Genomic DNA, 70,011 nt, shown 5'->3' with positions numbered 1-70,011 from the left:
CACCCCTCCTTCCGAATGAAAAGGATGCATGAGGGTCGCACAAAAAAACACAGGAAAACTCATGATCGACCTCTTGCTCCGCGCAAAGGCTCGGGGGCTCTTCCTGCAACCGAACCGAGGCCCAGCGACCCGAACTCGCATTCATGGGCTCGGCAAACGCAATTAGCCCCTCGCACGACGTAAGAAAAGCCCCTAGGGGAATAAATCCACTCCCCCAGGGCCTCGGGGGCTACACCCGACGGGTGCGCTTGCGCGCACCCACCGAGGCCTCGAGTACGAAACACCATCCCGCCAGGAGCTGCTGTGAGCCGAGTCTCGTCAAAACCTCAAGGAGAGCGCTCGCACTCTCCCTGAGGCTCAGGGGCTACTGTCGTGTACCACGAGAAGGGTCCCCTAAGCAACGATCGAAAAAATCGCTTAGACCCCGTCAAAATCAAAGCCAAGAGACAACTATTGGCTAAACCCCAGCCATGTCCGAGGCCACATACTCTCCGCCTCGCTAGAGGCCTCGCACGGGAGGCCTCGGACGGCCTACCAAATCTCCGCCTCGCTCGGGGCCTCGCACGAGAGGCCTCGGACGATCTACTGATTTCTCTGTTCGCCTAAACGGCCGTTTAGCCCATTTAAACACCGTGTAAACGCTACACGGTGGTACACCGTTTCCGTTTAATTACTCGTTTATCCCGTTTAATTGGCCGTTTAGCCCGTTTAATGGGACGTTTTGCCCGAATAATGGCTAAACGGTAGGTGACCGACTGTTTACCGTTTAGCGTTTAGGAAAACACTGACTGATTTTCCACCTCGCTCGAGGCCTTGCGCGAAAGGCCTTGGCCGGGGAACCGATTCTCCGTCTCGCCCGAGGCCTCGCGCGTACAGCCTCGGACGAGATGCCGATTCTCCGCCTCGCTCAAGGCCGGCTCGGCAAACAACCTCGTCGCCTTCGCCTCGACCAACTTCTCGGACAAGATGTCACGTCCGACTGGCGCGTTCAACCGCTCCCGTGATATCAGCCGAACGACGGATCGACACAGCGGAGTGGCCGACGAGACGTCGGTCACATCGAAGCCACGCCGTCCAGGACAGGACAGGGCAGGGGTTACCGGCCGCTGTGCTCGGTACTATGCCCACGACCGGCGCCCGTACTGCACTGTGCTACCTAACCCTTGCTCCAGGAACAACGTGGTGTGCGGAGTCAAGTCTGGGTTACTATAGCCTCGGAATCAGTGTACATGACCAACTGCTCCCCCACGCCTCGGCAATCTACTTCAGGGTCTCAGCAACCTCAGGATTCGCGCCCGCCGAGCCCCCCCCCCCCCCACGACGGCTCAGCCTCGGCACCAACTGAGCCTCGGCTCTTCACGCGGTCAACACACAGCGACCAGCACGTCGCCCGCCAGGCCCTGCGTCAAGCTATCACTGGAGCTCCCACATTGCACAGGATCGGATGTGACCGGCGCATCGCACTAGCACTTCAAGGGCAGGACCGCTCCATCGACCATGCCGCCACAGTAACAGGCTACAGGGCTCGAACATGCCGCCTCTGTTCGCACGACGCCGCGTAGCTAACACATGTATCACCCCCTGTCCCCCCTTCAACTATAAAAGGGAGGGATCGGGGTCGTTTCTGGGGGGACCCCGGGTTCACGAGATAGACGAACACGTATAGGAAGAGGACAGACTTACTCTCACGTTCGCACACACTCAGGCATAGACAGGTTCACGAGGTAGACGAACATACGCTCGACACTCCATAACACGCACGCTTCCCCGTCGCCTGAGATCAACATCTCAAGCAATCCACGCCGCTCCATGCAGAGACCTGGGACTAGCTCCCTCTCTCGCCTTGCTTGTAACCCCCTACTACGAGCATTTCGGTGCAAGAAATACAAGATCGATCTTTCAGACTGGACGTAGGGCACCTATTGCCCGAACCAGTATAAACCTTATGTCTCTTTGCATCACCATCCGGGATTATGGGCACGCAGTACATTTTTACTAGTTGGTTGAGGGTCTGCCGGTCCAAAACACCGACAACTCCTTTCCGAGTTTTGAGGATCAAATCCTGCAAACCATTCACCCGCACTTTTTGAGACCAAAACTACCAACCCAGCTGGAGAAGCATATCCGCTACGCCTCCTCCACTGTCTCGACACGTGTCACCCTCCGTCCTCGACCACTCGATCACCAAGTCCTTGCGCCTTCGCTCGACTTGGTCAACATGGTCTACGCCATCTTCACATATACACTTGCTTGTCGATGTCCCCGTGCTCAGTCCCTCGGTCTAACCCTCAACGTCCGTCCTTCCACCGCTTTTGGACCGTCGACACGAACTCGCTTGATCCTCTCCACTGCCGTCGACCATCTCATACTCCACACCTGCGCATCACAAGACAAGAGACATGTTTCACAACACCACACTCACGCTATGGCTAATCTGAAACACTCACATATTAACCTTACATTAACCATGTGTCCGCAATTCTAGCCACGTGCTCTTTACGTTATTGATCCAAGACACTACTCCGGATCTTAATAGCAAAAGCCGTGCAGTTCAAGGGATGCGTGGGATGGGACACAGCCACACCCCCATATACAGGGAAAAGAGCGATCCAAGCAAGCAGGTGAACCGTGACCCCCGTGGAAGCCAGGGCTGGAATGAACTACGAAGTCAGCAGCAGCCAGTGTTATCCTAAACGCTAAACGGTAAACAGTCGGTCACCTACCGTTTAGCCTATTATTCGGGCAAAACGGGTGTTTAAACGGGAAAAAACGGCCGTTTAAACGGTTAAAACAACCGATTAAACGGAAACGGTGTACCACCGTGTAGCGTTTAAAACGGTGTGTAAACGGGCTAAACGGCCGTTTAGGCGAACAGTGGCAGCAGCTCATGCGTATTCTGTTTTCTGTGACTACTGACTCCGCCACGTTACATTGTTCATGTGTTCCTCTCGTTCTTGTGTATTATTGCAGCCTCGCAGTCGCAGGTGGGTTGGGTAATGTGATCGATTAAAGAACGAGTTTGGTCGATGATGATAGTCGTTACCACCTCGAGAACTTTCAGAAATGCACTACAGAAATTGAACAGTTGCTGCAACAAAGGTCATTCTCAATGGTATGGTCTTCACTTCTCCAGGTCCACCTCGTCCCTCGCTGAACACGTCCAATTTAGGCGATCGGCCGGTTACCATCGATGATCGATCTCCTGCATGCAATCGGTAGCCGCGCTGGTCACTTCCCCCTTCTGTGGTGTGGAAGTGTGGAGCAAGGCGAATCTGCAGCGCTTGCAACCTCGCAGCACGGCAACCTCGCTGGTCCCGTCGTCATAATCTAATGGCAACGCCGGTCCAATGCGATATTCCTCTGGATGGAGCTGCCACGCATAGAAAACGGTAAACGGTCAGGCATCTCAAAGCAGCAGAGCAGGCCAGCACCACCACCTGGGCGCCATCATCGGCACGACGGCACCACGGTCCATCAGTGCACCGGACCGGCGCGATTGGCGCCTACGGCATCACATCACTGATCGGCGATCGCACATCGACCCCTCCTCCTCTGCTCCCCTGCTCTGCTGCGGATCGCGCTGGAAAAAGCCTGGTGCAGATCGCCACCCCCGGATCGAATCACTCGTGCCATCCGTCCATGATCCGTCCACGTGACCTCACCGAACCCAACCAACGATCGGGAACCAGCCGCCTCATCAACCTCAAAGAGACGATCACGAGCGCGACGATTGTACCCTCTTAGAGGGCCCCTACCACGTATGGCTTCAGCTCCACGAGGAGCCACTAAGCTGCGCAAGATCCACAGATCAATCTATCCGTCTTTTTTTGTTTTTTGTTTTGAAGCAATCTAACCTTTTTTGTCTCAGAACACTTCGGAAATCGGCAGGCACTGAAATGAACGATGCAAGCTTAATGGACAGAGAATCACACTTGAACAATCTTTTCTTCTTCTTTCTGCAAGTAGTTCCTTCGCTACGATTCTGAATGCGACTATACAAACAAAATCGAGCACGGCGAACGCCCTACAACGCATTGCTATGTACAGATTTTTATCCAGAGTCGCAAAATTTAATCGAGTTTGCTGGGTTCTGATGATTTTAGAGTTGTTCGGGAATCAGAAGGCTGGGCTCAGAATGTTGAGGAGGGAGACCCTGGTGTTGACGAGGGCTCTGAACACCTTCTCGCCGCTGCTCTCCACGTCCGCGATGCACCGTCCCAGGCTGTCCAGCCGCTCGAACGCCGCCTTCCGCTCCAGCTCCTCCGGGTCCACGGCGGCCTCCAATTCTGGCTGCCGCGCGGCTGACGTGGCGCCGTGGCCGTCGGCGGCGTGCTGGCTCCTGGCCGACCGGCGCTTGGCGCGCGACATCCATCGCATCAGGTCGGCGACCCACCAAATGCGCGGCATGGACGAGGACGAGGAGGCCCTGGTGGTGACGACCACGTGCCTCGGCGTGGCGGACGACGGCGCGCTGAACCTGGCGGGGGAGGGCATCCAGCACGGCGTCGTGGCCTCGACCTCGATGCGCGCCGTGGCGGCGGCGACGGAGAGCGCTGACACCCCGGAGAAGACGGCCGCGGAGGCCTGACGCCACGGCGGCGGCCGCGTCGACGACGGCGGCGGCGATGGCGGCGGCGTCCGCGGGGAGGTCGGGCGGGCAGGGCGGGCGGGGGCTTGGCGGCCACGGCGCGCGCCGAGGAGGCGACCCGTGGGAGGTCCCGCGCGGACCGGCGCAGCGCGCGCGCCGCCGACGCGAGGCGGGCGGGCTCCTCCCTGCGCAGCGCGGCGCGGGCCTCGGCCTGCAGCCCGGCCAGCGCGACCAGGGCGTCCCGGAAGCTGCCGTGCGCGTCGGCGAGGCGGAGGAAGTCGTCCAGGAGGCGCTCCGCGAACGGGGACGGGCCGAGCCGGCGCAGCGGGTCCTGCGCCTGCGGGTGGTGCAGCAGCTCCGAGAGGGAGACGAGGACGCGGCCCAGCTGTGCCGCGCCCTCGGCCACGGCCTCCGCGGAGGAGGAGACCTGCGACTGCGACGACGCCAGCAGGCGGCCCACCAGCGCCCGCAGGTCGGCCACGTCGTCGTCCAGCTGGAGCACCAGCGGGTGGAACCGGCACGGCAGGCTCGCCGATCGGGCGCGGTACGCCGCGGACTTGTTGGCGGCGGCGCTGGGACCCGCGCCCGATGGCGGCGTTGGGGACCTGGGCGCCGGGAACGAGATCGTGCGGCGGAATCCGACCACCATCCTGATCCTCACAGTAGCCCTCCGGCGTTGTTCGGATCGATCAATTCCCAAGCGATGGGTGACGGGTGGTCGAGGGGCGCGTTCTTAAAGGGAGGCGGGGAGTGGACTGGGGGAATGGGGATGGGATGGTCGGATGGAACACTCTAGGAAGCCGCCGTCAGCCGTGGAAGGCATGGATGGAGCGCACGGCCGCGCCTATATAATAGGGCTCGGCCGCTCGGGGGACGAAGGAGCGCAGCAGCGGTGAAGCGGTCAGCCGTCAGGGTTTCTGGAGTCTGGACCAGTTCTTCTTCGAGCCGCCGGCCCGCCACGGCAGTCGCGCGAGGCACGCAGCAGAGCGTGCTGGGTGGGTGCGGGACCCGGCTGCCAGTGGAGCAGGGGTGGGTGGGGGTTGGTCGGTTCCATGCGACGAACTTTTTCGTGCTCCGTGACGGGCGGAGCGGGGCCGGCCACGGGTGGGGGAGGGGATTCTGTGGGGTCACGTGCACTGCCCCGTGGGGCCTCGGTTTGATCGGTTCTTGAATTCTGGAGGCAGGCGGGTCCCAGACCGGCCGCATCTTTTCCGCACACCAGCCGCAGTCACAACTCACAAGTCCACCTGGTCATCACAATCGTGCGGTAACGCACACACACAAAAAAAATTGTCCACATCGTGCCGTTGCCGCAGCAGCCGACGCCGTGACCGTGGCGAGGGGCGACTGAAGAACGGTATCTGATGCGCCGCCTCCGGCTGACAGCCGAGTGCACTCACAGTTGCATAATGCCCCTGTTTGTTAGTCGCGACTTGGCACCCTGTTTCAGTTTCTGAGACGGGCATATGTTCTTGGACTGGAACCACATCGACCGACGGGCGACACGGCCGAGCGATCGTTTCAGTTTCACACATGACTGGCTAGTACTACTACTAGTAGCGGCAACAACTTGAGCTAAATGGATTTCTCGGCTTCTTAGCCGCCGACGCCTGGCCTGACTGGACTGAATCGATTGTTTGGACTCGATCAGAAACGACGTTCAGGTTCACAGTTCAGACCGAAGGCGAAAGGGTGAAAAGTGAAAACCCTCCACGCCACGAGTTCGTCCACAGCTTCCGCCGCCGGGCTGCGTTCACCGCATCTATCTATGTTGCCCTCGACCTCGAGCGGGTGCGTCATGTCACGAGGATGTCCTTTTTCTCGCGGGCATACACAAACTTCCAGCGAGACTGCGAGACAACTCGACGTGCACCGCACCCTGCTCCTTGAAAGCATGTTGTCTTCTAGTAAGTTCTAATCGGTGCGCCCCACGACACACGCTACACGTTAGGTGCATGTTGTCTTCCGGAGAAAAAGAAATGGAAGAATGAGCAGGGACAAGAGTTTGATATGTACTTCCGAGTAGCGAGCAGCATGAAAGCAGTGGGGAAGAAAATTGACACATGTGATGCAATTGGCAGGATAAGGTACGCTGTACCTAACCTTGTTGTCACGGTTTGCATGCACGGATTTGCAGTTCAGTGGTAACAGCCACGGATTAATTCTACAACTTGCCAGCTGCCGTCATCTTGTCCAGCGTCCAGACTAGGCCTGGGCGTTCGGTAGAACGATCGGTTTTTTGGTTTTTCTGGAAGTTCGGTTCTCAGGAAACTTGGTACTGATCGGTTTTTCAAAAAACTCGGTACCGATGAAGTTCGGTTTCGTTAGTTCGGTTCGGTTCGGTTCTCGGTTCCAACCGAACTAACCGACCAATTATTGAACATGTTACATTAGAAAAATTCAGCAGCATTTTGGCTGTTTTCAAGGCATAAATGACATGGCAACGTATGCAAATCAATAAGTCACATCCAAATAACCGCAACCAACACATCAGCACATTAACAAATCACAAGTTCACAACCCAATTACCGATCTCTTGGTGCAGATTTACAAGTTTCTCCCATCGGTTTCGGTTCTTCGGTTATTTCAGTTAACCGAGGGGAGGAACCGATTTAACCGAACAAAGTTCGGTTCCTAAGAACTGAGAACCGAACAGGTAACCGAAATTTCGGTTCTCGGTTAGTTCGGTTCGGCTCTCGGTTAGTTCGGTTCGGCTCTCGGTTCTCAATAAAACTTGCCCAGGCTTGACTCCAGACAAGCAAAGCAAGGCCTGCCTCTCGAAGTATTCCTCGGGCTCCAGCACAAAAAAAGAAACAAAGCAGACACTCGTGCAGCTTGTGAACGGTCTCAAAGATACTCTGCCGATTTTGTTGGACAAACAAATGTCTCTCGGGACCTGCCATTTGAAAAAGAATGGCGTCAGTTTCCCTCGTGATTTATGTGCAGTTAGGTCTACGAAGAGATTTGGCAAATCAAAGGCATAGCAGGCTTAGATCCAGTCAATTACGGGTTCATGGGTTTTGTCTGTAATTTGCTCAAACTTGGCGCTTTTAGCCAGTTTCAGTTTCATTCCTGCCAATGTTGAGTCAATCCGGGGCAGTTTGTTGAGACCATGACTTTCTGCAAAAGCTTGCTTCTTTAGCCTCACTAGCAGGCATCTTCAAGTGGACTTCGTCAAGTTGAAAGTCATGGGGTTTGATCAGGACCGCTAGCAGTACGCTGCGAGAATTTGACACACTATCTTCTGTCTGTTCGTTTAAACTGAACGTGCTTTTAAAAAAATACACACCTTGTTCGCTTATGCTGAAATTTGATTTATGCTGATACTTATAATGATTTATTGTGAGAGGAAAACACTTTTCGTTGCTGAAAAGTAGTTCAAGCAAACAGTGACAGTCGGCAAGAGACTAGTTTGCTTACGTTCATCTTTGGCATGCGAAGCGAAGAGAAGATCCGTTGAAGAGTTCTTGAGGTGCAAGTTGAGAACTCTGATCTCTCTGCAGATGTCATCGATCCATCTCTGAATTAAACAAACTTAGTTAAAGAATTAGGTGCACAAGTGCAATCAAGAGTAAACTAATGGATGGCTTTGTTTTGTACTCCATCCGTTCCAAATTATAAGTCGTTTTGACTTTTTTGGTACATTCATTTTACTATGTATCTATCTAGATGCATAGCAAAATGGATGTGCCAAAAAAGTCAAAGTAACTTATAAATTGGAACGGAAGGAGTACATGGCTAGCAGGTCACGATTATTCTTGTGATATTCTTGCACAAACGTTGAGTGGATTGGGACCGTGTTAACTACTGTCGATTGACATGCTGACCGTATGCTGGAATGTTTAATGGAGGAAAGCAGCACGCTGTTGTGAAGCTGTTGGCACAGGACATGACCTGTACCAGGTGCAACCGGTGTTGACATGCATGACGAATGCAGGTGCGAAAGCAAAAGAACTTCACGAGACAGAAATGGAAAAGCAGTTGAAGGGTTGAAGCTGACAAGAGTGAACAGTGAACCGTGGAGTTTCTGAACTTATATATGCAGTGAAGTAACTGAGTACAGAAACACTGCTGCTCTCTCCATCACAGCTTTCGGCATAGAACTGTGTAAAAGATGGTAACACTGACGAGTGACGATTCCCTTGATGGCAACTTCACATGCCAGGATGGAAAAGAGAAAGAACTGAAGCCCCCACAAACCTGCTTCATGTTACTGACTCCATGCTTTCTTTTAATCAGTTCTAGACACATGGCCCTGTTCACTTTGCTGAAATTTAGCTTATGCTGATTTGTTACGAGAGAAAAATACTATTTAGACGTTCTTGTTTTCCATTAGTTCTGTTTATATAAAAAAAAGGAGACACGTGGTAATCTCTTCTTGGATTTTCACATGGGTGAATGCATCTAGATTCTAGGCTCGGTGCAAGATAATGGCCCCGTGGATGAAAACTCACAGGCTGCAGTGCTGATTGGTAAGCATGTCTTATCCCTTTGTTTTGTTGTAACTCAGTGCATCGGTGCAAGTTGCTCATTCTCTTGTCATAGGAAGGGGCAAACATCAAACAGAGAGTGGAATGAAACGATACGATGAGTTTGCACTGCTTTAACAACCGTTAGCTCCTGAAATTGCTACCAACTCCACTTTGAGCCGGCAGTGTCCTGTACCTGTGGTCTGTGGAGGTAAACCTAGTACAAGTACTTTCTGCACTGGTGTATGGCTGGCGCCCCCAATTAGCATCACACTAACGTTAGCGCGCAGTGATAAGGCCTTTCAGAAAAGTAGTGGGATTTGAGTGTTTTTTTTTTCATGTTTGGATAACATCAAAGAATCCATTCACATAAGAGCAGCTACGGTGTTGACAAAAGGCGAACCGAGAGAAGCAGAAAACGAACGGGGGACATTGGAGCATTAGGACGTTCAGTGTCAGAACGAAAATCGTCGTTTGCAGATGAGTAAAAGGTGACTTTTTTAATACCATTCGGACGTAGGAGTCGACGCACACACTAGAGACAACGAACTTTGCTTTCGTTCGATTTCACGGTTCGACGCAACGCTAAACGGGGATTCTGGCCGGGCACTCATGCAGGATTTAAGTAGGGTCAACCCCCCCCCCCCCCCCCCCCCCCCCCCCCCCCACCCACACACACACACACACACACACCCCACAAGAGAGAAGTATTCTTCTCCGGCCTCCCACTCTTTTAATGATTTTATTTATCCACAATTGGTTGAATGTCCTCTCTTCTCAGCTTGGAGTAATGTTAAAGGAACACCTATAGTTATTTAAAAGGGAAATATGTTTTTCTAAGATTATCTAGCATTAGCAAGCTAAATCCATGAGTGGCCAAGATAGACCAAAAGACAACATAAACCTATCAAAGTGGGTTTCATAATAATTGGATTAAATATTAATTAAACAATATGTATATACTTAAGTATTCCTTGAAATTTCGAAAAAAAAAACTTTTGAGTCGTAACATTTTTTTTATCATTTAGAGGATAATTATGTTGGTCTTGTCTCAATCATATATACATTATTTTCTATATGAATCATGCAAAATCTTGAGTGCATAAGTACTAAATTCGTTTCAGTTGTTACTTGCTCCCTCTATCTCAAAAGAATGTAATTCTAGTTTTATTATAAGTCAATCCATATCAATTTAAGAAAATCATAAAAAAAGTATTAATATTTATAAAACAAAATAATTATTTTTATATTCCTTGTGGAATACATTTTACTTGCAATATACCTATTTAGAGTCATATGGATACTATTTTTTATAAACTTGAATTTGATTCAGTTCAAACATAGAATTGCATTCTTAGGGGCTGGAAAGAAGGTTGTACCTTGATATCTGTTGGTTCTTGTACCTAGTAGTGCCGACTGCCGACGTAGCTTCCCTCCGCGTTAATTAATTGATATAAAATATAAATATATGGCTAGTAACACATATTAAGAAAGGCTTAGAAGGCTTAAAATAATAGACTAAATTCCGAAATTACCAACCAAACCTCGAATGTACATTTCGACACCAGAACTGAAGTACAGATCAATTCTATCTGTCCTGAAAACCTATTTGAATGCAGGGCCATACAGAATTTTACAGACAAACTGTGAACAACTTGATCTCAGGGCACACATTTTCTGAGTGAAATGTACAAATGACTATGCACAAATAATGAACTCTAGAGTATCTAACGGTCGCAGGTCACTAAAATTTGCTTCCATTAGCGAAAGGTTGAACAAAGAACAGCGGAACAGGCTATATGGGCAGAATGCTATGGTACAGCCTATCAGCAGCAACGGCAGCAAATGACATCCCGGCACGTGTAGCGAACAGCTCTAGCTTCCAGCTCCTGACTTGGGGGCACAGCTTCCAGAATATATCCCTTCTGGCTAGAACAGCAGAAGTCGTAGAGATTTCTGCATATGCCTCTACTGAATGGATGAACTCTTTCAGGTACTCCCCTGCAAGCAATACAGCCACAATGTTTCACGTATCTTAACAATACAAAAATATATCGGTCACAAACTGAGTCATTCCTATAGTGACAAACCTTAGGTAGAATATTCGCTTTCTTCTGGCAACTTCGTAGGTTGTTTGATTTGTTAGAGCAATGTACCTGCAAAAAAAAACATCAGACCAACACACACTTATATGAAGTGCTTTTTTAGGGATATATACAAGTTGTATTGATTTGGGGTTCTTGAGCAATATACCATGTTGTAATTGTAAAAATGCAAAAAATATGTAAGTTTCTAGCTTTTAATATGTATAGCTTCATGCTTTGAGAAAGCATTATTATCCAGGACGAAGTGGAATTGTTGGGCTTGTTTTCCTCGAATGTGCAGCTCATCATTATATAAAGTGGAATTCTGGACGCTGTGTTAGTTTCATTGTTAGCTTGTAAATTACATGTGCGGTGTGCTGGTGGTTGATCCATTTTGTTTCTTTTGTTTTGCTTTCTTGTCATATTTACTTATCTGCAATTAATATTGTCAGAAATGTTCCATCACCTTTTGAATTAACAATGTTGTTTTTACTTTTTTGATAGAAAAGGCAACTAGTCGCCCTAGATCTACTGACTCAAGGGAACAAATGTAGATTTGAAGTTGCATTTTGATATTTAGCTTCAAAACTTATAAGCCTATCTATTCAAAGACATGCATTAGACATGGATAAAACTTACGAATGAAACAACCACAATAGTAGTAGGAATATAAGGATAAAGATAAGCACTGCCAACAGGATTACACCAACAAAGTCCTTCCACCTGTAATATGACGAAAATGAGCCTAAGCCAACATAGCAGGAAAACCGAAGTCCAAATTGAAAGCATCTAGTTCACAGCAGATGAGCAGCCACATAAAATTTTGAAGAGAATAACATATCATACCAGGCCTTGTCCACATCTAAACGCAATGACTCGATGTAGAGAGCAGCAGTCCAGATACACAAGATTGTTTCTTCAAATATGTACCACCTAGGAAAGGAGGTTATACAACCATAAGAACAAAGAGAACTTCAACGATAGTATCATACTGCAATTGCACAGCATGACGAAAGACAATATGAAAGTCTCAATGTGTAATCACAATAATGTAGTAGTAGCAGTAGTTAGGTTAGGTCAATAAATAAGATAAATCATTATATCACAAGAGGAAGGGGTGTTGATTCAAATACTCAGTGGCATTTAAGTTCTATCTGTCTAATGGTACACAGTGTAAATACTCCAGAGCATTGATTTGATCAATATGGGTCTGTCTGATTCATTGCCTGTATTAGGCTTAGCCTGCATTTGACCTTATGCAATACAACCTAAGCTGGCATATATGTATGCAGTGCCTTCATGTTTGGTTGTCATGAATAGGCAAGCCGTGTCCAATAAAATTGTGTTTGTTTGTTTACATTTTATTGCATATAGTCACATTATATGTTCTATTAGAGGTCTCATGTTTCTAGTAAAGGTAGAGAATGTCAAAATATTTTATTTTTATGTGCCCATCGGCTTATGCAAATCTGCATTGTCTAATACGGAAAAAATCTAGCGTACTAGCTAATGCTGCGTTGGTCTACTTTGGTCACTGTGCAAGCCTGCATAAGAGCCTCTGCAGGCAACCAAACAAGGGCAAACTGCACTGCACAAGCTTGGATACAGGCTAATGCAGGCAACTAATCAGACCCTATGTACTTTCAGTCAGAAAACTACAACTGTGGGAAACATCTGTGGATACAATAAGCTCCTCAGAATGTTCATCGGTGTCCCAATCAAAGAAATAACTGTAATGTTTCTGCAAGTATGGTAGTGTATAAAACATGTGTGCAAGCACAGCACACCACAACTGATGTGCAAGTGAATGGAACATATAGGTGAAGACACACATTAAGAACTCACCAAAAACGACAATGGTTCTTTTTGCCAATGCATGTTCCAAGCCATATGCAGTGATGATCAAATTGAAGGACACATTTATCACAGTCATGGCAGTGCCGGGTACGAGGTGGCTGCAAAAGGATGTTGGTAGCAAAACTTTAACTCTGACTATCAGAAGCAACAAGACATGGGAAATTTCTAAGGACATAATAGTTGAAATTAGCATGACACCATGAGATTTTGGGAGAGCAGTTATGAACAAATAAGATAGCAGAAGTTGACTTTGTAAGAGAGAGGTCCTGTGCCCACTGCAGTGCTAATCCGTTACTCATCAATCGATCAAGATCAACGTATTAAGTTTTCGAGGACTCTTAATGCACAAATAACCTTCATGATCAGAAATGATTCTTTGAATGTCATAAAGTGACAAAGAAACAACTAGTCAAGCAAGGATCTGAAGAGCAAACTTCTAGTAGCTTTAAGTACACTAACAAATACTCCCTCCGTCCATAAATCGGCATCATTTTAGCCTCTGACGCGATGACCAAGGAGGACCAAAGCCACGCCGATTTGCAATTAATTGCTGCGCTGCTGTTTACTCTCCGGCGTCAGTTTCACTTTCCAACTAATCCCGCGCTCACGTCGCTGAAAACGCCGGCTGTAATCGCGCGCTCAAGTAGGAAGGCACGTGCGGCCGCGGAAACTAATTTCTACATGCAGCGACCGCGTGCTCATGCATCCTATGCCCCCGCGCCGTGATGGACGTTCCATCGTATGCCTTCCATACCAAAAGTTTCGCCACCAGAGATAAAAAATTAGGCAACAGATCATCAAAATTTCACCTGCCACTATCCAACGATTCCGTTTTCAACTTGCCCAGTTGGCACCACGCACGTACTGCACCTCTTCATCGTCGTCTTGGTGATCCATCGCCTGCAGCAGCGTGGCAGCATGGCGTGGTGGCAGCATGGAGCTAATCGGCGGCGCGGCGGCGTGGAACTAAGCAGCGGCGCGGCGGCGGCGTACATAGTGCCGCGAGGTGGAGCGACTTGCAGTATGTGAGGTCAAGAAAACGGAGCGGACGGAGTCGTATATGCGTATAATGGGAGGGTGGCTTCGTAGTAACTCCGCATGGCATACGAGGCGTCTCGCGCGCAACAACCCGAGGAAAAACGGGAGGGGCCAGCTTAGACGATGCCGACTGCTGGAAATCGCGATTTTGCTCAAACGACGCCGATAAATGGACGGAGGGAGTATAATCAAATATACCACAAATTCATTTTCAGATTCTTACACAGTTTTTCACAGACTTGGTAAATTTTGAAAAAGGATGTACTGAACGTCTATTATTCTTAAAGTTTAGTCAAAGACACTTGTGCATAACTTAAAGACAAGTGACTCGTGCAACCAACTCAATTCGTGCATAACACAACTATAGTAATACCCACTTGCTTGTAAAGAACATGTAGCGCTTGAGGATAAAAGAATACCTGAACAACCCTGCAGTAAGTGCAAGTCCAATCCCTAGAAGACAATGATGGATATTAAACATATTACTGTGTGGCAAATACAAGAATGCTAAAACAAAAATACCATTAAAAAGATACAGCGCCACTTCTAAGGACATTGTTGCCTCAGATAAAAAGAACTTCTCAATAGTGACAGCTATACCTGGTGCTTGACCCTGGAGGATAAAGATCCATAACCATCTGTGCCCATGACGATGTAGGAGTCATCGTGCTAAGTTTCTGTAGTTGAGCACGACTCGTCGGGGAATTTGTGTTTCCATTTCTTGAATTTGACTGCCTTTTCTTAATCATCAAAAAGAGAGCAAAACAAAGCATAAATATCAATGCATGCATCTTATATGTTTTTCTGAAGCAAGAGAGATCAAATTACCAGATGCAATGCTAGTGGGTTCTAAAGACATTACTTTGAAAGAGCAGCAGTGTTGACGAAGGTTGCATGCATCATGGAACCAGCTCTCATTACATCAATAACATACCTGATATCACAGAAGTACACAAAACACAGAGTCACACACTTCCTTGTTTCCATATCCAGCATATTATTCCTTTAGTGAAGGATGAGGATAAAGTCAGAAACTAAAATAGCAATTACCCTGGAGATGAGCCAGCTGTGTAGAAGTATTGCACTAACGTGAGCAGGACAAGCACTCCGTACAACCCTATATACCTGGAATAAAAAGTGATCTGTAAGATTAAACAACATAGCAACCCTTGCTCTAGATAAGAATAGAAAATTCTACTTCATATTTTTGTCAAATTTCAGGAGTCAGAACACAACTTGCTCACATGAAAGGGAGCACGACATGGTTCATAGTGCATAAAATAGAAAACTATTAGTACTAGTATTACGCAACTATAGGTCAGGAAATTTTAGAAGAATTGACACTTTGACAGTATAAACACTTGCACAAGGACTAAGACAATGTGTAACTATTTGATAAAAGTGATCTCAGAATGGCATGTTCTATCAATCCAGATTTCCATGAATTGAACCATTCAGCTATATAAACAATCAGATGCAGAAACAATTGCTTACACAAGCGGCCCAAAAGACTCTTCCACAAACAAATCAGGCAAGTTTAGAATATATTGAAACAGTAGTAAGACAGCTAAAAACATACTCGACAGCAGGCAAACCTAGAGCTCAGTAAGGGGTAGAAGAAAGGTCTACAACACGCTTCTCCGCATCAAGTAAAGGCACACGGCCTAATTTAGAACAAATTCATAAAAAGAGACAGAGAGAGAAACGTACCACGGCTCCTCGTGGATTCGCCAGTCGAGGGTCGGATCGAGGATGAAGACAGCGCCAACGAACAGCACGTGCATCAGGAGCACCATGAATCTGAGTCCCAGCGACGACCTCCTCGCTGTGCAGAAGCCCCCAGAGGCCCAGATCAAAAACCCCCCATGGACACAACGAAGCACCAAATCGAGCCTAATAATCGCTGAATTTTCAACCCACAAACAAAATCAGGCGTAGCCAGCGTACCTCGATCAGAGAGGCGGGAGCTGGGCTCGGCGGCAGAGGAGGACGCCATTGACGCCGTCTCCGTCGCATCCGACGGCGGGGGTCGGTTTTGTAGAAGGGCCACGGGAAGGTCGCCGGCGCCCGGCGCCGCGCGGCACTGGTGCGTCGGAAGCGACGATTTCGGTAGAAGAAGCAGGGGATCCGTTCCGGCGGGTCCTACCTGGCAGACAGAACATACTACTATTGTCTCATCGAGGTGGATGGGGGCCGTCTGGAAGTGTGAGTGGGCCAGACGAGGCCGCGATGTGGGCTGGATGCTGGATTTGTTGCGCTCCCTGTGCCATCTAGTTGTGGTCTTCATCGTTCGTAGTCCAGAAGAATTTTTATATAGAAAGTACACATGTTGTGATTCATGCACGACACAGAGCAGAAGGATACCCATATCGAGAATTATAATCATACATTGTGATACCTATGACTTCGATGGGGATTCTCCTTTCTGTTAGCGATGTTTTTGCGACAGTGTAGGGATGAGTATATGTTATGGTGCCTAGCCGGAACTAAGACACTCCAAGCTCTAGAGCTGGATAGGGTAGGAGCTCTCGGTTGAGTTTTTCCTTGTTTGGTCGTTAAAAGTGTTTTTTGGTGGGTAGTCATGTCGTAAGTACTTCCAACCTTCTCATATACGGTCCTAGCATGAGTTGGTATTGTTCACGGGTCCTTTTTCCTCTTTACGATACAAAGATACACACCTCTCCTACGTATTCGAGAAAAAAATTATGACACTGATAATCTGATATCGAAATAAATATGGGAAAGTATGAATACATAGATGCACTACGAGAAAATGAAATATCCAGCCAAGAACCCTCAAGGAAACCATAAATACCGCCAAGGAAATCATTCTTGGTGGCCAACCATCAAGGAAAGAGAACAATAGAAATTCGACTACCTTGAGGGCTGGCCATCACAAATAATTTTCTTGGCGTTTCGTCGCCAAGGAAACAAAAACGAGGTCAAGATATTTGTGCCATCCGTCAAGGATATATATTTTCATGCGGGCCGATGACCCTAAGGATGACCTCAAGGATATGTGTAGCTAAAAAAAAAGAAATATTTCATACACTTGTCACAAGTGGGAATCAGACTCGCAACCTGAGATTTAGTGTGAAACAAACTTACCACACCACCACAAAGTCGTTTGTGTTAAAGTGCATGTTTTTTTCTTTTTTATTCATTTTTATTAGTGGATCTTGTTGACACTCTAAACAATTTCAAATGAAAAAATGGAACTAAAAAATTGTATGTCTCTTCGTGCTCTACAATTTTGATATAAACTTTGCCTTCATATGATATTAATATGTTAGAGGCTAACTTTTAAACTATCTAGACATCTCAAGTTGAGTGCCAGTATGCATTCACAAACCCACTATTTGTCCCCCATGACACCAACCATCTGCATATCTTAGCTTTTCTAAATACAATACTTTTATTATATATTTAGACATAGTGTACGTCTACGTGTGTAATAAAGTATATGTATTTAGAAAGTTAAAATATCTTATAATTTAGAACATGAGTAAGCAGGTACCTTTCAAAAGTCCTCCGTCGAGGACTCAGAGGTTACATGATCCAACCACCCAATGACCCAACGACGTTCAGGATCCAACTAGGGATGAAAACGGATCGGATACGGACAAACATCACTCATATTATATTTGTTTTCGTATTTCTTTTAGGATTTGGATTCGAATACGGATGTCGGATAGGACATGATTGGATATCGACATCATAAAATACAATTTGAGTATTCCGATATGGATACCTTATCGAATGTTGAATATTCAAACTCGGATACGAACAGATCTGAATCCTATAAATGGATTCGGTCTCAAAGACTGTCGGAAAGCATCCGTACCCTTTTCACCCCTGTATCCAACGCGTTTGGACGTGGTTTAGCCAAGCAGGCCAGAAGTGGGCTGGATCATCGTCTGATTTGTAGGCCCTATTTTGTTGGTCCACGGGCCGAAGCCTGTGAATGTGTGAGTGTGCGAACCTGTATGCACTGCAGCGGCCAATGGGATTCGTTTTTGCTGGGAAGTCATACCACCTTTTTTTTCTCTCCCTATTTCTTTTTTCTCCGTGAACTGTTCTATCCCTCCCACTTTTCTGCGTTTTTTTCCCTCGAGTTTACTCACGTCTCATAGAATGGATCTTATTTATATTATAAACTCAATTGGCTAAAATGAAAGACGCGATCATGCATCCCAACTATCTAGGTTCAAATTTTCTAAACTATAAATTGAAGGCATAATTTCTTCTTTGTAATAATGATTGAAAATCTACTGGTTTGTTATATGTTAGGTCTCTTTTTAATTAAATTAAACTTGAACTGTTTTTGCATGATGGAGGGCGTGAAGGTTTTGGCGTGTGTAACGCTACTAGTAGATTGATGATTTTTTTTTAAATATTCTCTTATTTTTCCAGAGATGGTTCACCTAGTACACTGTCTCTCGTTAGGATAGGAAGCACCGTGGCCCCATTCGTGGCCCCATTCGTTGGTCTAAAACTTGGCTGAAACTGGCTGAAAAACACTGTTCCGACTGAAAAAAGAAGCCGAACAAACCATTTTTAAGACAAGCGAACAGGGCCACGTAGCTCATGAACCACCCTAAAATGTATTTATTTTTAGGGGGTGATTCACTTAATCCAACGACCTCTAGAAATAGAATCTCATAGCGGGGAACGCCCTTAAAAATACCTCTTATAGAGCCTTTCCTCCTTCTCGGACTATTCCATCCTAACTCTAGCTCCTCCATTTTTTAGTTCACTTGGAGATGTCAAATTTCTAAAAATAGAGAAGAGAGGTTTTGCTCTTAGAATTTTTGGAAGAAGTTGGCTTTAGTAGGTAAGGTCATGCCATGCGCCCATGCTTAATGTCTTTTGAGGATTTATACGAGTTTTCCATTAATGAGGATGATTTTTTTGGTGCTCTCCTCTGCTACTGGTCGGATCGTACGGTGTTTGTATTTGCATAGTTTCTTGTTTCAAACTATTTGGCCAGACTCTACCTTGATAGTCCAGCGTGTGCCTTTTCTCTATGGCCGGACTATCTCTTGTATGCTGTCACTTCTTTGTTTCAACTGCATGATATCTTGAGCTTCTTGCTTGTCTTCTAGGGTCTTCATTGGTCCTCTTTTATCTTCCTTTAGGGTGCTGATTGCTTGTTCTCCACCTTATCCTAGCTAAGTCCATCTTTACACCCTAAGGACGACTAATGTACCTTGTATACTAGCAAACATTGTTAGTACAAATGATTATCTTGTCTATCAACCACCAAAATCATTAAACCCTTATTAGGGTTGATATCTAAGATATGAACAAATTTATTTAAGCCCCCTAAAAGCATGCATTGATTAAGGAGACATGATATATTATTGTCTCTATTGTGAATGTTACATCCATATAGACTTCCTTTGGTAGAGCTCCGGCTTCGGTTCCTTATGGCTTCTTGCAAGGAGCCCTGCCAAACGCCCATTGAAAAAACAGCTCCTTACAACGAGTCCGAAAGAGCCGTAGGTATTTTTTTTATAGAGGATGGTGGTGGTCAAGAAGATGGTGGCAAGGATGATGATCACGTTGACCATGACGAAGACTTCCTAAACAACACGTTGCGCCGGGATGTTGTAGAATTGCTAATGAAGACTACGGAAGGGTTAGATAATTTGAAGATGCTAATGAAGGCAAGGAAGGAACATATGTATGAGTCAAAAAAGGTTGTGAAGAAAGGTGGCCTTTATTATGTTTCATATTTGGCCATATTCTGAAGGCTGAATACGGTTGGTTCGACAAAAGTTTCAATCAGGGGCGGAGCTACAGGGTGGTCCCTGTGGTCCGTGGACCACCCTGCGCTCAACCCAACCAAAGCTCATCGGTAGAGTTGGGACTGGAGAGATCAGCCTGTGTCCCCCTCGGCCTTCTGCGTACTGCCTTCAGACATCGTCCATCGTGAGAGTTCGCGCATTCGCGTAGACTTCGCCCCGCCGCCCCTTTCTATTCTTCTCCATGCGGCCATGCTGTGAAGCCGTTGGGGGTGGGCGACGCTGTGAGATGGCGAGCGCAGCCATCGCTCATCTGGGACTCCACGACGGCAAACGCTGAGTAGCTGCCCAGCTGATACGTGCATCTAAATCCTGAGATGAAGACAAAACTGACAGCTGCTAAGCCAAAGCCAATTAGCCTGCTGCGGTGCTGCCATTGAAATGTTATATAATTCTCTTGCATATTTGTTGAAACATGAAGAGGAGTGGTGATATTGTTTCCCTTTTTCAAAATTATGCATCAAAGAAGTAGTGGCATACTATACTTCAACTATTAGGGGTACGTAATATAGCTAAATTCTACGTTACAAAAGCTATAGTCCTCTATTTTACGAGGTTTATATGTCCTTTTTATCTTAGTTGTGTTTCATAATTTATATACTTGTACGCCGTCTTTACGGGTCAAACAAAATTTTAGTAATGGACCACCGTAGCTACGAATCCTAGCTACGCCACTGGTTTCAATGTAGTTGTTTCTAGATAATGAAATTAATAAAAAAAAATAGAAGGACCAATGCGTGCGCAGCTACGAGTGATTTACTCGCTTGTGGCCAAAGCTATCTATTATATCGTCTATGTTCATGCCCTGTACCCGCAGTTTGCATTCTCCCCGAGGGTTTATCGAGACTTGGTTTGCAGTCGCTCCCATAGGGATTATGTTTTGTTTCTTGAGGTTTCGGTGGGTGCGCGTGAGTGCACCCACCGGGTGTAGCCCCCGAGGCCCTGGAGGAGTAGAGTTACTCCTCCAGGGGCTTTTTTCATTTTCGTGTTTGAGTAAGGAGTTTTTATCGTATTTGCCGAGCCCACAAGTGCGAGTTTGGGTCGCAGGGGTCTTGGCGAGGTTGCAGGAAGAGCCCTCTAGCCTCTGCATGGAGCGAGAGGTCCGTCAGGGGTTCCCCTGGCTTTTGGTATGACCCTCACGCTCCCTTTTCGCTCGGAAGGAGGGGTGGAATGTGCCAGGCTACCCTCGATGGGCACGAGCGTTGGCACTTCCAGTGAGTTGTTATTGGGTGAGTCCGAGTGGAGGTCCGTGCCCCGTTCGCTAGGGGACGGCTAGCGGTCCAGAGACACACTCCAAGAGTACCAGAGGGTTTCTCTAGTGGGTGCCGAGGCCATTCGCTGGGCCTCGGTGGCTCGGTGCCTCCCTACGGTGGGATCCCATTCGGAGACTTCCCTGCCGGTCTCGGACACGACTTAGAACGCCCCGAGCGATTGTTTGCTCAGGCCTCGACCATTTGTAGGCTCGCCCCAAAGTCGTCCCGGACTCTGTTGCCCTAGGGCGTCTGTCGAAACCTCTAGGGGCCCAGCCTTCGAACCCCTGGACCATAACGGGCTCGGTGCCCTTTATCGTATTTGTAATGAAACTTCTAGCGCGGACTTAGACCATTTGTCTTTGTCTAGGGTGCAGGAGGAGCCCTCGAGCCTCCGCCTGGAGCAAGAGGGCGGTCAGGGGTCCCCTGGCTTTTTTATTTGACCCTCACATATCCTTTTCGTTCGGACGGAGGGTTTGTTTGCCGAGCCCATTCGGGTGCGAGCCGGGGCCGCTGGGTCTCGATAGGGTTGTAGGAAGAGCCTCCTAGCCTCTACACGGGGCAAGAGGGCCGTCGGGAGATCCCCTGGCTTTTTATACGCCCCTCGCGCTTGAGGGTTTGTTTGCCGAGGCCCCTTTGGGCGCGAGCCTTGGTCGCGGGGTCTCGGCAAGGTTGCAGGAAGGGCTCCCTAGCCTCCGCACGAAGCAGAGGGCCGTCAGGAGCTCCCCTGGCTTTTTGTACGACCCTCACACTTCCTTTTCGCTCGGAAGGAGGGGTTGTTTTGCCGAGCCCCCTCGAGTGTGAACCGGGGTCGCTAGGTCTCGGCAAGATTACAGGAAGAGCCTCCTAGCCTCTGCATGGGGCGAGAGGGACGTCGGGAGCTCCCCTGACTTTTTTGTATGACCCTCACACTTCCTTTTCACTCGGAAGGAGGGGTGGAATGTGCCAGGCTACCCTCAGTGGGCACGAGCGTTGGCACTTCCGGTGAGCTGTTATCGGGTAAGTCCGAGTGGAGGCCCGTGCCCCGTTCGCTAGAGGATGGCTAGCGGTCCAGAGACACACTCCAAGAGTACCAGAGGGTTTCTCTAGTGGGTGTCGAGGCTGTTCACTGGGCCTCAGTGGCTCGATGCCTCCCTACGATGGGATCCCATTCAGAGACCTTCCTACCGGTCTCGGACACGACTTAGGGCGTCCCAAGCATTTCGCTTGCTTGGGCCTCAGCCCCGTATGGGCTCGCCCGCGGTCGTCCCTGACTCTGTTGTCCTAGGGTGGCTGTCAAAACCCCTTGGGCCCCAGCCTTCGAACCTCTGGACCGTAATAGGCTTAGAGCCTAGTTCCTTCATCTGAAAGGAATAGGCCGGGGGGAATATCTTCCCCATTGGCTCAGCAACGGGTGGCGCGCCTTTTGAGGTGGTTTCCTAGGGAGGCGAAACGATGCCTACTGTCGTAGTGGCTGAGCATGACATGGTGGATGGGATGTAACTATTCCCACAATTAATGAGAAAGAAGTGGGCACATGGGCGGCAAAACCGGCTCGTGGTTAACTGCACCGGATCGGGGGGAAACTTCCCCGATTTCATCGCCCGTTCATTTCGCCTTCCCCCTGCATAAATACTCGAAGAGTCTTGCCCCTCCTCACCTTACCTTGCCTGCATTAGCTCTGCCTCCATCGAGCCATCGCTAGAGCAGCGGGTGCCGGGAAGAAGAAAGGAGAAGAGCGAGCCAGGGAGAAAGCGAGAAAAAGCGAGAGCATGGGAGAGAGAGAAAAACTCACCGCCGCATCCGATCCCTCCATCGCACTCATGGCCGGCGACATCGTCGTTGTCGAGGCGGACCCCTAGGATCCTTCCGATGTTACTGTGGAGACACTCCAGTCGCTCGTCGACGGTGGACTCCTTCGTCCGATGATGGACCCCACTAGGCCAGAGTGGATCGCTCCGTACAGCGAGCCAGAGCCAAGGCCTCATGACGGCTACGTCATGAGCTTCGTCTCCTTTCACGAGCGTGGCCTCGGCGTCCTGGCGGATCAGTTCATGCTGGCGCTCCCGCACTACTATGGCGTAGAGCTCCACAACTTCAACCCCAACTCCATCGCATAGGCGGCCATCTTCGTTGCCGTCTATGAGGGGTACTTGGGGATTGCTCCCCATTGGGAGTTGTGGCTCCATCTATTCCGGGTGGGGCACACCACTAAGCCGACAGGCACGTTGGGTATGAGGAAAGCGACGAGGGCCAGCGGCTGCACTCTCTAAGTGCGCCAGGACCGCCAGCACCTCTACATCCTGGCCCAGCTCGCGTCATCCAATCATCAGTGGTACACGAGCTGGTTCTACCTTCATAACAACGACGGAGGACTTCCCCCTACACTGGGCGGATTGTGGGGAGCTGCCTAGAGAGATGGAAGTACGGCATCCCGAAGGACGACCAGCCCAAGCTGTAGCTGCTTCTGGAGGGGCTAGAGAGGCGACAGGGCCGTGGCCTTACCGTGGCTGTGGTCGTGGCCACCTTCCACCACCGGAGGGTGCTGCCGCTGATGGCTCAGCGGCAATGGCTGTTCGAGATGAAGCCGGGCGAGCCCATTGAGGGCATCCGGATGTCCTCCTCCGCCCTTTTCGATGAGGAAATTATTCGTCGGGTGGGGGAGACGGTAGAGGCGACGCTGAGGGGCGGCAACTTGACCCCCATCGCGATGCGACCGTCGTGGGGGTTCCTCTCACTGGTAAGTCGTGTGCCGCTGTAGCCCCTGAGCCTCCTCCGTTTCTTCTTACTTCTTGTTCCCTTATGCGCGTTCATCGTTCCTGCAGGGAATGAGGGACGTGTGCTCCTCTCCGCCGCCTGTTCCCGAGGACGCGAGGCGGCGGGCGATCAACCGGGCGCACGCCGATGCGCAGAAAAAACGGAAAGGCGCCAAGGTGGCGAAGCGCACAAAGAAGATCCTCACGCGCGAGGAGCTAGACAAGTGCTGCCGTCAACAAAGGAAGGATGGTCTCCCGTTGGAGGAATCCCCGTCGCCGTCGCTGTCGATGGAGGCCTCGGATGGGGATGACGAGGGCGAGGTGGGGCGAGGTCCCCAGGACCATCTCCCTGATGTAGTGGAGGTGGTGCCCGAGGCGTTGGCGAGCAGCCCGGCACTCCCAGGAGGAGGAGGAGAAGCGAACCTGGGGTCGGCGATTGCCCGCTCCAGGGCTGAGGCCGACACGCCCGGGGCATGGGCGTTGGGCAAACGCGCCGTCAGCCCGGTGGGCTCGACGGTGGTGGTGGAACAAGTGGCGGTGGAGGCGACGCAACCACCCCCGCAGAGGACCAACGGGGCGCCGGGGTCCGTTGACGACCGACCGGCGCCGATGGACACGGAGGTGATGCCTCTACCGCCGCCACCACCTTTGTGGACAAGGGTCGCCGTGGCGAAGCGGCTGCCGCCCCGTTCAAGGTAGGTGTATTTTTGGTGGGGTCGCAGTGCCTTTCGTTCACTTTTTGGTCTCGTGCTGACCCTGTAGGTGATTTTTCCTTAGTCGGAAGTGGCCTACGGACGAGCTTCCCTTGGCGCCCCTTAAGGCGCTCAAGGTGAGCCCTGGCTCCTCCGCCCACTGGGTGGCGGAGGCACAAGCCGCTGTACTACGCAGCGCGGTGTCGACGAGGGCCGACCCGAAGGAGCCGGCCACCCAAGGAGGGGCTGTCGAGGCGACCCTGACACAGACGGGGGAGGGAGTGCTTCCACCCCGCGAGGGCGAGGCTCACGAGTCAGATGGGGCCAGGGTGCCCTTGGTTGCCGAGGCCCCTGGCATCTCCGAGGCTGAGGCGACAGAGGCCGGGGCGCCCAAGACCGCTGAGACCGCAGCGGTGGCGGTCGGTGTTTCTGCGACCACTGAGACCATAATGGCGGAGGCCGGAGCCCCCGAGACCGTTGAGGCTATAATTGCAGAGGCCGGAGCCCCCAAGATCGCCAAGGCCGACGTGATGGCAGAAACACCGACTGCCATCACTGCGAGGCCATCTATCCAGGAGGCGGAGGCCTCAGTGGCGCCCTTTGTTCAGGGCCTGCCGTTGTTACAAGAGAGCGCCCAGGAGGCGGAGGTCTATCCGATCTCCTCCGATGATACTTCCCGGGAATGGGAGGTGGTCGACGCCGAGGAGACCGGCACCGTGGAACAGCCGGCTCCAATCTTGGGTGAGGGAAGCTCGGCCCTCATGTGGGCGCGACCCAAGCCTCGTGGGTGGGATCACCCGCAGGTACTGTGGTGGAGCTGGGACGACCCTGAGGTGGAGCCTCTATTCGCCCTCGAGGACGTAGCCGAGGGCAGGCGCTGGGGCACCTTCGAGCAATACCGCTAGCTGGTGGAGCAGTCGCTACGGACGGCGCTGTCCGTGGTGGCCGACAAACTGCCCGGAGTCGCCTAGGTTCGCATTTTCTTTTCTCACGTGACGTTGTCTTTTTCTGAGTTTTGTTGCAATCAATGACCCCTGTTCTGCTTCCCTAGGAGCTCGAGACCTGGTCCCTTGGGAAGTCGGTCTTTCTCCGGCGGGAGAGGGACGTCTAGGACCAGCTCCAGTGGCAAAAGGGCCTGCTTGCGGGTGCCAACGAGCTTCTAGCGGCGCGGAGCGCGGAGGTGGAGGACCTCCGCCTCCGTTGTGCCGACGCGAAGGTCGAGGCGGCCATGGCCCAAGAGTAGCTCGCCCCTCTGGCGGCGTGGGTCAAGGAGTTGGAGGAGGAGCTCACCCGTGCGGCCAGTGATCGGGATGCCTTCAGGGCTTGAGCCGTTGAAGCTACGGCCTCGGCCACCGCTCTTGCAGGGCAGCTTAGGGTGGAACAGAATGCGCACCAGCTGATGAAAGGTGCCTTGGATGAGGCCCTTGCTGCAGCTGAGGCCTCGCAAACCGAGGCTGTGGTTTGGAGGGGGACGATCGAGGGTGAGTTTTAGTCCCCTCATTTTGTTTTCTTTTCCTTATGTTCGCTCCCTAACTTCCTTGTGTGACGTAGAGCTGGGGAGTGAAGCTTCCAGGGCGGCTGAGGCTTCTCGGGTCGAGGCCTAGCGCTTGAAGGAGAAGGCTGAGGCTTCCTGGGCCGAGGCCCTACACTGGAAGGAGAAAGCCAAGGCCTGTCAGGTCGAGACCCGACGCTGGGAGCAGAAGGCCAAGGGTGAGTTCCGTGGGCTTCCGCCCCTAATTTAGGTTGTTTTTTCCCTCGCTCAACCTCATTCCGTTTTTCGTGGTGCAGAGTCAGAGGCGGAGGTTACTCGGGCAGCCGAGGCTTCCAGCGTGGTGCAGACGGTGCTCGAGACTGAGATCGGGGAGCACGAGGCGCTAAAACGTGCCGCCCTTTCCTCCTACGAGGCCTTGGAGGTCGAAGGGGTTTAGTCAGGCAGCTCCCTTGGGAGCCGTTTGATCGCGCTGAGTAGCCAGATGCGCGAGTGGCTCCGAGGAGCACTGCACATGGGTGTCAAGTGCGTGTTGGCCGTCATCTCCTCTCACTATGTTGGCGTCGACCTCCCGGCCATCAGTGATGGCTATGTCCTGCCTGATGATGACAAGGAGGCCAACGCGGTGGTCATGAAGCTGATGGAGGCACTGGAAGGCTCTAGCATGGCGCTGGCGACGCTCTTCGAAGAGGAGATGGTCCCTCCCCTACCATCTACCGATGCTGGAGGCCCTGAGCCTTGACCGGGGCCCAAGGGGCCATGTAAAAATAGAGTAGGAATTATCTTTGTATCGTAACGCTTGTGGCCGTCGAGGCCTTTCTTTTTGAAGTATTTGTATTTCTTAGTTGTTTTTCTCGTGTTTTTGAGCCTCTACCCTCTATTACTTCTGATCAGATTTCTTTTGCAAAACACCTCCTTGGAGCCTAAGCCATCCCTTGGGCGAGAGGTAGTGAGGGAGTGCCGTAGCTTGGAGGCGTAGGCTGTCTCGCGACTCTACTGGCCTCTTGCTTAGGAAACAGACTTTGGTTCGAGGGGTTTTTACAACCGATTCATCAGAGCGTGCTAGAGACTTGGCGTAGGAATGTTTTTTGAAAAACGACTGAAGAATGGTGCGTGGGACTTAGGGGGAGTCCCCCATCTAGCCCCCAAGGGAGGCTTGGTTCTACCGAGGCAGAGCCGAGTCTCCCTTACCGTGTTATCGTATTGCCGAGACCCACGATGGGCTCGGGGGGGGGGGGGGGTTCTCAAAAAATTAGACTAACTAAAGAACGCTTTTTAATTGTATTCCTAGAAACAATATATACAATGCTTGGAAATTTAAGGATAAAAGCGATGCAGTTGTTCTATGTTCCAAGCGTTGGTGAAGATTTTGCCCTTCTCGTTGGCCAGCTTGTAGGTCCTGGGCTTTAGTACTTGGGCGATGATGTACGGTCCTTCCCATGGCGGGGTCAGCTTGTGGCGGCCCTTGTTGCTCTGTGCTAGCCTCAACACCAGGTCGCCTACCTTCAAGTCTCGGCCTCGGACGCGCCAGGCCTGATAGCGCCGTAGGGTCTACTAGTATTTAGCCGAGTGCAGTAGCGCGGCATCTCAGGCTTCCTCCAGTTGGTCGAGGGCGTCCTCTCGGGTAGTGCGGTTACTTTGTTCGTTATAGGCTTGTAGCCTTGGGGAACCATATTCCAAGTCAGTGGGGAGGATGGCCTCGGCCCCATAGACCAAGAAGAAAGGCGTGAACCCCGTGGCTCGGCTTGGAGTGTTCCTCAGGCTCTAGATGACCGATGGGAGTTCGGCGAGCCATTTCTTACCAAACTTCTTCAACCGGCTGTAAATTCTTGGCTTGAGGCCTTGTAGGATCATGCTGTTGGCACGTTCTACTTGGTCATTGGTCCTTGGGTGTCCTACGGCCAACCAGGCCACACAGATGTGGTGGTCGTCGCAAAACATTAGGAACTTTTTGCCGGTGAACTGTGTCCCATTGTCGATGATGATGGTGTTAGGAACCCTAAACCTGTGGATAATGTCAGTGAAGAACAGCACTGTCTGCTTGGATTTGATTCGATTGATCGGACAAGCCTCGATCCATTTGGAGAACTTGTCGATTGATACCAGTAGATGGGTGTAGCCTCCGGGGGCCTTTTGCAGAGGCCCGACCATGTCGAGCCCCCATACAGCAAACGGCCATGTGATGGGGATGGTTTGGAGGGCCAGGGCCAGGAGATGTGTTTGTCGAGCATAGTACTGACATCCTTCGCAGGAGCATACTAGCTTGGTGGCATCGGCGACCGCCGTCGACCAGTAAAACCCTTGGCGGAAAGCATTTCCTACGAGCGTCCGAGGTGCCGCATGGTGCCCGCAGGCGCCTGCATGCAAGTCCCAAAGCAGGGCTCGGCCCGCCTCGGCAATGATACATCGTTGGAGGACACCGGAGGGACTTCGCTTGTACAATTTGTCATTGCAGAGGACGTAAGTCTTGGCTCAGCGCACAAGACGTCGGGCTTCGGTCCTGTCACTAGGAAGCTCCCCCCGATCAAGCCAATCGAGGAACGGGATTCGCCAATCTACGTCCTGGTCAGTCTGCGGAGGCTCGGTGTTGACTTCCATGACCTTGGGCTCGGTCAAGGGGGTCTCGGTAGTAGAGGGGGCGTCGAGCCCTGCCGTGGTTTCCACAGGTGGGCCCTCCTCCATTACCAAGGTGTAGTCAATGGAAGGTTTGTGAAGGTCCCTAGCAAATATGTTTGGGGGGACTGGAGCCTGTGCCGAGGCCATCTTTGCCAGTTCGTCGGTGGCCTCATTGTACTTCCACGTGATGTGGTTTAGTTCGAGATCGTCGAACTTGTCTTCTAGGCGACATACCAACTTGCAGTAAGCTTCCATTTTGGGGTCGAGGCAATTACACTCCTTCATGACTTGATCGACGATGAGCTGCGAGTCGCCCTGGACGTCGAGATGCCGTACCCCAAGTTCAATGGTGACTTGCAAGCCGTTGATGAGGGCCTCGTACTCGGCCACGTTGTTGGAGGCGGCGAAGTGGAGCCGCACCATGTAGCGCAAGTGTACTCCGAGGGGCGAGGTGAAGAGGAGTCCCACGCCTGCCCCGGTCTTCATCAGAGACCCATCGAAGTACATGGTCTAGCATTCTGTCTGGACTTGGGCAGGTGGTAATTGGGTGTCGGTCCACTCAGCCACAAAATCGGCCAAGACCTAAGACTTAATCACTTTTTGAGGCGCAAAAGTCAAGGTTTCCCCCATAAGCTCGACGGCCCACTTGGCTATCTTGCCTGAGGCCTCCCGGTTATGGACTATCTCTCCCAAGGGGAAAGACGATACCATGGTCACTAGGTGAGACTCAAAGTAGTGACGCAGCTTGCGCCGGGCCAGGACTACGGTGTAGACCAGCTTCTAGATATGGGGGTAACGCGTTTTGGTCTTAGAGAGCACTTTGCTGATGAAGTAAATAGGTCGTTGGGTGGGTAGAGCATGCCCCTCTTCCTGCCTTTTGACTACTACGGCAACGCTAACCACTTGGGTCATTGTGGTGACATAGAGTAAGAGGGCCTCATCCCTGGCTGGGGGTACCAGGATGGGAGGATTTGTGAGCAGCGCTTTGAGTCTGTCGAGGGCTTCTTCGGCCTTGGGGGTCCAAGAAAAATGCTCGGATTTTCTCAAGAGTCGGTACAGAGGCAAGCCTTTTTCACCGAGGCACGAGATGAAGCGGCTCAGGGCCGCAAGGCATCCCATGACCCTCTGTACTCCCTTGAGGTCTCTGATTGGTCCTATGCTGGTTATGGCCGAGATCTTCTCTGGGTTGGCTTCGATGCCGCGCTCCGAGACTATGAATCCCAAGAGCATGCCTCGAGGGACCCCGAACACACACTTCTCGGGATTGAGCTTGATGCCCTTCTCTCTAAGGCATTTGAAGGCTATCCTTAAGTCATCGACGAGATCCTCGGCCTTTCTAGTCTTGACCACGATGTTGTCCACATAGGCCTCGATGGTCCGCCTAATGTGGTCGCCAAAGACCTGGGTCATGCACCGCTGGTACATGGCCCCTACGTTTCTGAGGCCGAAAGGCATAGTCACGTAGCAGTACATGCCGAATGGGGTGATGAAAGAAGTCGCGAGCTGGTCGGACTCTTTCATCTTGATTTGATGGTAACCAGAATATACATCAAGGAAAGACAGGGTCTCGCACCTAGCAGTGGAGTCAACGATCTGATCGATTCGGGGTAACAGGAAAGGGACTTTTGGACAGGCTTTATTCAAACCGATGTAGTCTACACACATCCTCCATTTTCCATTTTTCTTCCTAACTAACATGGGGTTAGCCAACCACTCTGGGTGGGACACTTCCTTGATGAACCCGGCCGCCAAGAGCTTCTGCACCTCCTCACCGATGGCCCTACGCTTTTCCTCGTCGAAGCGGCGCAGGCATTACTTCACTGGTCTAGAGCTGGCCCAGATATCCAAGGTGTGCTCGGCGACCTCCCTCGGTATGCCTGGCATGTTCGAGGGACTCCATGCGAATATGTCGGCATTCACACGGAGGAAGTCAACGAGCACGGCTTCCTATTTGATGTCGAGGGTGGTGCTGATCCTCAACGCTCGGTCGTCGGGGCAGGCAGGGTCGACCGGGACGAGCTTGATGGCCTCCGTGGGCTCGAACGTCCCTGCGTAACGCTTGGAGTCAGGCGCCTCGCCACTGAATTGGTCGAGGTTGGTGATGAGGGTCTCGGCCTCGGCGAGAGCCTCGGCGTACTCGATGCACTCGATGTCATAGTCGTATGCATGTTCGTACATGGACTCAATCGTGATGATACCGCTGGGGCCTAGCATCTTTAGCTTGAGGTAGGTATAGTTGGGAACTGCCATGAACTTGGCGTAGCATGGCCACCCCAGGATGGCGTGGTAGGTTCCTTCGAACCTGACCACTTTGAAGGTAAGGACTTCCTTGCGGTAGTTGGAGGGGGTGCCGAAGCAGACGGGAAGGTCGATGCGCCCGAGGGGTCACGTGCGTTTCCCTGGCACGATGCCGTGGAAGGGTGCGGCGTCGCCTCAGAGCCTCGATCGGTCGATCTCCAAGAGCTCTAGGGTGTTGGCGTATAGGATATTGAGGCCGCTGCCTCCGTCCATCAACACCTTGGAGAGTCGGGTGTTGCCAATGATCGGGTCGACAACAAGTGGGTACTGCCTGGGATTCGGAACATGGTCGGGGTGGTCGTCTCGATCAAAGGTGATCGCCTCCCGAGACCAGTCGAGGTACCGGGGAGTGGCCACCTTGACCGAGAAGACCTATCGGTGTTCCCTCTTTCGCTACCGCGCCGTAAGGCATGCCGAGGGTCCACCGAAGATCATGAAGGCGTTGTGTACCTCAGGGAACCGTCGTCCTTGTCATCGTCCTGGTCGCCGATGCCCTTCTGCTTGGCGTCGTCGTCGAGGGGCCCGAGCCTGGCGTAGTAACGCCACAGCATGGAGCAATCCTCGAGGGCATGCTTGACCGGGCCTTGGTGGTAAGGGCAGGGTTTCTTAAGCATGTCGTCAAAGGGTCTGGGGCCCTAGGGCCTCAGAGATTCTTGTGTTCTGTGGCCACGACCATATCGGTCTCGAGGACATCCCGCTTCCCCTGGTGATCCTTCTTCTTCCTTTTGGGGAGGCGGGGAACTGAGGCCTCGGGGGCCTCATCCCTCCGCTTCCCCTTGGCGTCGTCCATGGGGAAGATGGCCCCTACAGCCTCCTCGCCTGAGGCGAAGTTGGTGGCGATGTCAAGTAGCGCGGCGGCCGAACGCAGCACGTTCCGGCCTAATTCTTAGACCAAGTCTCGGCAAGTGGTGCCAAAGAGAAAATCCTGGACAATCTCTGAGTCGCCGATGCTGGGCAACTCGGTGCATTGTTTCGAGAAGCGCCGGATGAAGCCTCGGAGAGACTCATCTGGTTTCTGGCGACAACTCTTAAGGTCCTAAGAGTTTCCAGGGCGCACGTATGTGCCCTGGAAATTCCCGACAAAGACCCGAACCAAGTCACGTCAATCGTGGATCTGAGAGGGAGGAAGGTGCTCGAGCCAGGCTCGCGCTGAGTCTAATAAGAGCAATGGAAGGTTGCGGATGATGAGCCGGTCATCGTCGGCGTTGCCTAGCTGACAAGCCAGGAGGTAATCGGCGAGCCAGAGCTCGGGGTTGGTCTCATCGCTATACTTGGTGAGGTTGGCTGGCTGGCGAAACCGAGCTAGAAACTGAGCATTGCGGATGGCTCTACTGAAGACTCGAGGGCTAGGTGGTTCAGGAGAAGGACTGCAGTCCTCTCCGCTGTCGTAGCGGCCGCCCCAATGTGGATGGTAGCCTCAGGTGAGCCCCTCGCTGTCGTGGCATCGTCGGTGGCCGACCACCTCGTGGTCACCCTGCGCCTCACGTCGATTATCGAGGTGGTCATGGACCGGGGGGACCCTACCGATTGCCGGCACCCGAATGGGTTTGGGACAAACCAAGGCCTCCCTATCCTGTCGATGCGGTTCTAAGGGGAGGTCCGAGACGGCATCGCACCGCCGAGAGGCGGAACTCTCGGCCTGCTGAACCGCGGCGGTCTCGAGGAGATCCCAGAGCTCGCCGCAAACCCACCGTCCTTCTGTGGTGGAGGGCCAGGCATCACACACACTAGCATTGCCGCACCTGCGGCATTCTGGCTAGCGTGATTGAAGATTAGGGGACGATCGTCCCCCTCGTCGTCGTTGATGCGATGGTGCACGTCACAAGCCCATCGCCGGGCTCCTCCGCCGTCACCGCGGCCTTGCTGCTCCTGCTCGAGAGTGCTTTGGAGCTATTGCAGAAGGAGTCAATCTTGCTCGACCTTGTCTTGAAGCTCGTAGAGTTGTTCTAGGTCCGGGCGCCGGAATTGTCCGAGGGCAAGGTTCTCGTTACGTGCCGCCGGTGGGACAATACGTGAAGGCGTAGCATTGCTCGTTCCCTAATGAAGCGGAGTGCGGTTATCTGCCCCCTCATCCTCGTCGCCCGTGCTTTGCATCCCAAGCCCGACATGGAAGCACTCACGAGTGGGATCATAAGTACTTTCACCGTCGGGATCGGAGTAGCCAAAGCAATAGTCGCTAGCGGTCAGGAAGCGACGCATGGTCTCGTGGTCGTGGAGGTCGGAGAAATCTGCTCCAGCCCATGCCTCGTCCTCCTCCGAGGAGTCGGCGTGGGTGTGGGTCGACACGGTGGTATCGAAGTTGAGAGCGAAGCGCTGGTGGCGCTCTGAGAGATCCGCGTGAGCGGAAGCGTAGGCGTAAGCATAAGATGCGGCGGCATTTCTCAACCCAAAGGGGTATGGAGTTAGCTCCTCAAGGATTAGTGGAGCGGAGCTTGATGTCGGGGCATCGTCAGGTGCCACCGGTGTTTTTCCCTTGTCCATGCTCAGGCTAGACAGATCCCCAACCAGGGACCCTACGCCAATAGCTGGTCGTGGGGTGCTGGCGGAGAGCGGTGAGTCGCCCTGGGTTTGCGTGGCATCGGGATCATCTTGCTCGCGTCGTGCCTGGCGAGCGCGGTGAGAACGGCTGCCGGGCGCCGCCTGCGCCTGGGCTGCCGATGCGTGACGTCGTCATTGGCAGGCGGGGCTCGGGCTGTGAGAAGTACCATGTCGTACTCGTGCCCTAGAGACATGAACTCTAGGCTCCCAAACCACACCACCGTGCCGAGACGCAACGGTCGTACGGGGTCTGCCATCCAGAACCTGTTGGGATGATGAAGCTGACACGCAGAGGCCCCTACCTGGCGCGCCAACTGTCGGTGTTTTGGACCGGGGGTCCTCAACCAACCAGTGAATTTGAACTGTGTGCCCCTAATCCCGGATGGTGATGCAAGGAGACACAAGGTTTATACTGGTTCGGGCAATTCGGGCCCTACGTCCAGTCTGGAAGATCGATCTTGTATTCCTTGCACTGAAATGCTTGTTGTAGGGGGTTACAAGCTAGGTGAGAGAGGGAGTTAGTCCCAGGTCTCGGCGAGGTGTGGTGTGGGCTGCTTGAGACGTTGCTCTCAGGCGGCTGGGAAGTGTATGTTTAGGGCCTTGTTCTTCATGAGTTCCTCTCCCTAGAAATAGCCCAAGTCCTTTCCTTTTATAGTTTGAAGGGAGGACAAGGGTAGTACATGAGCTAACTATACGGCGTCGTGCAAACAAAGGCGGCATGTCCGAGCCCTGTGGCCTGTTCCCGTGGCGGCGTAGTCGTCGGAGTGGTCCGTCCTTGGAGCACTGGGGCGGCGTGCTGGTCACATCCGATCCTGTGCGTCATGGGAGCTCCAGGGCTGCCTCGGAGTGGGTGTGGCGGTCAGCGTGCGAGTCACTGTGGACTGACTGTGCGCGAGGCCGAGGCTCGATCGGTGCCGAGGCTGCACCGCAGTGGGGGGTCTTGGCAGACACGAATCTCGAGTTAGCCGAGACCCTGGTGCATAGTGCCGAGGCCCTGAGAGAGCGGTTGATCTGGTGCACTGGCTCGGAGGTGGTGATGACCCGGGCCAGGCTATCCATGTCGTGTTGTTTTCGAGGCGGGGATCGCGGGGCACAGTGTAGTGCGGGCGCTGATCGTGGGCACAACGTCAGAATACAGTGACCGGTAATCCCCGCCGTGTCCTGTCTCAGCCGGTATGGCGCTGATGCGACCTCACGTCCCGTCGGCCATTCCGTGGTGTCGAGCCGTCGTCCGGCTGAGATTGCGGGAGTGGTTGACGTATTAATGGGACATGATGTGCTGTCGGGAAGATCGGTCGAGGCGGTGGCGACGGGCTATGGACAAGCCGGCCTCGAGCGATACGGAGAATGAGGCCTCGCGCGAGACGGAGATTGGGCTCCTTGCCGAGGCCTTCCGTGAGAGGCCTCGCGCGAGACGGAAATTGCGTCAGGATGCCGAGACCTCCCGTGAGAGACCTGAGGTGATGCGGAGAGCCGGGTGGGCTCGGACGGGGCTGGTTATGAGCCCATGGCTTACCCTCTAACTTTGCCGTTGATGGAATTTTAGTGCCTCTTTTGGTGTACGCTCGGAGTACCCCGTTTTATGGTACCCAACACTGCTGTACCTGTACTGGAGGCAAACAAGACTCTACTTAGTGTTAAGGATGTCATTATCTTAGTGCTGGCTTTAATCATTGTGCTTTTACTTTTTAAATTGCTGTAAATTTATTGGTCCATGTTGCCTGTAAGAATGTTGTATGGGGTATACTCACCATTCAAAACAGAAGGTAATTGGAACCCTGTGTATGCAGCAAACCAAACAAACAAGGCTGCATGTGCTTCGGCAATGATGCTGGTGCATGTTATCAACCAAACACTATCCCTACGTGGCTAGGTTACAGTGACTCACTTCGGCAATGATGCTGGTGCATGTTATCAACCAAACACTATCCCTACGTGGCCAGGTTACAGTGACTCAGGCTATCAAACGTTATGTTGTTGCATGCACTGAGACTGGCCAAGTATGGCCTGGCTAGGGCTGAGAAGTGAACCAATCATGCCCTTTAAATATCCTCGCGTCAATGGACGCAGTACAGAGTTCCCAGCTGTGCTGTGCAGGCATGTGGCGAGGAATCAAAGTGAGCGCCTCGGCGTGCCGCTGCACTGATGAATCGATTCCTGGCGTCCGTGTCTGCTCCGTGGTACGACGCCGGTGCAAAGGCCGGAGGGCTTGCCTCCCAGTCGCAGGGTCCCAGGTGCCCCTCGTCCCTGGACTGCTTTCCAGGTGCAGGCGGGATCCAATGCCTTGACTAGTTTATCCCCCTCTCACTTCATCGACGCGCGGTAAAAAGATCTCCATGAGGACCGAAAACGATCGTAAATTTCCAGTCAGAAATAGTATTTTTCTCTCACACTAAACCAGTTAACAGTAAATAATTCATGATCGTTTACGGTCTCCCGAACATGCTGCTGGTCCAGACGTCCAGTCCAAATCGCGTCCTGCTCTCGCGGCGCCAAACTTTTCCCTCGCACCGATCCACACCTCCCGCATCCATCTTAACGCATCGAAGGTCAATAATCGATGCGAGCTGAAAGGGTACACGCCGGCCGGCCGGCGTGGCCCGCGCTTGCCCAGAGAGTTTCCCGCGGCGAAGGACGGCGAAAAGAGACCAAAAGGCCGACACGCCACCGACATTTTCCCCAACGAAAGCTCATCAAAGCGAAAGAGGAGGAGGAAAATGGTCACAAGTCCAGGACTTTTGGGGCCGTTGATTAATCGTCCTGGCCGGATTGCTTAGCCCGTAGTCGGGCCAAATCCAGTCACTAGCCCCACCACCACCGGCTTTCGCTAAGGTTCTGTCGCCGCCCGGCGACGGATCAGCGCCCGGACCCACATGTCAACGTTGAGGCCTCTAGACCTCTCCCGTCGTGCAGTGCAATCAGTCAATCACTCTCGTGCCCGCGTCGGGTCGCCCATTGGCAACTTGCAAACTTCAATCTGGCAACGCAAAGGTGAAACTGATGAGTACACATGACACGTCTTCTGAATTCTGATAAAGAAGAGAAATGCTATACAACACACGTAAAGAAAGAGGTGAGAGCATCCGGCTGAAAAAACTGATGCTAACGCCTGGGTGCCCCTATTCAAGTCTGACGAATCCAAAGCGAACGAAAAACGCTTACTACCATTTTTCTATGAACCAAAGTACTTAGGGGGTGTTTAGTTCCCCCAATTTTCAGAATTTGGCACTATGCAAAAAGAAGATTCTCCGTCACATCAAACTTGCGGTACATACATGGAGTACTAAATGTTGACGAAATCAAAAACTAATTGCACAGTTTGGTTGTACTTTACGAGACGAACGTTTTGAGCCTAATTAGTCAACGTTTGGACAATTATTACCAAATACAAACGAAATGCTACAGTAGCTACTGTGGCTACAGTAAACCTGACGGCGCCGATTCCGCGCTGAACTAAACGAGGGCTTAATGAAATCGTAGCCGGAGCAGGTGGGTAACGCCAAGCGGCAGTGGAGCAGAGCACGCAGCAGAAAACCACGCCGACCGCCGACCGCCGATGGGCGATGGCCGCAAGCCGTCCACGCTTTCTCGCCCGCGCGCGTCACCGGGCCGCCCGGCCTGTGCCCACATGGCGCCGACCTCTCCCGACGCCGTCCACGCACCTCGAGGCACCGCCACGCCGGAACCGGGCCGCCCCACGCGCGGGGCCCGACACGCGTCGTGACGCCACTGGCCACCAGCAGGCCATGTCCCCGTCGGCCAACCGACCTCCGTTTCCCGCCCGCAGCTGATCTGTCCTGCCCTCCTCGCGTCGCGTAGCCTACGCGTACGAAAACGAAACGTTACCTCCGTCGCATCGCATCAACGCAGCTGGAACGTCACACAGCGGACACCTTTCGGAGGCCTAGCTTGCTGATGCTCTATATATAAGGACGCCTCCGGCCTCACCCCCTTCTCCATTCGAAAGCCAAAGACGTTGAAACCGGCCGTCAAGAGCGAGTTCTAGTAGCTAGCCTGCTGATCTGTTCAGTTGTTTAGTTGGGAAAGCCATCTGTGTTTCGGCGATCATGGAGGATGAGAGGAACACCCAGCAGCACCAGGGCGGTGAGGCCCAGGAGAACGCCGCCGGCGATCAGGTGGAGGTGAAGGACAGGGGACTCCTGGACAGCCTTCTCGGCAGGAAGAAGCACGAGGACCACGAGAAGAAGCAGGAGGAGGAGGAGCTGGCCACCGGCATGGAGAAGGTCACGGTGGCCGAGCCCGAGGAGCACGAGCACAAGGAGGCGCACGAGGCCGCCGGCGACAAGAAGGAGAGCCTTCTCGCCAAGCTGCACCGCACCAGCTCCAGCTCCAGCTCGGTAAGTTCGTCATAAACATGATGATCTGCTAATTCACTCCTTCGGATCAGTAAAAAAGCGGCATCTCATAGTACGTGTTGTGTACTGGTTTTTCTGACCACTGCGATCGTCGTGCGTGCAGTCGAGCGATGAGGAAGAGGAGGTGATCGATGAGAACGGCGAGATCGTCAAGAGGAAGAAGAAGAAGGGCATCAAGGAGAAGATCAAGGAGAAGCTGCCGGGCCACCACAAGGACCACGAGGGCGACCACCACACGGCCGCCGTACCATCCCCCGCGGCGGCGGCCGCGCCCGTGGTGGAGACGCACGCTCACCACCACCAGGAGGAAGAGCACAAGCCTCACTTCCCGGCCCCGGCGCCTCCCCCGCACGTCCACCAGCACGACCACGGCGTCGTTGTCCAGAAGGTCGAGGACGACGTGAAGACCGAGACCCCACCGCCGGCACCGGAGGAGGAGAAGAAAGGCCTGCTGGACAAGATCAAGGAGAAGCTCCCCGGTGTCCACAAGAAGATGGAAGGAGACGCTGCCGCACCGGCCGTCCACACCCTGGCGCCGGCGCCGCACGCCGAGGACGTGAGCAGCCCGGATGGCAAGGAGAAGAAGGGCTTGCTGGGCAAGATCATGGACAAGATACCCGGCTACCACAAGAGCTCAGGTGAAGAAGAGCACAAGGACGCCGCCGGCGAGCACAAGACCAGCAACTAAGGTCGTATGCAGATTGTCCTGGCCGGGCCTTACTTGGGCGATCAGAAGCGTTGGCGTGCGTTTTGGTTCTGGTTTGCTTTTAACAAGTTTGTTTAATTTCAAGGTGGATCGCATGGTCAAGGTCCGTGTGCTTTAAGCCCGACCAGCACTGGTAGTGAGTGTTGCTGCTTGTGTAGGCTTTTGGTACGGGCTTTAGTTTGGTTCCAAGTCAGGGTCTGGATGTTGTGTACTTGGGTTTGTTATTATGAGCAGTTGCGTATTGTAATTCGTCTGGGGTACGTGGACATTGTTATGCATTAATAATTGCTTTGGTTTCTGCCCAGTGCACATATATATATTCTCCCGTTGTGATCCTTGTTAATTATCATTTGGATGTTGGCATTGTAGAAACTTGTTATCCAGTGCATTGTCTTATTTGGATCTTTCTTCTGCGATGGATCTTATCTGTATGTAGCATTCTGGCTGATGCACGGGACAACGGAGACTAGCTCGGTTAGCTAGGTACTTTCTATCTTGATTTGATACAAGTGTTTATATTTTACTGAATTTATTAGTTTACAATTTAATGACAGTTATTTTTTCAATGGTCATCCAAAATGCTATAAATGTTAAAATAGGGGTAACATAACAGAGTACTCATAAAAGTAGACAATTCCGAGTAGACAAACATTATTGCCTAAAGTTGCACAAAAAAAAGGCAAAATCGTAATATTGGAAAAAATAACGACAAGATTAGCGCACGTACGTCCAACCCCAGGCCTGCGTCCGGACGCAACTCCCGTTTGACGCACCTGTGAAAGCTCTAGTTTGATTTTGGTAAATTGATGAAACCCTAAGTACTAACCTAGTTTATCAAAGTAATTATGAGATAGGTAGCTCTGTTCTAAGTGATGATGCAACAATGAAGATCATGATGATGGTGATGCCATGGTAATGATCAAGTGCTTAGACTTGGAAAAAGAGAAATAGAAAAACAAAAAGCTCAAGACAAATGTGAAATTGATAGGAGCTTTTCGTTTTGGTGATCGAGACACTTAGTGAGTGTGATCACATTTAGGATCGATAGTCGTACAATTAAGAGGGGTGAAACTCGTATCGAAATGCGGTTATCAAAGTATCACTAGATGCTCTAACTCATTACATATGCATTTAGGATCTAGTAGAATGCTAACACCCTTGAAAACATTTGTGAAAATATGCTAACACATGTGCATAAGGTGATACACTTGGTGGTTGGCATATTTGAGCAAGGGTGGAGAAGTTGATGAAGTGAAGGAGGTGACAGTCACTGAAAAACAGTGACCGGATGCCGGTCACGTGATGACCGGACTCGGTGGAGCAGCGTCCGGTCAATTATAAAAGAAGGTGGTGCTCTCGGGCTTGATTGGCCCTGTGACCGAACTCAAAGAAGAAAAGTGACCGAACTCTAGCTAAACATTGTTCAGCGTCCGGTCCTGCTGACGTAACGGCGCGTAGAGAAGAGGAGGAGGAGCGGATGCACTAGAAAGTCCGGTCATGGTGGACCGGACACGTCCGGTCATGATTTTGTCTCTCTAAAACCTTACTGGAAACGACCGGACTCCAGTGATGGAGCGTCCGGTCACTTTGAGCAGCGCGTCCGGTCGCAACTTAACACGTGGCGCGAAGCAAACTAGCCGTTGAGATCGCGTGGACGAGGTTAAACCGAGGGGCCACGTGGCACGCATTGCGCGACCGGACATTGAGTGGCGTTCGTCCGATCGCCCCGACCTACGCGTCCGATCGGTGCGCAGTAGAGTGCTCTCCGAGCCCAACGGCTCTATTTCGTTGGGGGCTCTATTTAAAGGCATTTGGCCAACTCTAGCTTACTCTTGGCAATTTGCATTGACATAGCAACCTTGTGAGCTTAGCCAAAGCCCTCCCACTCATCTCCATCATTGATTCATCATCTTTGTTTAATTGGGAGTGAATCCAGGTGCATTGCTTGAGTGTTTGCATTTAGAGGCACTTGGTGTTTGTGTTTCGCTGTGGGATTCGCTTGTTACTCTTGGTGGTTGCCGCCACCTAGACGGCTTGGAGTAGCAAGGATCGTCGAGCTGAGGTTGGTGATTGTAAGGGGTTCTTGACCTTTCCTCGGCGGAGAGTCAAAAGGTACTCTAGTGGATTGCTCGTGGCTTGTGTGATCCTCATCTTGTGTTGGTTGTGCGGCACCCTATTGAGGGTTTGGTGTGTGATGCCAATTAGCGCGTGAACCTCCAAGTGAGTAAATCGCCACAACGAGGACTAGCTTGACGGCAAGCAAGTGAACCTCGGTAAAAATCATTGTGTCATCATTTGATTTCGATGTGATTGATTTTCATTGATATTCATTCTTGTGATTGATTGGTTCATTCGTTGACTCGACAGTATAACCATCTTGCTCTCTTTCTTTACATTACCGTAAACTAGTTGTCAAGCTCTTTAGGGTAGCTAGTTGTGAGAGCTTGTTAGTTTGGTTAGTGTGGCTCTTTAGTTACCTTTTGAGAGCACACTAACTTAGTCTAGTGACATAGCCATTGTGTGGATAGAGACTATAGAAACTAGATGTCGGTGTTTCGGACTGGGGGGTCCTCGACCGATTAGTGAATTTGTTCTGCGTGCTCCCGATTTCGGATGGTGATGCAAAGAGACACAAGGTTTATACTGGTTCGGGCAATCGACGCCCTATGTCCAGTCTGAGGGATAGAACTTGTATTCCTTGCACCGAAGTGCTCGTAGTAGGGGGTTACAAGCTAAGGGAGAGAGGGAACTAGTCCTAGGTCTCGGCAGGGTGTGAGTGGGCCGTCTGAGACGTTGCTCTCAAGCGGCTGGAATGTGTGCGTGTGTGTCTGTGTTATCCGGTCTTTCTTCCTCTAAGAGGCCCAAGTCCTCTCCTTTTATAGTTGAAGGGAGGACGAGGGCAGTACATGTATCACTATGCGACGTCGTGCCAATAGGAGTGGCACGTCCGAACCCTGTGGCCCGTTCCAGTGGCGGCGTGGTCGTAGGAGCGATCTGTCCTTGGAATACTGGAGCGGCGTGGTTGTCCTATCAGGTCCTGTGCGTCGTGGGAACCCCAGGAATGTCTCGGAGCAGACGTGGCAGCGAACGTGCAAGCCTCGGTGGACAGATTGTGCGCGAGGCTGAGGCCTGGTCGGTGCCGAGGCTTGTACTGCGGTGGGGGGGGGGTCTCGGCAGGCACAAACCCCGAGATTGCCGAGGCCCCGGTGTACAGTGCCGAGGCCTTGGGTGGGCGGCGGGTCGTGGACACAGTCCTAGGACACAGTGGCCGGTAACCCCCGTCATACCCTGTCCCAGGCGCTGATCGTGGACACAGTGCTGGGACACAGTTGCCGGTAACCCCCGCCGTGCCTTGTCCCAGCCGTCATACCCTGTCCTAGGCGCTGATCGTGGACACAGTGCTGGGACACAGTGGCCGGTAACCCCCACCGTGCCCTGTCCTAGCCGGTACGGCGCTGATGCGACTTCGGGTCACGTCGGCCATTCTGTGACATTGAGCCGCTGTCCGGCTGAGATTGCGGGAGTGGTTGAAAGTATTAATGAGACGTGACACGCTGTCGGGAGGGCCGGCCGAGGCGGGGGGCGACGGACCACGGATGAGTCGGCCTTGAGCGACACGAAGAATGAGGCCTCGCGCGAGACGGAGATCAGGCTCCTTGCCGAGGCCTCGCGCAAGAGGCCTCGCGCGATACGGAGAATGAGGCCTCGCGCGAGATGGAGATCAGGCGCCTTGCCGAGGCCTCGCGCGAGAGGCCTCGCGCGATACAAAGAACGCGCTTCCTACCGAGGCCTTCCGTGGAGAGCCTCGGGCGGGGCGGAGACGGCGTTCCTTTGCCGAGGCCTTCCCTGGGGAGCCTCGCGCGAAGCGGAGTTGGCGTCAGGATGCCGAGACCTCCTGCTCGAGGCTCGAGGCGAGGAGGGGGAGGACCCGGTGGGCTTGGCTGTGGCGGGTGAGGGGCCCATGACTTACCTTCTAGCTTTTTCTTTTTTGATGGGGATTTAGCAACCCATTTCGATGTTTTGCTTGGGGTACCCCATTCTAAGATACCCGACAGTAGCCCTCGAGCCTCAGGGGGAGTGCGTGCACTCCCCCTAAGGGTTCGCCGAGGCTTGGTTCATACCTGCCCCGTAAGAATTGGGGTTTATTTTTCCGAGGTTCTGGTGGGTGCGCGCGAGCGCACCCACCGGGTGTAGCCCCTGAGCCCCTGGGGGAGTGGAGTTACTCCTCTATGGGCTTTCTTCATTTTCGTGTCTGAACAAGTAGTTCTTATTGCATTTGCCGAGCCCCCAAGCGCAAGTTCGGGTTGTGGGGGTCTCGGCGAGGCTGCAGAAGAAAAGCCCTCTAGCCTCCGCGTAGGGCGAGAGGTTCGTCAGGGGGCCCCTGACTTTGGGTATGACCCTCATGCTTCCTTTCGCTCGGGAGGAGGGGTGGAATGTGCCAGGCTACCCTCGATGGGCACAAGCGTGGACACTTCCGGTGAGCTGTTAGCGGGTAGTCCGAGTGGAGGCCCGAGCCCCGTTCGCTGGGGGATGGCTAGTGGTCCAAAGACGCACTCCAAGAGTACCAGGGGGTTTCTCTAGTGGGTGCCGAGGCCGTTCGCGGGCCTCGGTGGCTCGGTGCCTCCCTACGGTGGGATCCCATTCGGATACTTCCCCGCTGGTCTCGGACACGACTTAGGATGCCCCGAGCGACCGTTCGCTCGGGCCTGGGCCATTCGTAGGCTCGTCCCGATGTCGTCCCTGACTCTGTTGCCCTGGGGTGACTGTCGAAGCCTTTTGGAGGCCCAACCTTCGAACCCCTGGACCATAACGGGCTCGGCGCCCTTTTATCGTGTTTGTAGCGAAACCTCTAGCGCGGTTCTAGGCTGTTTGTCTTTGTCTTAGGTGTTCTGGTCCTTTCATCTGATCTTCACATGTCCTTTTCGTTCGAACGGAGGGTTAGTTTGCCGAGCCCATTCTGGTCTCGGTGAGGTTGCAGGAAGAGCCCCTAGCCTCTGCGTGAGAGGGTCGTTGGGAATTCTCCTGACTTTTTATACGCCCCTCGCGCGTGAGGGTTTGTTTGCCGAGGCCCCTTTGGGTGCGAGCCTGGAACGTGGGGTCTTGGCATATTTGCAGGAGGAGCCCCTAGCCTCTGCATAGGGCGAGAAGGCCGTCAGGGGTTCCCCTGACTTTTTATGTAACCCTCGCGCTTCCTTTTCGCTCAGAAGGAGGGGTGGAATGTGCCTCGCTACCCTCGATGGGCACGAGCGGTGGCACTTCCGGTGAGCTGTTATCGGGTAGTCCGAGTGGAGGTCCGAACCCCGTTCGTTAGGGGACGGCTAGCGGTCCAGAGACACACTCCAAGAGTACCAGAGGATTTCTCTAGTGGGTGCCGAGGCCGTTCGTTGGGCCTCGGTGGCTCGGTGCCTCCCTACGGTGGGATCCCATTCGGATACTTTCCTGCCAGTCTCGGACACGACTTTGGGCGTCCCAAGCATTTCGCTCGCTTAGGTCTCGGCCCCATACAGGCTCGCCCGCAGTCGCCCCTAACTCTGTTATCCTGGGGTGGCTGTCAAAACCCTTTGGGGTCTAGCCTTCGAACCCCTAGATCGTAATAGGCTCAGAGCTCGGTTCCTTCCTATGAAAGGAACAGGCCACGGGAAATATCTTCCCTATCGGCTCGGCTGCGGGTGGCGTGTCTTTTGAGGCGGTTTCATGGGGAGGCAAAATGACGCCTGCTGCCGTAGTGGCCGAGCGCGACACGATGGACAGGACGTAACTGTCCTCGCATTTAATGCGGGAGATGTGGGCGCGTGGGCCGCCGAAATCGGCTCGTGGTTAACCGCGCCGGACGGGGAAAACCTCCCCGATTTCATCGCTCGTTCATTTTGCCTCCTCCCTGCATAAATACCCGAAGAGTCTTGCCCCTCCTTGTCTTACCTTGCCTGCCACCTCCGTCGAGCCGTCGCTAGAGCAGCGGGTGCCGGGAAGAAGAGGAGAGAAGAGCGAGCCTAGGGAGAAAGCGAGAAGAAAGCGAGAGTGTGGAGGGAGAGAGAAAAAACTCACCGCCGCGCCCGATTCCTCCGTCGCACTCATGGCCGGCAACATTGTCGTTGTCGAGGCGGACCCTTGGGATCCGTCGGACGTCACCAAGGAGATGCTCCAGTCGCTTGTCGACGGTGGACTCCTCAGCCCGGTGACCGACCTAGTAGGCCGGAGTGGATTGCTCCGTACGGCGAGCTGGAGCCGAGGCCCCACGATGGCTACGTCGTGAGCTTCGTCTCCTTCCACGAGCGTGGCCTCGGCGTTCCGGCGGACCGATTCATGCGGGCGCTCCCGCACTACTACGGCGTGGAGCTCCACAATTTTAATCCCAACTCCATCGCTCAGGCGGCTATCTTCGTTGCCGTCTGCGAGGGGTATTTGGGGATCACTCCCCATTGGGATTTATGGCACCACCTATTCCGGGCGGGGCATACTACCAAGCCGACAGGCACGTTGGGCAAGAGGAAGGCATCAAGGGCCGGAGGCTGCACTCTCCAAGTGCGTCAGGACCGCCTGCACCTCTACATCCTGGCCCAACTCGCGTCCTCCAACCGCCGATGGTACACGAGTTGGTTCTACCTCCGCAACGACGACAGAGGGCTTCCCCCTTATACTAGGCGGATTGTGGGCAGTTGCTCGGAGAAATGGAAGTGGGGTGTCCCGAAGGTCGACCAGCCCAAGCTGGAGCCGCTCCTGGAGGGGCTGGCGAGGCTGCGGGGCCATGGCCTCACCATCGCTGTGGTCGTGGCCGCCTTCCACCGCCGGAGGGTGCTGCCGCTGATGGCTCGGCGGTGGCGGCTGTTCGAGATGAGGCCGGGTGAGCCCGTCGAAGGCACCTGGATGTCTTCCTCTGCCCTCTCCGAAGAGGAAATTCATCATCGGGTGGGGGAGACGGTAGACGCGAAGTTGAGGGGCGGCAGCCTCACCCCCTTCGCGATGCGACCGTCGCGGGGGTTCCTTTCACTGGTAAGTCGAGTGCCGCTGTAACCTCTGAACCTCCTCAATCTCCCTTTATCCCTTGTTTCCTTATGAGCATTTGTCGTTTCTTTAAGGGATGAGGGACGTGCGCTCCTCCCCGCCGCCCGTTCTCGAGGACGCGGGGCAGCGAGCGATCAACCACGCTCATGCCGACGCGCAGAAGAAGCGGAAGGATGCTAAGGCAGCGAAGCGCACAAAGCACATCCTTGCGCGCGAGGCGCTGGATAAGCGCCGCTGTCAGCAACGGAAGGATGGTCTCCCATTGGAGGAATCCCCGTCGACGTCGTTGTCGACGGAGGCCTCGGACGGGAACGACAAGGGCGAGATAGGGCGAGGCCCCCTAGACCACCTTCCTGACATCGTGGAGGTGGCGCCCGGGGCGTCGGTGAGCAGCCCGGCACCCCCGGGAAGGGGAGGAGAAGCAGACCCGGGGCGGGCGGTACCCCCCTCCGGGGCCAAGGCCGACATGCCCGAGGCGCGGGCGTTAGGCAAACGCGCCATCAGCCTGGTAAGCTTGGCGGTCGCGGCGGAGCCGGTGGCGGTGGAGGTGACGCCACCGGCCCCGCAGAGGACCGAAGGGGCATCGGGGTCCGCTGAGGACCGACCGGTGCCGATGGATACGGATGCGACGCCACCGCCGCCGCCTCCGCCGTCGCGGATGAGGTTTGCTGTGGCGAAGCTGGGGCTGCCCCATTCAAGGTAAGTGTGTTTTTGGCTGGGTTATGGTGTCTTCCATTTGCTTTTTTGGTCTCGCGCTGACCCTATAGGTTAATTTTCTTTAGTTGGAAACGGCCTGCGGACGACCTCCCCTTGGCGCCCCTTAAGGCGCTTAAGGCGAGCCCCGGCTCCTCTGCCCACTGGGTGGCGGAGGTGCAAGCCACCATCCAACGCGGCGCGGCGTCGACGAGGGTCGACCCAAAGGAACCGGTCGCCCAAGGAGGGGTTGCCGAGGCGGCCCCTGCACGGTCGGATGGGGCCATTGTGCCCTTTGTTGCCGAGGCTCCTAGGGCCTCTAGGGCTGAGGCGAAGGAGGCCCCTACGCCCATGACCGCCGAGACCGCAGTGTCCGTGATCGGCGTTTCTGCGTCTGCCGAGGCCACAATGACGGAGGCCGAAGCCCCCAAGACCGCCGAGGCCGTGATTGCAGAGGCCGGAGCCCCCAAGGTCACCGTGGCCATCGTGATGGCGGTGAGGCCGTCTGTGCAGGAGGTGGAGATGCAGGCGGCGGAGGCCTCGGCCGTGCCCTTGGCACAGGGCCCGCCGTTCTTGCGGGAGAGTGCCCGGGAGGCGGAGGTCTATCTGATCTCCTCCGACAACACTTCCCGGGTGCGGGAGGTGGTCGGCGCCAAGGAGACCAATGCCGTGGAGCAGCCGGCGCCGCTCCTAGACGAGGGAAGCTCAGCCCTCGTGCGGGTGCGACCCAAGCCCCGCGGGTGGGATCACCCGCGGGTACTGTGGTGGAGCCGGGACGACCCTGAGGGGGAGCCTCTGTTCGCCCTCGAGGACACGGCCGAGGGCGAGCGCTGGAGTACCTTCGAGCAGTACCGCGAGCTGGCGGAGCGGTCGCTACGGACGGCGCTGTCTGTGGTGGCTGACAAACTGCCCGGAGTCGCCCAGGTTCGTGTTTTCCTTTCTCGCGCGACGTTATTCTTTCCTTGGTTTTGTCGCAATCGACGACCTTTGCTCTACCTCCTCAGGAGCTCGAGACCTGGTCCCTCGGGAAGTCGGTCTTCCTCCAGTGGGAGAGGGGAATCTGGGACCAGCTTCAGAGGCAGAGGGGCCTTCTTGCCGATGCTAACGAGCTTCTGTCGGCACGAAGCGCGGAGGTGGAGGACCTCCGCCTTCGCTGTGCCGATGCGAAGGTTGAGGCGGCCACAGCCCAGACGCAGCTCGCTCCCTTGGCGGCGCGGATCAAGGAGCTGGAGGAGGAGCTTACCCGCGCCATCAGCGATCGGGATGCCTTCAGATCCCAGGCTAAAGAAGCGACGGCCTCGGGCAAGGCCCTCGCCGGGCAGCTGGGGGCCGAGGAGAGTGCGCACCGGCTGACCAAAGGCGCTCTGAACGAGGCCCTTGCAGTGGTTGAGGCCTCGCAAATCGAGGCTGTGGTTTTGAGGGGGACAGTCGAGGGTGAGTTTGAGTCCCCTTGTTTTGTTTTCTTCCTCTTATGTTCGCTCCCTAACTTCCTTGTATGACGCAGAGCTGGGGAGTGAAGCTTCTAGGGCGGCCGAGGCCTCTTGGGTTGAGGCCCAGCGGTTGAAGGAGAAAGCCGAGGCCTATCAGGCCGAGACCCGATGCTGGGAGCTGAAGGACAAGGGTGAGCTCAGTGGGCTTCCGTCCCTAACTTAGGTTGTTTCTTCTCTGGCTCGACCTTATTCCATTTTCCGTGGTGCAGAGTCTGAGGCGGAGATCATTCAGGCCGCCGAGGCTTCCAGCGCAGTGCAGACGGTGCTAGAGATCGAGATCGGGGAGCACGAGGCGCTAAAGCGTGCTGCCCTTTCCGCCTGCGAGGCCCTGGAGGTCGAGGGGGTTCAGTTAGGCAGCTCCCTTGGGAGCCGCTTGATCGCGCTGAGCAGCCAGATGCGCGAGCGGCTTCGAGGGGCGCTGCACACGGGTGTCAAGCGGGCGATGGCCGTCATCTCCTCTCACTACCTTGGCATCGACCTCTCGGCCATCAGTGATGGCTACGTTCTGCCTGATGATGACGAGGAGGCCCACGTGGCGGTCACGAAGCTGCTGGAGGCGGCGGAAGGCCCTGGCATGGCGCTGGCGACGCTCTTTGAAGACGAGGTGGTTCCTCCCCTGCCATCTGCCGGTGCTGGAGGCCCTGAGCCTTAATCTGGGCCCCGGGGGCTATGTAAAGATATAATAGGGGTTATTTTTGTATCATAACGTTTGTGGCCGTCGAGGCCTTTATTTCTGACGTATTTGTGTTTCTTAGTTGTTTTTCTCATGTTTCCGAGCCTTTGCCCTCTGTTGCTTTTGATCAGATTTTGTTTGCAAAACACCCCTGTGGGGCCTAAGCCGTCCCTTGAGCGAGAGGTAGTGAGGGAGTGCCATAGCCCGGGGGCGTAGGCCGTCTCGTGACTCTACCGACCTCTTGCTTAGGAAACGGACCTTGGTCCGGCGAGTCTTTACAAATGATTCGTCAGAACCTGCTTGAGACTTGGTGTAGGAATTTTTTCGAAAAGCAACTAAAAAATGGTGCGTGGGACCTAGGGGGGGTCCCCCCATCTAGCCCCCGAGGGAGGCTTGGTTCTGCTGAGGCAGAGCCGAGTCTCCCTTGTTGTGTTTATTGTACTGTCGAGACCTACGGTGGGCTCGGGGGGTGTCTCGAAAAGTAGAGACCAACTAAAGAGCGCTTTCTAATTGTATTTCGAGAAATGACATATACAATGCTTGGAAATTTAGGGATAAAAGCGACGTAGCTATTCTATGTTCCAAGCGTTGGTGAGGATTTTGCCCTTTTCGTTGGCCAGCTTGTAGGTCCTAGGCTTCAGGACTTGGGTGATGATGTATGGTCCTTCCCATGGCGGGGTCAGCTTGTGGCGACCCTTGTTGCTCTGTGCTAGCCTCAACACCAGGTCGCCTACCTTCAGGTCTCGGCCTCGGACGCGTTGGGCCTGATAGCGCCGCAGGCTCTGCTGATACTTGGCCGAGTGTAGTAGCGCGATGTTTCGGGCTTCCTCCAACTGATCGAGGGCGTCCTCTCAGGTTGTGCGGTTGCTTTGTTCATTATAGGCTTGCAGCCTCGGGGAACCATATTCCAGGTCGGTGGGGAGGATGGCTTTGGCCCCATAGACTAGGAAGAAAGGCATGAACCCCGTGGCTCGGCTTAGAGTGTTTCTTAGGCTCCAGATGACCGACGGGAGTTCGGCGAGCCATTTCTTGCCAAACTTTTTCAACCGGTTGTGAATTCTTGGCTTGAGGCCTTGTAGGATCATGCCGTTGGCACGCTCTACTTGGCCGTTGGTCCTTGGGTGTCCTACGGCCGATCAGGCCACATGGATGTGGTGGTCGTCGCAAAACGTCAGGAACTTTTTGCCGGTGAACTGCGTCCCATTGTCGGTGATGATGGTGTTGGGGACCCCAAACCGCGGACGAGTCGGCCTCGAGCGACACAGAGAATGAGGCCTCGCGCGAGATGGAGATCAGGCTCCTTGCCGAGGCCTCGCGCGATATGGAGAATGAGGCCTCGGCAAGACGGAGATCAGGCTCCTTGCCGAGGCCTCGCGCGAGAGGCCTCGCGCGATACGGAGAACGCGCTTCCTGCCGAGGCCTTCCGTGGAGAGCCTCGGGCGGGGCGGAGACGGCGTTCCTTTGCCGAGGCCTTCCCTGGGGAGCCTCGCGCGAAGCGGAGTTGGCGTCAGGATGCCGAGACCTCCTGCTCGAGGCTCGAGGCGAGTTGGGGGAGGACCCGGTGGGCTTGGCCGTGGCGGGTGAGGGGCCCACGACTTACCTTCTAGCTTTTTCTTTTTTGATGGGGATTTAGCAACCCATTTCGATGTTTTGCTTGGGGTACCCTATTCTAAGATACCCGACACTAGAATTGTGGTAGGTGGCTTGTATTTTTAGTAGACTAGCGCAACACTCGCTTTGCCTCATATTTGTTTAACCGGTTTGTTAAGTGTCGTAGAAAAATTTTATAGACTATTCACCCCTTCTCTAGCCATTAGGACCTTTCAACCTGCTGCGCCCTGTCCCGTCCCCCTGCCTCCGTCGTGCCCGCATAATACGAGAGCCCGCCCACCGCACCCGCGTCACCACGCCGTGATGGCTCTCGCGCGACGGCGATGGCGTAGGCGAGCAGGCTGTTGATCAGGAGTAGCGCAATGAGGACTCACTCCAGGGCCGTGGACGCCAGCGCGTCCTCCGATGCAGCGCTACCACCATAACTGCCGGCACCATAGCTCCCGTGCTAGCTCTCTCTTCCTCGCTCGACCATCCTACATCAAGATCAACTTTTGCAAACAATTCCAACATACGGCTAAAATCGGTGAAACATTTGAAACATACGCTTGCAACATAGCCATCGTAACTTATGCAACATCCGGATAAAAACACTTGCAACATACATCTGAAACAGATTAAATATTTTAAACAAACTCTTGTAACATACCTCTGAAACACTTGCAACTATGCAACATCTAGATAAACACACTTGTAATATACGTGTGAAACAGATGAAACATTTTGACAAACTCTTGCAACATACCTTTGAAACAAGTGCAAAATCTCAATCTACTTTTGCAACATCCATATGAAATAATTGCAACATACCTCAGAAACATCAGAAACACTTAAAACATATATTTGCAACATAGGGGAGGGAAAGGTCGGGGCCGATTGATATCCGGTCGTCGGGGTGGGCTCCGGCGGCGCGCGAGCACCACGAGCACCAGCACCAACGGCATCGCACGAGCACAACCACCACCCACACCGCGCCTTGGCTCGGCCAGGCGAGCAGCGTGCACTACGAGAGAGAGAAGGCGGCGTGTGGCCGGAGAGAGGAGCAAGCGAGCTAGCTGCGTGGGGGTGTGGCACGCGGTTGGAGAAAGCAGCGAGGTGGACTGAGGCGCGGGGCGTCCGGATGGGGCGGACGCCCGTGGCCAAGCATTATTGAAAAAATAAGTAAAATCACAATGGAGGTTTGAAAACTGATGCAATGCAGGAACACATTAGAGCCCCTTACATTTTTTTTTTACATTTTGACATACATCTGTACATTTCTTACTGTTAATTGGGCCGAACAAGTCGATATCTCCCAAATTGAGTTGAGATAACATCTGGGCCTCGTTGGTTCACAAGTTCACCTGATAAGTAGCATTCCACTCAATCAAAAAAAAAAGAAAAAGAAGGAAAGCATGCAAATGGGGCGAACGACTTTTCTTTTTCCGCTATATATACTCCGTAGTTATCTTGTCGCTGCGTTTAGGCTGCACAAGATGGCCAATTTTGGTCTGATGCACCGTGTTCGCATTGAACCGATCGTCGTCGGTTAGGGCGCAAGTGGTCGCACGCGCACGGTACGATCGTACAGTACATGTCGTTGCACGCGTTTCCGCATGCACTGGGAAGAACCAAGAACAAAAATGTGGCCAGTTCCTGCAAGGCTGCAAGATAACGATGATGACGCTTGTAAGGCCGAGATCATGCCATCGCCGCATCGGGGTCACCCTATATATAGCCTAGGCCATGCCCACAACTCGGCGGTGCACGGCTATGCCGAACTCACATCCGAGTCCGACTCGCTGAACGGGCAGTGGCGGCGGCATGGTTTGCTCGCCCGTTCGTGTGTTCTTAAATTCGATTTGATCCGTTTCTTTTTTTATTCGGAACAGTATTTTTTTCTTACAAATTTCTCTAAATTTATCTAAATTCCTTTAGATACCTCTGTGGTTCCTCCAAGCGAACCGGCCCATTGACGGTATTTTTTACGCGGGCGACACGCTGACACTCACGTCCCCGTGTCTCACGGTCTCGGCCACAAAGCAGGAGAGAGATGAGACGCGATGGAGGAATCTCCATCGATCGACCTGCATCGGAATGGTTACAGCTAGAACGTGCGCTGGTGTGTTTTGTAGTGCGTGTTCGACGAACGGATCAAGTTGCCTCGGACCGGCGGTACACACACGGAAAAGAGCAGTAGGAAAAGATGTATCGTAAGCTAATGCACACTTGCACCAAACAATTATTTGTGCCTATGTGTAGTAGTGGAGCTGTGGAGGAAAAGGAGGCAATAAAATACGACAGAACGAAAAGGCCTCACGGATTTCTGAACAGTATTTCATGGTGGCAGCTAATTTCTAAGTACTAGTTTATCATTCCCACGCATGCTAGAACCTTAATAGCATATGTCAGTATTTTAACAATGACAAGAGTGTAATTTAGAGACAAATTTAAGGAGTTACCTTAGGTTATGTTTTCTTAATGATGGGTTGAGTACATGTAAACTTAGGGCCACTTTAGATTACGTTTCATCAGCCTGTTCGTTTGGACGTGGCTTGTCGTAAACGATCATAAATTTTCAGCCGAAACAGTATTTTTCTCTCACACAAACCAGTCAGCAATACTTTTTCATGAACCAGCAACGATATGAACCAGCCAACCGAACAGGCTGCATAATGGTAATGGTATAGGTGGATACTCTCTCCATCCGAGAACTAATGTAATTTTAGCCTCTCATTCTTGTTTCAAAAAGGATGTAATTTTTTACTTTTATAGGCACACCGAATTGATGGCTAGAATAGAGATTTTGGGAAAAACATGTAATTTGAATACAATGTTTCAGATAAAATGTATAACTGTATTTGGAGGACATGTAATTTATTACTATTCTTTATTGATAGAATAGAGATCTTGGTAAAAACATGTCCTCCAATCATTTTCTATAATTAGTTCTCACTAGTACAGAAAGACTTTCAGAGGCACGCGTTTTTTTATTTCAGAAGAGGGCAAGCTATGCGACTGCCCATCTATGAAAATTAAGTGCTTCTCAAAGACTGAAACCCACAATCTACTACTCAGCAATAATACCTTCTTACCACCGCACCATATACTCACTTGTCAGTATATGAAGGATTCTATCTTTTTTTAAAATAAATATTACATAATCTTGCATTAGATATTTTGGCTATTAAATGAACTCAAATGGAAAATGTTTGAACTACAATGTTTTTAATCTTGTCATGATCTATAACTTTGGTATATGATGCGTCATCATCCGAGATAAAAACTTATAAATTTGAATATCAAAATATATGAATTTAAAACAAATAGTCGACACACTAAAAAACTTCAAATAAAAAACCCATCAACAACAAAGTTTGGTATTAAGTATGTGGACATTCAAGGTTGTTTAGAAAATAAAAAATTTCAATTTAAAAAATACATGAACTTAAAACACATATTTAGAACTGTAAACGATTTGAAATAAAAACATTTCAACTGCAAAGTTTTAAATTGTAGTGAGAGCTATATCTATCTCCAAAAATTGTTTTTGTGGTAGTGTCTTCAAATTCTGGATTTCTCGCTAGCTAAAAACAGAGAACGTGATTGGCTCTTTAGAGTACGCACAAGATATAGAAAAACTGTAGGAGAAAAAAAAATATAGAGAATGATTTTTATTTAACTGATTTTAAATGATAATTTAGAGTGTGAGTTTAAGAAAAACTTCTAAAATGCCATTATACTCAACTACCCTATGTTATTATGTGATTACTGAAAGATGAAGTCATACCGCTAATAAAGGCTGCGCGTCTAGTACGTACGTAGTCGAAGATCCAGCAGGTAAAAGATGCACGCTGCTGCAGCTTGAACAGCGACACGCGGTAAAACAGGTAAAATAAAAGCTGCTATGTGCAGGGCATCAGATCATCAGAAAGTGAATCGCGGAACCCTCTGGCCTCATCTCTCAAAAAAGTCAAAAGAAAAAGGCGGCGCTGTCCACTGCTGTCGTTTTATTTTTGTTGCTTTGCAAAGGGCGAAAAAGGTCACACGTACGTATATACATGCACGGGATCTTCTTTTTCTGTCCGCCAAGCAGCAAAAAGCTGCAACTGGCACGCTATAGCTTAAAACGTAAGGAATGGTAACTACAGTTATCTAAGCGTAAAGACAGAATTATTGGATGCTTTGAGCAAAGGAAAACCGATGAATAAAACGTACAGGAATAAGCTAGCTGGAGCAATCTTGTGTGGCCGATCTTAGGATGCTGCATCCCACTAGCTAGTGTATTAACCGCGGTACTTGTGGATCCCCTCTGGCCTTTTCAATCTTTCAAGGTTCGTAAGCGTGTTGGGGTTGTGTTATGCGTGCACAAATGTATCAGTGTCAATTGGCATTGGTAGGTGGAATATATTCTCTTGTTGACACTGTGATTGTTCGAAGTAGTCAGTTCAATTAAGCCAAGTTACTCCTGGCCAGGTGTTTGTTCGTAGAATATATTCTGTTGACAATGTGACAGTTCCAAGTAACCAGTTCAGTTAAGCCACGATACTTCATTCCGGCCAGTATTTCAATCAGAAAATAGGAAAACCAATCTCTTTGTTCTACGACTACGATGTGCATATATCCTATAGCAGAGCAGAGGACCACATCACTTGAGTGAGTGAATGAAGATCTAGAGGTAGAGATCCCAACATGTTCTGCTGGAACTAAAGCAAACACCGGGAGATCTGCCTTTGCACAGCACAATTCCTGTCTGTGTTTTCCCTTCTCCAAAGTACTCCGTACTCTAGTTCTACCAAACAAGAGAGATTCACAAGTACACAGCATGTAGGAGATCCTGACCACCGCTCATTTCTATACTTTCTAGTCACCGCTCCCGTCTACGACGGCGTGGATACGTCGGCCCCCTCGGACCCAAGACGACGACGCACTTGCCGAACGCAGCCACATCACGCCACGGTCCTCTTTGCCAAGGCCGCCATTTTTGTACTACCACTACCAGTCGTGGTGCCATGCCGCTGGCTGGCACGGTCATAAAGCGAGCCACTACGGCTTGCCGCCACCTCCCTTTAAAGCGCCGAGCCCTTTCCCAAAGCCGAGCAGCAGCGACCATCGACCAGCCAGCACCGCCGGCCCCCAGTCCCACAGGCCAAACCCAGTAATCATCACTAGCTAGCTGCGCACTACGCCGAGCATCAGCGGCTGGCAATCGCAGCCGTCCGGCCGGCCATGGCCACCGTGCCGCCAGTGCTAGTCCTGCATGTTCTGCTCGCCGCCTGCGCCGCGGCGGTGGACGCGGCAGCGGCAGGGAGTAGCAAGGTGCCGGCGATCTATGTGTTCGGCGACTCCACGGCGGACGTGGGCAACAACAACTACCTGCCGGGCGGCGACGTGCCGCGGGCCAACTTTCCCCACAACGGCGTCGACTTCCCCACGTCGCGCCCAACCGGCAGGTTCAGCAACGGATACAACGGCGTCGACTTCTTGGGTAAGCTCTCAAGTCTCAATAACAGTTACAGCGCGCCAAGGTCATTTGTGGTTCAGAGTTTTGCGACTCAGTGTTACGAAGGATCGTGTGTGTTGTGTCGAGATGGATTTTGGCTGACAAGCATATTTACAGCTCATAGCTTCTGCCTGCAGCATGCATGATACACTACCGTGCTCATTTTCACCTAGGCCTGTACGGTTAGTCCGGATTCCCCCGGGAATTGTTCCAGATGACGAAAGCCCTTGTTTAGTTGCACCTCAATTTCCAAAAAGTTGCTACAGTACCCGTCACATCGAATGTTTGCGGCCCGTGCATGGAGCATTAAATGTAGATGAAAAGAAAAACTAATTGCATAGTTTAGTGGGAAATTGCGAGACGAACGTTTTGAGCCTAATTAGTCCATGTTTGAACACTATTTGCTAAATAAAAACGAACGTGCTACAGTAGACCCAAAATCCAAATTTCTCCAACTAAACCAGGGCTAAATTAGAAAAGCAATCCGGCTATGAATTATTTCAGGGGTCAAATCCGAGATAACCGAACGAGCCCTTAAATATATATATCTTTCCCCCATCTTAGCACTGGAAGATCTTGGATGGCGCTAGAGTTTGCAGTGAAGACTCGCAGAGTGTCTTTAAAGATTAAACTGACGCTCTAGCGGATTACTAGCTACACTTCCGAATTTCCCGACAAGTTTGAGTTTCAGTGTTGACAACTTACTTTTTTGACAACCTACTGAGCTTTTATTGAAAATTAAAGAACTATTTACAACTTACTTATATGACAGAGAAAACAAGCGTCATAAAAAAAAAAAAAACTCCGACCTCCGGTCATCTTTATATGACGTTTTGGACAGCAGAGTAGTAGAACTGCAACCAAACCAAAATAGCCGTCAGAAAACGTCCTTCAAAGTTGGCTGGAGCCTGGAGGTGCGTATGGAATTTGGCCGGAATCGGATATTTGGTGTCGCTAGAAACGTCATTCAAAGTTGAATGGAGGGAGTGCAGTAGTATATATGAGTCTAATTCATTGGCCAAAGTGACGGCAGGAAACATTAAACCGATAAACTATAAATATTGTTGAAATCGCCAAACCAAACTGTGTAAGCTGCTATATACGTAATAAATTGTCGCTCAACTGCTCTGAACATTTGCTGAGCACCTTTGATGTTCGCCAAACCAAACTGTGTAAGCTGCTATCGACCTTTTTCCTGAGCACCTTTGAGACGATAAAATCTAAACTGTCGCTCAACTGCTCTGAACATTTGCTCTTGTCAATCCTTTAGTTGTTGTCTGCAACTACAACTAGGAAACAGAACAGTTTCGAAAATGATTGTAGAGTATTCTTCAAGTTCTGAGAACACGAGAACTGCAGCGAGCAGGAGAATCGTGTTGTGAACATGTTCATCTGGTGCTAAAACTAAAACTAAAAGGCTTTGGTTCAACTCTACCAGCTGTGAACATGGGCTTCAAGCGCAGCCCGCCGCCGTTCCTCGCCGTGGCCAACAAGACCAACAAGCAGGTCTTCAGAGGTCTCCTGGGAGTAAACTTCGCCTCTGCAGGATCAGGCATTCTCGACACAACAGTAAGCCACTCGTGACCAGAGTTACCGTGCACGTTTACTTTCCTGCACGGGCACTGCAACTGCAAGCAAAGATGACACACGTGGATGACTCTGTTCGTGCAGGGGAGCTCCATCATCCCGCTGAGCAAGCAGGTGGAGCAATTCGCCGCCGTGCAGCGCAACATCTCCTCGCGCGTCGGCAACGGGGCTGCCGCCGACGCCCTGCTGTCGCGGTCCCTGTTCCTCGTCAGCACCGGCGGCAACGACCTGTTCGCCTTCTTCTCGCGGAACAGCACGCCGTCGGACGCCGACAAGCAGCAGTTCGTCGGCAACCTCGTCGCGCTGTACCAGAACCATGTGAAGGTACGTCGCCGCGCCGCCCCGTTCTCTCTGAACCATGCATGACCCGCCGAGAAACCTCGCTGAAACGAAACGTGTGTTGCGGCCGGCCGGCCGGCCGGCCGGCGGCGGTTGAATCAGGCTCTGTACGTGCTCGGGGCGAGGAAGTTCGCGGTGATCGACGTCCCGCCGATCGGGTGCTGCCCCTACCCGCGGAGCCTGCACCCGCTGGGCGCCTGCATCGACGTCCTCAACGAGCTGGCGCGCGGGTTCAACAAGGGCGTCAAGGCCGCCATGCACGGCCTCAGCCTGAGCTTCCAGGGGTTCAGGTACTCCGTCGGGAGCTCCCATGCCGTGGCGCAGAGCATCATGAAGCACCCTCAAAGGCTGGGTACGTACGTACGTACGTGTTGCCCCTGAACAGCTAACTGATCGATGCGGTTCAGGCTTGAGAGGATCGTCGTGTCCGCCGGGTGCCCGGGTTTGACGTGAAATTTGAAACTGACGTGCACTCGTGCAGGGTTCAAGGACGTGACGAACGCGTGCTGCGGGTCGGGCCGGTTCAACGGGGAGTCCGGGTGCACGCCCAACGCGACGCTGTGCGACAACCGGCACGAGTACCTGTTCTGGGACCTGCTGCACCCGACGCACGCCACCTCCAAGCTCGCCGCCGCCGCCATCTACAACGGCTCGCTCCACTTCGCAGCGCCCATAAACTTCAGGCAGCTGGTGGAAGACGACCGATACTAGGTAGCAGCGGAGCACGAGGACGTACTACCCGTGCGACGTGTACCGTTGCTGCTGCTTACGCCATAGATTTACGGCCGTGTGTGTCTGTGTTGGTGATATTGGTGTGTAGGACAATGGATATGCATGGCTGTGTTCATTCATTATATGTTTCTTGTGGTTTAGATGACGATGGCGGCGTAGTTTGGACTCTGAGATAACATGTCACCTCTCGTGCCCTCTGTGATAATCTGAACGAATCGTTACGCGTCCTCGACTAAAATTCCAGAGAATCCAGAAATACCCGTAAGAGCCAAGAGCGTCACGCTCACGCCCTTGGATTGGATGCAGCTAGATCCGAGCGCAAGCTCTAAGCATGTCGGTACATTCCTGCAAGCCATGCGTGCCGTTCTTCGTCCCTGCCGATATGTCCTAAGCTGCTGCACCAGTTGTGCATCTGTCGCGACGTCGCTGTTGCCTCCGAGGCGCTACCGGTCTAGGCCATCTGGACTTGTTCAAACACATTACAACATTCTCAGCCGTTTTGTTCCGCGAATACGACACATTTGCAGCCTTAGATTGGATGAAAACGGCCTGCAGATGATTCCACATAACGTTCTTTGCATTGCATCGACAGATGTAACAACATTGTTGTACTGTCTATGCTGGGTTTTAATAATCGGCATGCATCGGGATTGGGGACAATTCCATTCCAGAATCCAGAGCATGTTGGCCAGCTAGTGGATGATAATTCTACGCTGGTCTTCGTTAATTTCTGATGGAACCTGTGCATCCTGTCACAGTATATATCTATAAAGCGAAATACACCGGTGGCCCTTTAACTTGTCGGCCTGTGCCAGTTCGGTCCACGAACTTGTAAACGCGGAAAATAGGTCCCTGAACTTGTCAGGTTGTTCACCGCAGGCCATTTCCCATCCAGCGCGGCCCCTAGGCGACGTGACAGCGCCAGCGTGGCGGACGAAGCACGTGAGCCGCACGTTTCAATACTGAACGCAGGTGACAATATGTATCTAGGCCCATCTGCCTCGTCAAATCTCCAAAATCATGTCTTCTCCTCTTCGAGTTCATCGTGCTGGGGGCGAGGTGGCGGCGGGGGCGAGGCGGCTTGCGACGGAGGCAAAAGTCGGCGACTTTGCAAGATTCTGTGGAAGAGCAACGACGAGACGTACCTGGGGAGCGCAGGTTTCTGTCGCGATCGCGGTGAATCTGCGGCATGACGCCGTGCCTACGACCGGAAGGGGAACCACCGCCGGACTACGGTTAGTCAATCGAAGCTCAAAACCTTCTTATTAGTGCCTTTAGGATGTGGTGGTGTGCATGTACTTGTTCCTAGTGTAGTCCAAATTTGTTTGTTTTGGTGGCTAGGGTTTAGGGTTCCTGGTGTAGCCTAAATAAATCAAGTAGTAATGAGCATCATTTGGTTCAATGTAGGCGATGCTGAGAACAAGTTCACTGTTGAGGTGCACCACTGTGGTTTCTTTGTTGGTCAGGATTCGAATAAGGCTTTCATTGATGGAAAGTGAACTGGTTTGACCATTGTGAGGTAGATACCTGGTCTCCATTGTGGTTCTTGGATTTTGTTGATGAGTTGAAATGTCCTAAAATAGATGCTCTAAAGATATACTGGTTGCTTCCTGGAATGGATCTTGCTCGTGGACTTAGGGTGATTGAGTCAGATTCAGAGACATTGGTGATGACTGACATTGTTGATAGGGTGAACAACCTCATTGTCTATTTTGATCATGATAACATGCCTGGCGTAAACTAGGATGACATAGTGGCAAACCCAATTGCTTCACTGCCCGAAGTAATCAGCCTAGCCAAGGGATGATTTGTTGGGAAGGAAGAAGGAGAAGAACTGCCACCATTTGAAATGGAGCAGGATTCAGTGCAGCATGATGTGCATGGAGATGATGGTGACAGTGAAGATGACTATGATTTCAGTGATAGTGATTATGATTTAGAGAGAGATGATGATATTTTTGTGGACTATGTTGATGAGGATGTCACAGAGGAGACTGGCAGCAAAGGGCAGCAAAAAGGTAAGGGCAAGAAGGCTGTTGGTAGCAAACTGAAGGAAAAAATGTTTCATCTTTGGCTATTTATGGAGAGGAGTCAACAGATGAATCTGAGCTAGAATTGTCAGAATCTGATGAAGAATGACAAGGTCTAAGGTTTAAGTCATTCAGAAGTGAAGACATAGACAATCCCATCTTCAAAGTTGGCATGATATTTGAATCAGTTGAGATGCTCAGGAAGGCTATCACAAAATATAGCATGAAGCAGAGGGTAGAGATCAAGATGCCCAGGAATGAGAAGAAAAGGTTGAAGGCTCATTGTGCAGATGGGTGTCTTTAGAATTTGTATGCTTCAAGTTATAGCAGGACTCAGGGGTTGATGATCAAAACTTATCATGGGCAGCACACTTGCCAAAGGAAGTGGACATTGAAGAGATGTACCTTAAAGTGGCTTGCTCATACATACTTAGAGTCCTTTCGGGCAGACCAGAAGATGACACTAACTAACTTTGCAAGGACAGTCTAGAAGGAATGGAATCTGACACCCCCAAGAACTACACTTGCTAGGGCCAGGAGACTTGCTATGAAGGTGATCCTTGGTGATGAAGAAAAGCAATACAATAAGTTGTGGGATTATGCACATGAATTTAGAAGAAGCAATCTAGGGAGCACTTTCTATCTTAATCTTGCTGAAAACCTATTCTCATCCTTGTATGTTTCTTTAGATGCCTGCAAGAGGGGATTCCTAGCTGGTTGTAGACCTATAATCTGCCTAGATGGTTGCCACCTTAAGACTAAGCATGGCGGGATAATATTCACTGCAATTGGAATTGATCCAAATAACTGCATTTATCCAATTGCATTTGGAGTTGTAGAAGTTGAGTCTCTGGCTACTTAGGAGTGGTTCTTGGAAACATTAAAGCAAGACCTAGGCATTGCTAGATTGCTGTCATGCAGTGTTCACAAACAAGCAAAAGGCAACTTGAAAGGACCTAGGATGCCGCCTAGAGGGGGGGTGAATAGGCGTTTCTGAAAAATCAACACCTTTAAAAGCGGAAACGATTAGTAATAGGAGTTTCCAAAATGGAAACTCCAAACCAAAGTAATACCACCCCTCACAAGTTAGCCACAAAGTATATAAAAGATACTAGATAAACCTAGGGAGCCAAACAGTGGCAACCAAAGAGTTGAATCAAAATGCACTAGTCAGTTAATGTCGGAAGTCCCGACAGTTTGGGTCAGAACTTCCGACGTGTCAGAAGTCCCGACGTTTGGGTCAGAACTTCCGACGTGTCAGAAGTCCCGACAGTTTAGGTCAGAACTTCCAACGCAAACTGTCAGCACTTCCGACCCCTACGGGAAATGAACTACAAGTGCTAAAATGAACTTTGTGATGCCGATGACTTACAAACCCACTTCCTAGTGGTAAGGTAAGGTGTTGGGTCACTCTCTTGACGTTGATAAGCCACCACTCCGTAGATCGAGTCCCAAACCCTAAGAAATAGCTAGAGAGAGGGAGACAACCAAATATAAGTAATTTCGAGCAAATCACAACAACAACAAGCACGCGGGAGACAAGAATTTATCCCGAGGTTCGGTAGCCCCACAAAGGAGCACCTACGTCCTCGTTGTTGAGGTGACCACTTTGGTCGGAGTCTCTTCCACCTCCTTGCCTCACTCAAGGATACCACAAAGGTCACTTGAGTTTCTTCACTAGAAAACAAGGGTAATACAAACTTCCCAAGGCTCTTCCACAAGATGGAAGCTCTTGGACGACGCCTCGCCGGCTAGGGGAAAATCCCCAAGAGTAACAAATGCAAATCAAACCGGCTTGACGAAGAAATCAAGTGCTCAAGCTTGCTCAAAGTGTTTTTCTCACTCAATCCACTCTCCAATCACTCAAACCCTTTAGGAATTGAAGTTGGAGGCAAAGGAGAGAAGAGTGGCGAGCCTAGAATGCTTGGGGGCTGTTTTGGCCGAGTGTTTGTTGCAATGAAATGAGTGGGCAACGGTTAGAAATGAGGAGAGGGGTATATATACTCCAAGGCAAAATCTAACCGTTCAGATCTACGTCGGGAGTTCCGACGCAGATCTCGGGATTTCCGACGTATGAAGAAAACACTGTTCATGCGAGGTCAAAGTCCACTTGAGACAGCCAACGTCGGGACTTCCGACGAACGTCGGGACTTCCGACGAACGTTGGGACTTCCGACGGTCGGAACTTCCGACAAACGTCGGGACTTCCGACGTGCACAGTCAGCAGGTCAGTAGAACCATCGATGCCGGGACTCCCGGCTTGGGTCGGGACTTCCGACTGTCGGGAGTTCCGACTCACGTCGGGACTTCCGACATCCACAGTCATCGCACAGGCAGTGACTGGGAGTCAGCACTTCCGGCAAGAGTCATGACTTCCGACTGTCGGGAGTTCCGGCTTACGTCGGGACTTCCGACACCGACAGTCACAGAAAATTATTCTATGTGCTCGTGAAGTGCTAGAGTGTCTCTCTTTTGATTTAATTATTATGCTTGAGCACTCTATCTTCCTTAGACCACCTAAACTTGCATCCCTCTTAATAGTACGGCATACCTATTAACTCAAGATCAAAGGAAAAACAAAATTAAACCTTTTGAGTTGATCTTCTTTAAATTGATGCCGTGTCTTTCAATCTTCATCAAGTGAGGGTGCCAACATGTCAATATTGAACTTTTCACTTGAGCATAGCCATCTTGAGCATGTGACTTGATTCCATTCATCAAATATGAATAACTCCAAATGCATCAAGTCACTTTAATCAACTTGTCCAATATAGATTTGATCCTTCACATCAATATGACCATCTTAGCTTGATTAGTACCTCAACTAAATGCAAGTACTTTCTTCTTCACCCTAGCTAGGTTCTTCGGCCGCCAAGCCGTCGCTTGCCCTTCACCCTTGCTTAGTACCTCGAAGCCTTTCCTTGCTATCTTCACCATCTCAAGCCATTAAGTCACATCTTGTGTTGAATCATTCATTCATATGTATTATTATCTTTTTCATTTCAATTTAGCAAGCTTCAAATATGAGACCAATCCATATGCAATCCCTTATGTCTCATTAATTAAATCTTACAAGCTTGCTTTCACATAGAACATGGAAATCCCATAATAAATAAGCCTTTGCATGAATTCTATTTGCATTGTTGTCTTGTGCTTGAACTAGATTGTTTACACAATAACACATCATTTTGGCTTTCATTAAGTACCTGTGAGATAACCTATTACCTGTCCATACTTAGCAAACAGGTTAGTTCTTTAATCACGTTGTCATTCAATCATCCAAAACTCACTAAAGGGCTATATGCACTTTCAATCTCCCCCTTTTTGGTGATTGATGACAACTTGATTAAAGCTTACAAAATGATATAAACATTTAAACTTTTGGGTTCAATGATTTATGAGAGGCTCCCCCTTAATATGTGCTTATGATTAGAATTCACAAAATGACCTCAAATGTCAATTGCACATACTAAAACATATAGGAGACTCCCCCTAAATCATTGCATCCGTGGGGTGCATGTGTGTGACAAAGTTAAACCGTGATGCATATGACAAGATATATCACACAAGAATAAATATAAAGGCATCACATCAAATATTTTCATTCTAGCATGCATAGTCCTTATGAAAATAAATATAACACATGTAATTCACACATAGCACTCATTACACATTTTCTCAAGTCTAGAAACCACCGATATATAAAAAAGATCATATCTCAAGAGATACATAGATAAAGCATAAGTGAGTCTCATCTCTCACATGATACAATCTATCTCAAATCCAAGATACATCAATGACGCTCAAAAACAAGAAACGACAGCCTGTAGTACATATCTTCAGGTACAAAGATAAGCAAATGAGACTATCCTGAAGCTTTAATCAGTCTCTCTCCCCCTTTGTCATCTGTCACCACAAAGGTCCAACAATGACATACTAAGGACAAAGGGGCTACAAGCTGTCACACAAAGCACAAAGGGTGCTTAAGGTTCAAACTTTGTACTAATCTCTCTCTTTGTATTAAACTCTCCCCCTTTGTCATCTTAAAGAGGTTGTACTTGTCATTTGTTTGCAATTCAAAATAGATCAAGTACATGGGTTTACTAGCTCATGAACCAACTCATACACTAACCACTAGATTATATAATCATTCAAGCAATAGTGGTATTCTATGAGTCTAAAAATTTTCATTTGTAATGCATGATCCTATAAGCATGTACTATATGCACTTAACCGCATACTAGTAAGGGATGAAAAATGATCATACACAATACAATGATACCTTTGCTATATTGGAGAGGAAGATAGTCATATAGATTTCAATTCATTTCTCCAATAGAACCATGAAGTCTAATTATAAGCTTGGTGAAGACTAATAGATACCAATTCTTTGAATTCCTATTCTTCACCCATATGAATTGAGAATCACTAATGATCAAGTGCACTCTTCTTGTTGTGGTGGGCTTGCTTCTTCTTTGATCATTGCTTGCTTGAGAGAACTAAAAGATGCACCACTTGTAATACCACTTGAAATTTCATGACTTATTCTCTTTTGGGTGTTGCTTGCTTTCTAGACCAATCTCTTGATTTTCTTCAACCAAGTACCTCAAATGTCCCTTTAGATTACCACTTTGATTTTAGCCATCCAAGCCTAGGATAAAGTGACCTCTCTCCAAAGAACCATCATTGATACTCACTTGAAATAACTTAAAAGAAAATCACTTGATCCACTTGAAAGATTTTGTTTGATTGATCCATATTGTTGGACTTAATTTGATGAATAACTTTGAATCCTTCTTTAAGTCCTTTTCTTTATACTTGTTTAAGTCCTTTTCTTTCTATCAAAAGATCTCCAATTATCACTAGAACTTAAACTCCATCTTTATCTTCATCTTGGTCTTGATCTCTAGCTTGAGTACCAAATGTGTACCAGATACACTCTTCAAACAAATTGTCTTGTACTCATCATTTGTCATACTTCTATCTCAAACCAAAACCAAAACAAAGGTACTTCAATCACTTATAGATATGATTCTAATTTGAGGACCTTTGAATCTAAGTGACTTTTGATCAATCCAATAATTGTCACTTTCCTAACAGATTCTGTACTCTTCAAAGAATAAATCATATCTCCCAAAGTACATATCCAAAAACCACGAAATTTGGTGAAGATGTGACACACTAAGTCTTCTAGTAGCTGTAAAAAATTTGAGCTTCTTTTGACTTCTATCTTGCTACCAGATTTCACATCTTTCCACACTGCTACATGCTGAAAACTGCTGCACTATAGCTGATAAAATCTACTCCAAATCCGAAGTATCACTTATCCAAATCTCATGAAGTTTGCACAGCAACTAATACCATAAGTGTAGAGCATGTAGACCAAATTTCAAGCCAATACAAATAGATTTGGTTACTCAAACATGTTTATGATCACTGCTACCTCAGATTTTTAATATTGGACATATTTCAATAATTGAGCTATTTTTCTCCAATTTGAACCAAACTTAAAATCAACTTGTTTGAATACTCTCACAAGATATATGTCCATTCAAACCACTTACTAGAAGAAATCTTATGAACATATCCAATCAAACCAACTTCAAACTTGATTACTTAAGCATTTAATCCATTCAAACATCTCATAGCAAGCAACATATGCATATATATCCAATTCAATTAACTCATATGCACCCAAATAAACTTTGATCAACAAGAGATATACCTTAATAGCTTATGATCATCTTTGCAAGCTTCAACTCCACTTATTTGCAGGCATTCAAATATATCAATAAATTCCCACAACTTGAATATGACACTTGTATGTTGATAGCATATGGACTTCACTCAATTTTGACTTGGCATTGGGATAGAATTGCACTAGGTTTTAATACTTGACTCAACATAAGATGAACAATAATAATTTCATTGAATCAAATCTCCAATGCCATGGTACCTACAAACGATCATCCACTTTTCGATGGTACCCAAACTAGTTTGGGTCCTCTCATGTTAGATGCAACATACTTAGGCATAGCCTTAGTATAAATAGCGGAATTTTTTGCAATACTAACCAATAAGGTACAATAACAAACCTTCCTAGGCATAATATTTGCATCAATTGAAATAGGCTTAGGATTCTCACTTAGGGGACATGAATTAGCCAAGAATTGATTTTCTCTTTTTCGAATATTTGGCAAAATTATGATTTTCAAAAACTTGAGAGAGATTTTAGACGGACATAGGGATTTTTATGGACTTGAGAGAACCATGTCACATGAGATTAGGCAAATAATCAACCAAGGGTAGCAATAATCACAATATGACATGACTAGGTCACAAAGACCCAAAAACCACATGATTTTCAAAAACCACACCACCTACACATGCTAGTTAGGGATTTTGAAAAACATCTATCCTATATCACACAAATGCACACACTAGCATATAAAGGGCCTTAGATGCACTTACAATGCATGTATGTAAATACATACCTTTGTCTTGAGCCCACAATATCACGACTGAGATAATACATGGCATGACAACATCATGTTGACCTCACTTGTCAAATAATCATACCATATATGAAATCAATTTTCATCCAAAGGACTACAAATAATACTAGATAAATTTGTTAGTCCACAATATCACCACTGAGATAATACATGGCATGACAACATCATGTTGACCTCACTTGTCAAATAATCATACCATATATGAAATCAATTTTCATCCAAAGGACTACAAATAATACTAGATAAATTTGTTAGTCCACAATATCACCACTGAGATAATACATGGCATGACAACATCATGTTGACCTCACTTGTCAAATAATCATACCATATATGAAATCAATTTTCATCCAAAGGACTACAAATAATACTAGATAAATTTGTTAGTCCACAATGGTGCAAAATAGAAACTGAGCTCCCCCTAAATAAGTACCACAAGTAATTTGATTGACTTTCAACAAGCACTTTATTCTTTTAAGAATTTGGGAGTCAATTTTCTATTTTGACCAACACAAAGTAATTTGCCATATTTAAATTTCGTTGAGACATACTCACAACCCACTTAGGTTTGATAGATCACAAGCTTCTGAGCAAATTAAGGATATATGAAATCATATGGATCAAACCTCAATTGCATCCCAATTAGTGCTCTGGTTCCTACCATACCAGACACGTCCGGTAGACATACCAGACACGTCCGGCATGTGAAGAACATAAATACTTTTCCTTTCTACCCTGGCCATACCAGACATGTCTGGTAGGCGTAGGACAGAAACAATTGAAGCGCTGCTTGTGATTCTTCGTTTTAGCTCTAGTACTTCTTGTATGCCTGCATCTGAACAAATGCATTGCTCTACTAGAGAGCCATTAAAAGCATCACATGGCAAATATGATAATGATTAAATAAAACTAATTAGTCACTTCTAATTATTTCACAAATATGCTTATTTGTGAGCCATTGAGCACTAAACACAAAGTGGCTATCCTATAAGGTCTTTAGGTACTTGTTACCAATGGTAGAGATGAAGTAAATGATATGGTCATTGATTTATCTTCGGGTCAACCATATATGAGATTATGATAAGAATTGATTGATAGATTGAGTGAATATTTTCAATTTACTTGCTCAACCATCCTGAAGCTTTCATCTCACCACCAAGTACCTACATTATCAACCTAAGCACATTTTGGTACCCAACTCTTGTTGGGTCCTTTTGGGTTAGTCAACAAGTGCTTAGGCACCCAAATAGCCTTAGTACTAGTTTGTGGTGAACACATCACCTTGCTAGTGCTAACTCCTTTTGTGGTCTTCCTAAGCATATTATTATAAACAAATGTGTTCGGCTTAGGGATGTTACCGTTTGGGCAATCATAGCTTAGATGCCCCTTTCTTTTACAAGCATAGCATATGCGACCTTTGTTTGCTTTATGCTTGTTTTGCTTGTATGGACATCTATCAACCTTGTGGCCCATCTCATTGCATCCATAGCATCTTCTTGTTGCAACTTGGGCTACCTTTCTTGACTCTTGATATATTGGGCATTTCTTAGTAGGATGCCCCAATTTCTTGCTCATGAGACAAGCGCTTTGTCCATCACTCTTCACTTGCTTGGCCTCCTTGATTGAAGCCTTTTGAGTGGCGGCTTCAACCTTGTCGGCCCAATTCTTATGTGGACACGTAGCCCACTCATGTCCATACAATCCACAACCATAGCACATACTTTTTCCATGTTTCTTGCTCTTGGTTGTGTTGGCCTTGCTTGAAATGTGATTCCTTTGTTGGGTTTTGAAGGAAGCAAGGTTTGAACCCTTCTCAAGCTTCTTCACCATGTTATCATGGTTATCTTGAGAAGGTTGTGCTTTCTCCTTACCCTTCAATCGAATCACATCTTTCTTTAATCTTTTCACCTCTTCTTTGAGCTCTATGTTTTCTATAAATTTTTGCTCAATCGAAGATTGGCTTGCTTGAGAAGCATACTCATTAGCACAAGAAATATTCAATTGAGATTGTGTACAAGTGAGTGTGTGAGTAGGAGGTTGAGATGATTTTACCGTTGTAATCACAACCTCATGAGCCACCTCAAGCATGATGCTTGATTCTACTAATTCTTCTTGAGAGCACTTGAGATGAACATAGTTTGCTTGTAGCACATTATATTTGCTTGAGAGTTCATCTAATTTTGCCTTGAGCTCAAAGTTTTCCTTCTCTAGTTGTGAAACACTAGAAGAGGAGTTAGTAACTAAAGCATGCTCAATTGATAATTTTTCATACCTCTCATTTATGGCCTTTAGCTCTTGCAATTTGGAGATGAGAAACTTTTCTTGATTTTGAAGTGATTGCTCTTGTTTCTCATTCTCTTCCTCTAGCTCATCATTCTTCTCAACTAGCTTCATGAGAATGAGCTTGTCTTTGTTGCTTAGATGATCAAGAGTGTAGCTATCTTCAATTTCAATATCACTCTCTTCTTGATCATCTACTCATGCTATCTCCTTGGCTTGATCTTTCTTGCTAGCCTTCTTCTTGCTTTTCCTGGCCATGAGACATAAGTGATGAGTATCATGAGATACTGAGGTTGACTCATCACTTGGCCGCCACCGGGCTTGAGCCTCATCATCATAGACTACCTGCTGTCCAACTGCCTCAGCCATACCGAACGCGTCTGGTAGGGATACCGGACACGTCCGGCATGCGCTTGCAGACAGCGCAGTCACCTCGGCTTGCACCTCTTGCTCCGGCTTGGCACTCTTGAGATCTTGTGAGGCTTCTTCGCTGCATGAAGACATAATGGACATATTTTCCATTGACTCAACCTCAAGTGCATCATCGCATTTGGATTTTCCATATAACTCAATGAGTTTGGTCCAAATGAGATGAGCACTCTCCGGAGGTGGTTGTCCATTGAATATTGCCTCATCTTGAACCTCTGCACTCAATGTACTCAAAATGATATTAATAGCTTGAGCATTTAGTTGCACGCATATCTCTTCCTCTTTTGATAAATTCTTATAGTTGCTCCAATCAACTATAGGAAGAGGTATGCTTGCAAACACAATATGCTCAACAAGAGGACTAATATCTCTAAAAGCATTGAGTACATGAATTGACCAAGATAGAAAGTTTGAACCATCATTTTGGAGAAGCATCGGCTCCAACTCGATAGGCGTCGACATCCTTTTCTCACGGCGGTGAAGCTTTAGGTGAGAACCTTTCTCTGATACCAATTGAAAGGACCTAGGATGCCGCCTAGAGGGGGGTGAATAGGCATTTCTAAAAAATCAACACCTTTAAAAGCGGAAACGATTAGTAATAGGAG

The 70,011-nt window shown here is 50.5% G+C and overlaps 4 protein-coding genes and 1 pseudogene across 4 annotated transcripts; 3 read left to right on the top strand and 2 right to left on the bottom strand.

The window, feature by feature from the left end:
• Window positions 1-3,921: 3,921 nt before the first annotated feature.
• Window positions 3,922-5,609, bottom strand: LOC136464083 (uncharacterized; annotated as a pseudogene).
• Window positions 5,610-10,643: 5,034 nt separating this feature from the next.
• On the bottom strand, window positions 10,644-16,218 carry LOC136464082 (protein S-acyltransferase 10-like). The gene is made up of 11 exons (XM_066463041.1): window positions 15,984-16,218; window positions 15,747-15,861; window positions 15,087-15,161; window positions 14,899-14,970; window positions 14,637-14,771; window positions 14,456-14,489; window positions 12,987-13,096; window positions 11,988-12,074; window positions 11,781-11,864; window positions 11,148-11,213; window positions 10,644-11,058 (listed from the first exon to the last, which is right to left on the bottom strand). The coding sequence occupies exons 1-11, from the start codon at window positions 16,030-16,032 to the stop codon at window positions 10,884-10,886; spliced, it is 1,002 nt and encodes a 333-aa protein (XP_066319138.1). The 5' UTR covers window positions 16,033-16,218; the 3' UTR covers window positions 10,644-10,883.
• A 21,193-nt stretch (window positions 16,219-37,411) lies between these two features.
• On the top strand, window positions 37,412-38,892 carry LOC136464081 (dehydrin COR410-like). The gene is made up of 2 exons (XM_066463040.1): window positions 37,412-37,819; window positions 37,941-38,892. Exons 1-2 carry the CDS (start codon window positions 37,529-37,531, stop codon window positions 38,523-38,525), a joined length of 876 nt encoding a protein of 291 aa, XP_066319137.1. The 5' UTR covers window positions 37,412-37,528; the 3' UTR covers window positions 38,526-38,892.
• A 7,119-nt stretch (window positions 38,893-46,011) lies between these two features.
• LOC136465997 (uncharacterized) lies at window positions 46,012-47,997 on the top strand. Its single transcript, XM_066464519.1, has 3 exons — window positions 46,012-46,244; window positions 46,328-46,958; window positions 47,938-47,997. The coding sequence occupies exons 1-3, from the start codon at window positions 46,012-46,014 to the stop codon at window positions 47,995-47,997; spliced, it is 924 nt and encodes a 307-aa protein (XP_066320616.1).
• Window positions 47,998-54,899: 6,902 nt separating this feature from the next.
• Window positions 54,900-58,274, top strand: LOC136464080 (GDSL esterase/lipase At5g55050-like). The gene is made up of 5 exons (XM_066463039.1): window positions 54,900-55,479; window positions 56,933-57,063; window positions 57,166-57,405; window positions 57,523-57,772; window positions 57,902-58,274. The coding sequence occupies exons 1-5, from the start codon at window positions 55,221-55,223 to the stop codon at window positions 58,129-58,131; spliced, it is 1,110 nt and encodes a 369-aa protein (XP_066319136.1). The 5' UTR covers window positions 54,900-55,220; the 3' UTR covers window positions 58,132-58,274.
• Window positions 58,275-70,011: the final 11,737 nt, after the last annotated feature.

Source organism: Miscanthus floridulus, chromosome 7 (genome assembly GCF_019320115.1).
Source record: "Miscanthus floridulus cultivar M001 chromosome 7, ASM1932011v1, whole genome shotgun sequence".
In the NCBI taxonomy this organism is placed as follows: Eukaryota; Viridiplantae; Streptophyta; class Magnoliopsida; order Poales; family Poaceae; genus Miscanthus; species Miscanthus floridulus.
This window is presented reverse-complemented; position numbering and strand designations above follow the sequence as displayed.

Bases quoted from the DNA above. Each gene is read 5' to 3' on its own strand.
- LOC136464080 (XM_066463039.1), top strand. From the start codon at position 55,221: ATGGCCACCGTGCCGCCAGTGCTAGTCCTGCATGTTCTGCTCGCCGCC. The intron at 57,064-57,165 runs GTAAGCCACTCG...CTGTTCGTGCAG, and splicing joins CAGGCATTCTCGACACAACA to GGGAGCTCCATCATCCCGCT. The intron at 57,406-57,522 runs GTACGTCGCCGC...CGGTTGAATCAG, and splicing joins TGTACCAGAACCATGTGAAG to GCTCTGTACGTGCTCGGGGC.
- LOC136464081 (XM_066463040.1), top strand. From the start codon at position 37,529: ATGGAGGATGAGAGGAACACCCAGCAGCACCAGGGCGGTGAGGCCCAG. The intron at 37,820-37,940 runs GTAAGTTCGTCA...TCGTGCGTGCAG, and splicing joins CCAGCTCCAGCTCCAGCTCG to TCGAGCGATGAGGAAGAGGA.
- LOC136464082 (XM_066463041.1), bottom strand. From the start codon at position 16,032: ATGGCGTCCTCCTCTGCCGCCGAGCCCAGCTCCCGCCTCTCTGATCGA. The intron at 14,971-15,086 runs GTAATTGCTATT...CTGTGATATCAG, and splicing joins ACAGCTGGCTCATCTCCAGG to GTATGTTATTGATGTAATGA. The intron at 11,865-11,987 runs GTATGATATGTT...GTCATATTACAG, and splicing joins TTAGATGTGGACAAGGCCTG to GTGGAAGGACTTTGTTGGTG.
- LOC136465997 (XM_066464519.1), top strand. From the start codon at position 46,012: ATGCCCGAGGCGCGGGCGTTAGGCAAACGCGCCATCAGCCTGGTAAGC. The intron at 46,245-46,327 runs GTAAGTGTGTTT...AATTTTCTTTAG, and splicing joins CTGGGGCTGCCCCATTCAAG to TTGGAAACGGCCTGCGGACG. The intron at 46,959-47,937 runs GTGCGACCCAAG...TCCGTGGTGCAG, and splicing joins GAAGCTCAGCCCTCGTGCGG to AGTCTGAGGCGGAGATCATT.